General features: G+C 46.2%; 3 protein-coding genes and 2 long non-coding RNA genes across 7 annotated transcripts; 3 read left to right on the forward strand and 2 right to left on the reverse strand.

The window, feature by feature from the left end:
* Window positions 1-1,206: 1,206 nt before the first annotated feature.
* On the forward strand, window positions 1,207-9,148 carry traf3 (TNF receptor-associated factor 3). Its single transcript, XM_084915004.1, has 14 exons — window positions 1,207-1,510; window positions 5,328-5,478; window positions 5,648-5,813; window positions 5,917-5,968; window positions 6,315-6,419; window positions 6,511-6,675; window positions 6,760-6,840; window positions 6,946-7,020; window positions 7,150-7,242; window positions 7,325-7,465; window positions 7,565-7,742; window positions 7,878-8,221; window positions 8,295-8,486; window positions 8,582-9,148. The coding sequence occupies exons 2-14, from the start codon at window positions 5,331-5,333 to the stop codon at window positions 8,615-8,617; spliced, it is 1,776 nt and encodes a 591-aa protein (XP_084771130.1). The 5' UTR covers window positions 1,207-1,510; window positions 5,328-5,330; the 3' UTR covers window positions 8,618-9,148.
* Window positions 9,149-10,536: 1,388 nt separating this feature from the next.
* On the forward strand, window positions 10,537-14,692 carry c19h5orf63 (chromosome 19 C5orf63 homolog). Its single transcript, XM_084914054.1, has 4 exons — window positions 10,537-10,642; window positions 12,689-12,786; window positions 14,204-14,260; window positions 14,490-14,692. The coding sequence occupies exons 2-4, from the start codon at window positions 12,694-12,696 to the stop codon at window positions 14,652-14,654; spliced, it is 315 nt and encodes a 104-aa protein (XP_084770180.1). The 5' UTR covers window positions 10,537-10,642; window positions 12,689-12,693; the 3' UTR covers window positions 14,655-14,692.
* Window positions 10,537-58,181, forward strand: mipol1 (mirror-image polydactyly 1). Of its 3 annotated transcripts, XM_084914051.1 has the most exons (15): window positions 10,619-10,642; window positions 14,204-14,260; window positions 15,772-15,863; window positions 23,351-23,426; window positions 23,798-23,853; window positions 24,166-24,445; window positions 26,228-26,321; window positions 26,485-26,590; window positions 27,475-27,601; window positions 30,178-30,211; window positions 30,295-30,465; window positions 39,436-39,477; window positions 42,506-42,597; window positions 55,448-55,621; window positions 57,901-58,181. In XM_084914051.1, the coding sequence occupies exons 2-15, from the start codon at window positions 14,223-14,225 to the stop codon at window positions 57,965-57,967; spliced, it is 1,449 nt and encodes a 482-aa protein (XP_084770177.1). In that variant the 5' UTR covers window positions 10,619-10,642; window positions 14,204-14,222; the 3' UTR covers window positions 57,968-58,181. The 3 variants fall into 3 exon arrangements, with proteins under 3 accessions (XP_084770178.1, XP_084770177.1, XP_084770179.1); XM_084914052.1 differs by lacking the exon at window positions 14,204-14,260 and having other exon boundaries at window positions 10,537-10,642; XM_084914053.1 differs by lacking the exons at window positions 10,619-10,642; window positions 14,204-14,260 and adding an exon at window positions 14,806-14,998.
* On the reverse strand, window positions 21,663-24,245 carry LOC146365287 (uncharacterized). Its single transcript, XR_014798530.1, has 3 exons — window positions 24,155-24,245; window positions 22,097-22,375; window positions 21,663-21,981 (listed from the first exon to the last, which is right to left on the reverse strand). It is a non-coding gene; the product is annotated as an uncharacterized LOC146365287 (long non-coding RNA).
* On the reverse strand, window positions 24,417-30,325 carry LOC146365288 (uncharacterized). The gene is made up of 5 exons (XR_014798531.1): window positions 30,093-30,325; window positions 27,079-27,646; window positions 26,430-26,584; window positions 25,347-25,514; window positions 24,417-24,503 (listed from the first exon to the last, which is right to left on the reverse strand). It is a non-coding gene; the product is annotated as an uncharacterized LOC146365288 (long non-coding RNA).
* Window positions 58,182-70,190: the final 12,009 nt, after the last annotated feature.

Below are 70,190 nucleotides of genomic sequence, written 5' to 3' on the forward strand. Positions count from 1 at the left end.
GCCAGCAAGGTGGAGGTGGAGTACTGGTTTGGGCTGGTATCATCAAAGATGAGCTTGTGGGGCCTTTTCGGGTTGAGGATGGAGTCAAGCTCAACTCCCAGTCCTACTGCCAGTTTCTGGAAGACACCTTCTTCAAGCAGTGGTACAGGAAGAAGTCTGCATCCTTCAAGAAAAACATGATTTTCATGCAGGACAATGCTCCATCACACGCGTCCAAGTACTCCACAGCGTGGCTGGCAAGAAAGGGTATAAAAGAAGAAAAACTAATGACATGGCCTCCTTGTTCACCTGATCTGGACCCCATTGAGAACCTGTGGTCCATCATCAAATGTGAGATTTACAAGGAGGGAAAACAGTACACCTCTCTGAACAGTGTCTGGGAGGCTGTGGTTGCTGCTGCACGCAATGTTGATGGTGAACAGATCAAAACACTGACAGAATCCATGGATGGCAGGCTTTTGAGTGTCCTTGCAAAGAAAGGTGGCTATATTGGTCGCAGATTTGTTTTTGTTTTGTTTTTGAATGTCAGAAACGTATATTTGTGAATGTGGAGATGTTATATTGGTTTCACTGGTAAAAATAAATAATTGAAATGGGTATATATTTGTTTTTTGTTAAGTTGCCTAATAATTATGCACAGTAATAGTCACCTGCACACACAGATATCCCCCTAAAATAGCTAAAACTAAAAACAAACTAAAAACTACTTCCAAAAACATTCAGCTTTGCTATTAATGAGTTTTTTGGGTTCATTGAGAACATGGTTGTTGTTCAATAATAAAATTATTCCTCAAAAATACAACTTGCCTAATAATTCTGCACTCACTTTAGATGAACCTAAAATAATGAGTCTCTTTTCTGAAAATGTAAGAAGAACAAAGTACAAATATTTGTTTAAAAATGTAGGGAGTTAAAGTAAAAGGGGTTAGAAAAATAAATAGGCTGCTCAAGTAAAGTACAGATGCCTGAAAATTTTACAGGCATCTGTAATCAGTGCATCAGTAGTGAGTGCTTACAGAGGAAACAAGTTTGGACTTTCTGGTAAATTAAATGATTAACTAAACTGAAATTATTTGACTTAATGAACTAAAACATGCTCCTGCCCTGCCCTTTCGTTCCTGTTAACATCTCAGCGCCACTGTGAGCTTCTCGTTCACCCCGACAGAAAACTGTACGTGGCGGAAGCAGCGCAACCCTGCGGCCCGCCGCCGCCCTGCAGGCTCCGGGCAGCTGGGGGATTTCCTGGGCGGAAGCAGCGGAGGGGGTTTCCAGCGCTCAGCCCGTCCTGCTGCTGGATCTCTGAACTGATCCCAGCGCCGTCTGCTCACACAAACCACTCAGCCGGAGAACCTGAACCCGAAACCGGACCATGAGGAGTCCGTCCCAGGCCCGGAGGCTCCGACACAGCGGTAGGTTGACGGTTTGAGTCCCGCAGAGAGTCCGCGGAGGAACCGCCGAGAAGGAGGTCCCGGGGAGTCCTGAGGAGCTGTGGCCTGCGGAGGAGATTCATGTGAGTCCGAGAGAGCAGAAACAGAATAAAGACACACAGTAGAGACATACTAGAGATGCGGTATTGACAAGAGACTCGGCGTGAGTAGCGGGAACATGTTAGCTGTGTTAGCGGGCTGGAGGAGATGCTACAGCTAGCTGTGTTTACATTAAAATCCCCGTTACCGATCACACCGAGCTAACAGGCTAACGTCGGCTAGCGTCGGCTTTCCGTCTGTTTACACCCGCGCCCAACGGATCAGTAACAAAATCAATAATTCGATCGGTAACTTGATTGATGCCCTGATCAGAGCAGCAGAGCTAAAAACAGTCAGACCTGAAGAATCGAGCACAGAGAAGACGAGCCCAGTCAGTTGCTTCTATTGTTCTTATTGATCCGCGGATCAGTTCCTGGTATCGATTATGGCTTGTGTGTCGATAACATGTGATTTTTCAGGTGATGGGAAGGTTAACAGGACAGGTGTGTGTGAAGTCACGTAAACTTAGAGTTACTACAGTAAAACCTGTATTTGTAAACACCAAAGTACTGTCAGAGTAAGCAGGATAGTAAGGCAGTAAAAGTACTAAGAGTACTCCTCAGACCACCTCGGGTGTGGAGTTTCCAGGTGGTTTCTCATTTGAGGACACGCAGGTTATCAGGTTAGTTTCACCTTTAGCTCACCTGTGAGAGAGCAGCTGATCGTCAGCTGACAGAACAAACCATTATTCAGGTGAAAACACCTGGACATGCAGGTGACGCTGATGGTCTGAGAAGATTGAGACACTGAGAGAATAAAACCCTGTGATGTTTAACATCTGAATCAAAGGTCTCACCTGTAACCTGACACTGAGCATACCCCAGGGCTGAGCGTGTTTTGTTAGGTGACCCAGGGTGAGCCTGCAGGAGCTCTCAGGTTGACCTCTGATCTCTGATCGTCACCCATAAGTGTCTTAACGGCGGCATGACGGGATCCCGCTGAGGAAACACCTGGACGAGACAGATGTTAACACCATGTCAGAGGGTCTGACTACATTACCCAGAACGCTCCAGTACAGATCAGACAGACATGAGAAAAAGCTGCTCAGCAGGGCAGGTGCTGTGCAGCACTATACGTGTCAAAATTTAAGATCATGGGTGTTAGTGATGGTGTGTTCAGCTGAGCAGACGATGATAAGAATCCTCCCTTCACCCCAAGATGGCCGCCCCTCCCTGAGCCGCTTTCCGCTGAAAGTTTCGTCCTGTTAAAAGCTCGTTTTTCTTTCCCTCTGTCACTAAGTGCTTGCTCACAGAGGGTCATTAAAGCACCTGACATGGCTGCTGTTGTGTTTTTGCTACTATCTAAATAAAATGGTACCGATGGTGGTGATGATGATGATGCTGGTTGTGGTGATAATGATTATGGTGGTGAGCACTGGGTAACTGGGACATGTGTGAAGGTTCTGTTAATGCTGAAGCACATCTGCAGGTTCAGAAACATCTGCTGTCATCCAGATGTTTCTGTTTCAGGGATGATGAATAAACCCACGTGAGTACAGTCCACACCTGCCCCTCCACAGGCTCCCCCTGCTGGGCGCAGACTGCTATCATCAGGTTACTGATCCTCCATCAGCTGCTCTGAGGAAAACCCCTGTGATGAAGTGAATTCTTCCAGTTTCTCTTTCTGAGAAGTGCTCAGTCACGACTGCAGTCACCTGCTTCATGTCGCAGCACCCGTTAACCACAGGCATGACATCACACACGTAGGTGTGATGTCACACATCTGGCAGATCCAGATTGCACATCAGTGACAAGCTTTCACTCTAACTCGAGCCTTAGAATGCCACTGACTCATTTGGGGCTTTTATTTTGAAAGGGATGGGTTTGTCTCTGTGTGTGTGTGTGTGTGTGTGTGTGTGTGTGTGTGTGTGTGTGTGTGTGTGTGTGTTGACGATGCAGTGAATGGAAAAGTCCCCAGCATCCCTGACAGGAAGTGTGTGTTTCTGTTTCTGTGTGTGTGTGTGTGTGTGTGTGTGTGGAGGTTAAAGGTCACAGCTGTGTGTGAGGTCATGAAAGCTCTCACTTCAGGTTTTCATGTGTCAGCTGACCCGATGCTTCTGAAATTACCCAGAATTCCTGTGTGAAGTGTGTGGATCCTCTTTCTGGATTTAATGTTCAAATCTTTCATTTTTTTACCAGATTTCACTGTTTGTGTTTTGAAAATGCGTCGACTCTTTGAATGTTCGTGAGTTGATAACATAACATAAGCTAGGTAAATACTTCTGATCAAAACCCCACCAGCGTCACCGCACAGCCTCACTAAGGAGGCACATCTCATGTCACCTGACGAGCTACCTGGACGGTCAGCTGACCGTCCAGGTAGCCCGTCAGGTGTGTGAGGCTGCAGTGGGCGGGTTTCCCGTCAGAGCCGAACAGCAGGAAGTGATGGTAAACCACGCGTGCACACCGAGGTTACTGTAACAAATGTCGGATAGTCTGGTTGTTCCTCATCGTGCGTCCGATCCGTGACCGGGATTCTCGGTCTGCGTGTTTGGCCGGATTTTCCAGAGTCTGTGCTGTCGGGGCAGCGGTCAAACGTCCAGATGAACAGAGGTGACTGTTGTTGTGATTTGGCACCGTATAAATAAAATTGAATAGAATACTGCAGTACTGTGATACAGCAATAGTGTAATACTGTGGTACTGAAGTACTTTTGCAGTGAGTATCAGAACACTGAGATCATTTCCATTGTGGATGTTTTTGAAACATCACATGTTTAAGGAAAAACCCCAAACTGCACGTCAGTCAGCTCAGAGCAGCTGACTGGAGTTAAAGCCGGTTATCCAACCGTCAACTTCGTGAACTTAGAAAACAGAGTAACAGGTTAATTTTCTGAAATCCTCTTTATGTTTTTAACTGAGAGAGAAATGCATTCATTCCTCAGTTTAATGGTTTAGTATCTGAACCTTTTTCCTTTATTTAACATTTGGACTCACGTCCAGGGCTGCTCAAACATCATGGCGGACGTCTGCTGTGAGGGTTAAAGGTCAGTGTAATATTTAAATGTCTGATCACACTGTACACGAGGAGTTCCAACATGACCAAAATGTGATTCTTCAATCGCAAACGTCCACCTGGTCATCAGGTGACCCATCAAGGGTTCAGGTAGCATCGGCCCTTTTAAAGGATCCACGAAAACACGAAAGGAAAAACTGTGAATGCCGACCGGTCGGAGACGGGGTTCCCGTGACATTCAGCCAGAAGCTACAGGATTCACCCGAGGGTCCACCTGAAGGACCTACCTGAGTCTGAGATGTTTGGAGGAAGACCAACTGATCTTTGGACACTCACTCTGACATATCTGTGAAGGTTCTCAGGTACCAGGTCATGGTAATCTGAGGTAATCTGAGGAGCTTGGAAAGAAAAGCGACTGGGCTTCATGACATCACGAGCGTCCGAGCTGAGGTCGGCGTTTCTCTCGTCGTGAATGACCTGCCGCACCGCACCGCAGTACATGGTTAAACCTGACCTGTGACATCACAAAGACTGAAGGTGGAAGTTCTGAGACCTTCTGGAAAGATCTCAGGCTGGATCATGAAATCATGTATGAAGGTTTTCAGATTGATTACTGGTTTTACTGGTCTGAACCAGTGGAGCTGAAACTCCCATGTTTGAGCTCACTGCCTGTTCTCCTTCACCTGTTCTCACCTGTTTTCGCTGCACTTTCTAATTAAATTAACATGTGACCTGTCAACTTTCCTATTTATAGGCCATGCCCCTTCACCCCTTGCTGGACTCCACTGAGCACGTGCAGACTGGACTCAGTTGTTGGGTTCTAATGTTTCTTTTAATGTTTCCTCAGGTCATGTCCGCGGGGAGGAGTGCTGACGGCAGGGAGGTGCAGATTCCCCTCCAGCAGGTGGCACCCTCCCTTATTTCGCCCCTCTCGGCAGCCCCGCCCTCTCACCGCCCAGCCAATCTGTGGCCTTCCAGTGAGCCCACCGCTCAGCAAGGTAACGAGTTTCAAAAAAAATCTTCGTTAGGTAGGATTCACACACGGCGGCTGATCTGATTGGCTAAGGTTATTTAAGACCCAGTCAGGCCTTTGAAGCCAGGAGGGTGTGAATCTTCTTTGAAGACAGGTTCGGTAAGGTGTGTCTCTGACCTCAGGTGTGTGTTCAGGTGTGCCCGCAGGCTTCCTGCCTCTTCATGGCGGCTTCAGAGATCACTTTGTAGAAACTCCAGAAGCTAAATACTGCTGCGAGGCGTGCAGGCTGGTCCTGTGTCAGCCCCGCCAGACCGAGTGTGGACACCGTTTCTGTAACAGCTGCATCTGCGACATCCTCAGGTGAGACAGGCCACTCCCACTCAGGGGAAACACTGTGTCAATTTGAGTTCCTGCTCCACCCTGCAGGTGTCAGCGTGTAACTTTTGTGTCGTCTCTCCTGCAGTCGTCCAAACCCGGTGTGTCCGGCTGACATGGAGCCACTGTTCAGAGACAAGGTGGGCAGGAAGTGACATCACAGCAGAGATCACGTTGTTGACTGATCAGTAGGACTGTCAACGTTAACATTTGTTAATCTGTGTTTACGAATAAAGTTTTAACACGATGAAGCCATCTGGAGCGCAGAATGGACCAACTTTGTACAAACTGCCCCAAATACGCTGAGAGAGACATTTCCGATGGGTTCATTTGGTTAAAATTTTAATCGCGTTAATCCTGGCGACGGATAACGCACGTTAACGTTGACAGCCCCACTGGTCTGTGATTGATTCCCGATCAGTTACTGAGCAATCTGTGATCACTCATCGGGCTGTGTGATTGATCAGGCTGTGCTTTGTGTTTCAGATCTTCAAAGACGTTTGCTGCCACCGGGAGATCATGTCGCTGAAGGTTTACTGCCGCAGCGAGGCAAACGGCTGTCAGGAGCAGATGAGTCTGCAGCAGATACCTGTGAGCACACGTACCTGAAAATCCCGCTCTCTGATTGGCTGCTCTGCATACAGCAGAAATTGACTTACCTGCCTCACCTGTGTGTCTGCAGGACCACCTGAACGTGTGTCCGTTCTTCGAGGTTCCCTGCCCGCTGGGAAAATGTAAGGAGAGGATGATGAGGAAGGAGATTCCCGACCACCTGAGCTGGAAATGCAAACACAGAGAAACCACCTGCGAGTTCTGCAGCACGAAGATGCCCCTGACAGAGCTGCAGGTGAGCTGCGGGCAGCGTTTGGCTTCTTTTTCTTGCTTTTTGGTGATTTTTGTGAAAAATTAAGTTTTTAAAAACTTTTTTCAGAAACACAAAGATACGGTTTGTCCGGCATTCCCCGTGATGTGTCCAAACCACTGCTCTTTCGCCTCCCTGCCCCGGAGCGAGGTGCTGACCCACTTTTTCCCGGATCACTCGCACCCTTCAGCTTTCAGCTTTTCCGATCGCAGTGATCGATCGATCTATTGATTTATTGATGTTGTGCTGTTTCAGCTCTCGGGTCACCAGCACGACTGTCCCAAAGCTCAGGTCAGCTGTCAGTTCCACCGCTACGGCTGCACGTTCAAGGTAGTTTCATCATCATTCTCACTAAACGTGTGGCAGACCTGTGGCTCATGTACCACAGTACTGCAGTTATACACCTGTATTGATACTTTATACTGCATGTACTGCAATATTGCGTGTGCTGTGTTTCAGGGTTTGAACCAGGACATGAGGCAGCACGAGTCCACCTTCGCAGCCGAACACCTGAAGATGATGGCAAACAGGAACCTGTCGTTAGAGAACAAGGTAACCACGGTGGCACGTAAAACACTTCACATCTTCCTCAGAAGGTGCGGCGCGAGCTCACCTGAGCGCTCTCTGCTTCCAGGTGGAAGATGTGAAAGGTGAGCTGATGGAGCGGTACAAGGTGCTTCCTGCGCTCAGCAGTCGACTGTCGGAGCTGGAGAACCAGAACGAGGAGCTGAGGGAGAAGAACCGGCAGATGGAGCAGAAACTCGCCACCATGCAGGTACCGACATTTCGCTGGTGGAGGTTTTTTCTTGATAGCGTGGGCTCCTCCCACCATCCACAGACACGCTCATCACGTTAATCTGTGCTCTCTCCACAGAAACTAATGAGCTCTCACTCAGAGAAGTTGCTGGAGGTGGAGCTGGAGCTGCATTCTCTCCGTCTGCTCAGAGATGAGGTGGAGAGCCTGCGAGGAACGCTGGAGAGCGTACGGACGAGGCTCGCCGCTCTGGAGCAAGGTGGACGCGGCGGATCCGGATCCACGACACACACACTGGGTTAGAATGGCCTCTCTGTACCGCCGTTGGGGTCTGGGGACGGGCTGTAGTCTTAGACACCAGAGGTTTAGGGCACGCTACGGCTGTTTGTCGATTGATAATCATAACTCCCGGTGCATGTCTTCTTCTCTGCAGCATCCCTGGAGACTCAGCTGAATCGCCATGACGACATGCTGAGCGTCCACGAGATCCGATTGGCTGACATGGACTTGCGTTTCCAGGTGCTGGAGACGGCGAGCTACAACGGGACTCTAATCTGGAAGATCCGCGACTACAAAAGGCGGAAACAGGACGCGGTGGCAGCGAAGACGCTGTCGCTGTACTCGCAGCCGTTTTACACCGGATACTTCGGTTACAAGATGTGTGCTCGAGTTTACCTGAACGGAGACGGCATGGGCAAGGGGACGCACCTGTCGCTGTTCTTTGTGGTGATGAGGGGCGAGTACGATGCCCTGCTGCCCTGGCCCTTCAAACAAAAGGTACACCTCACTTCCTGTGTGATTAACCGCAGAAGCGTGAACAGCGTGTTCTGATGCGGTCTGTGTCTGTCAGGTGACCCTGATGTTGATGGACCAGGGTCCCTCCAGGAAGCACCTGGGCGACGCCTTCAAACCGGACCCGAACAGCAGCAGTTTCCGCCGTCCAGTGGCCGAGATGAACATCGCGTCCGGCTGCCCGCTGTTCGTGTCGCAGACTGTCCTGGAGACGGGGACCTACATTAAAGATGACACCATCTTCATCAAGGTGAGGGGCGTGTCCTGCGGGTTACAGACCCCACCTATGTATTGATAAATTCAGCAATCAGTGAATTAACCTGTGGTGATTGGTTTGACCGGCAGGTTACCGTGGATACCTCTGACCTTCCTGACCTGTGACCGTGTGACCGGTGCGCACCTGGCAGAGCAAAGGATGATGGGAAGGATCAGAGATGGAAGAAGATGGAGAAGAAGAGACAGGAAGCAGCCAGTCAGAGTGAACTTTATTGACTGGTGGACTACAAAACTGTGTGTGTGTGTGTGTGTGTGTGTGTGTGTGTGCGGGGGTGGGGGGGTGAATGACTCCGTGTCACCGTGGTGACAGAACTCAGAGCCAACATGGCCGCCACTATGAGGACGTTGTTGCTGCTCGTTACTGATGCTGTGCATCGAGCTTTACTTCCTTTTATTACCCGTTTACAGAGGCATGCTGGGAAATCCACTACAGCCACAGAGGAGTCCGAAAACCTGATCGGACCGGATGAAACTACATAAAGAGCAGACTCCTGTAGAGCCCGGCGGTGCGGACCAGCTGCTCTGTGGCCTTGGTGGGTTTCCGAGCGTCGACAGAATTCGTGCGAGTCGTTCGGTTCATTTGCACACTTTAAAGTTTTGAATGTTTGTGTGAAAATAAAACTGACAGAAAACAAACTTGTTTTATTGTGAAGTTTTTCTGTGGAGACTTCCTGTTTTATCGTCACTGATGAGGTCATCAATAAAGGAACTCTGCCCGTGAAATAATAGCGTAGCCGCATGATGTCTCAGGGTCCACGGTGGCGACTCGATCTTTGACACAGGTGTGGGTCACCGATGTGTGTGAAGACAAACCGAGGCAAAAAGAGGCTCCAGCATCTGTTTCAAGAAACTTTAATATCCTGAGGTAGAAGAGACTTGGCGTGAACAGTCTGTGTGCGAGTGACCTGAGTGATGAGGGTCACTCACACCATGGCTCAGATTGGTTGGTGGGCAGGGTGCAATGTGTGTCGGGGAGGGGGGGGGGAATAACAGTCTGAATGGCCCAGGGGAAGAAGCTGTTCGTCTGGAGGTGTGCGACCTGACTGAACTGAATTCAGAGGGTCCAACAGGCGGTGGGCAGTTCACTGGTTTACCTGAGACAGGAGGATCTGGCGATGCCATCCAGGGGTGTCAGATGGCAGTCAGTGCTTTTTTGGGTGGTGTTAATGACCCTCTCTGCTGCCTTCCTGTTCTTAGTCGTGGCCCCTGAGCACCAAACACCAGGCAGGAGAGCACGCTTTCCACTGAGGAGCAGTAGAAGGCCAGCAGCAGGTCCTGGTCCAGGTCTTCATCTGGCTCTTGATGAAGGCGTTCCCACTTTCTCCCTCTTGCATGTGACAAATGAAGGCTTTCTTGAGGTTCTTCTTCCTCAGGACACCGAGGACGTGCAGCCACTGCTGGGCCTCCTTTACCACGGCGATGGTGTTGTAGGTCCAGGTGAGATCAGGGTGATGTGGGTGTCCAGAAACCTGAAGGTGGAAACAGATTCTACCCGTTCTCCATTTATAATGAGGGGGGAGTGGACCTGTCTGTGCCTCCTGAGGTCCATTATAAGTTCTTTGGTTTTAAGGATGTTCAGCTTCAGGTTATTCTCTGGATCCCAGGATCAGGGGATCTGAAGGTGGTCCAGTTTGGTGTTGCGCATCCTCACGGAGCTCTTCCTGTTCTCCAGATAGCTCAGCGCTGTGTGAAGGGTGACGGCATCCTCCGTGGGGTCGAGGGAGGGGGTGGACAGGCTGTGATGTGTGAGACACTACCCACTCGAAGCACTAGATGAGTACTACAACTCCAACACACGGATAAATACAGATTGTAGGAGGATGACGAGATTATCCATTAAAATGTCTTCACTGGAAGTGATGCACAAAAACCTTAAAAGGCCAGATAAACTGATTTTTTAGAGGAGGAGAAGGAGGACGGCAGGTGGCGCTGCTCACAGGAAACGGCGGCGGCTCGCTGATTTTTTTTTTTGTTTGAACCATAGAAGAAGAAGAGAGCGTTATCCGCAGAAAAAGAAGCGGCTAAGAGTTTGTACTTCAGCTCCAGACTTCAGGCTCAAACCGAACCTGAAAGACCCGAAGGACCCCAGAACACCGACCCGGACCCAGCGGGGCTGCGAGGCCCGACCCGGTAAGTGAAGCTCGGTTCTAGCTGTAGAACCTTAGAGCCCCTGGGAGCCAACAGGCTAACAGATAGCATTAAGGTTACCAGAAAACAGGCTCTTATTTTGAAAGGGCGACAAGCGATTGAGTTACTTTAAAAATGATTTCACGAAAAAATAAAAATAAACACAAAAAGCGGCACGGTGTGTGATCTGTGTGTAAAAAACCCCGTGTGTATGTATATATATATATATATATATATATATATATATATATATATATACATACATATAAGTAAAACAACAAAGTAAAAACAAAATACGAATAAATATGTTTAAAAGCTGACAGGAAGGAACAGGCTCTACCTGTCAGACAGGTGTAACTGTCAGTGAGGCGTTTGTGTGACGTGCTGGCAGCTGATTGGTCTGTAATGCTATGTGTGTGCGTGTGCAAACTAAAATAATGTGGAAAAACTTTATCATGAGCTGAGATGATGAAGCTGACGACTGCTGAGATTCTCAGGAAAGTGTTCTCATGCAGAGTTTCCATCTGAGTATCCTGTGTAATATTACTATTCAGAGTAATCTGAATATCCTGAGTATGCTGAGCAGTGCGAGTCAAGTTACTTGAAAAAAGTAACTAAATACTAGTTGCTGATTAATTCACCAGAAATAATCCAGTTAATTTACTGATTACTTATTTTCAAAAGTAATTAGTTACTTCATTACTTAGTTACTTTTTAAAACTTGATACACAACCTGAATACGTAATAACGTCATAGATCTTTCAGCCCAGTTCTATTTTTCTGCATAATCCATCATATAAAATGTAATCAAATGGAAAAAGTCTCTTTTTAAAATAGTTTTAATCGATTTAATCTTTTAACTTTATGCTTCAAGCACGAATTAAATTATTTCAACTGTCTTTGACGGGAGGAAATGTTTAACATTTAAACCGATGTTCTGCATATTCCAGCGTATAAAACAAAATCACGTTTTGTGTTTGCACTCTTTCAAATAGATGCAAGTAAAACACAGCAGAAAATGAATAAAATCAAAGACTCAGCAGCTCTTAAATCTACTGTCAGCTGTTGAGCAGGAGTGGGGCGGGTGGAGGTTTGCCCACAGCGGTCATGTCAGTGGGAGGATCCGGGGGTTTCTCTGCGAATGTCACGTTCCCGTGGCAGCGTGCTCACTGCTCGCTCAGATTTGAAGTTTCATTTATCGCTGTAGAAGTTTTCTTCCCACGCAGAGGGAACAGCAGACGCTCATGTTTCTGTCACTTTTTACAGAATCCAACTCAAAGTAATGTGATTGCTTCCACCCTTTAAACGCTGCATGGTCGTACTCTCTCCATCACTCCATGTTATCCATTGTTGATCTGCACACGTCTGTTACCACGGACGCCGCACGCTCGTACGTCACTCATGAGACACTGACAAACAAAATCACGGTTTAGTAACGCAGTAACGCTGTGTGCTTATGGGAAAGTAACAGTAATCTAATTACTTTTTTGCAATAGCAATCCTTTAGTTTACTGGTTACTTTAAAAAAATATAATCGAATTACAGTAATGCCTTAATTGTAACGTGTTACTGCCCATTTCTGATCCTGGGTGACCTGAGTAATCTGAGTATCTTCAGTAACTTCAGTAAGCTGAGTAATAACCTGAGTATTAACCTGAGTAACCTCAGTAATCTGAGTAATAACCTGAGTAACCTCAGTAATCTGAGTAACCTCAGTAATCTGAGTAATAACCTGAGTAACCCCAGTACTCTGAGAAACCCCAGTAATCTCAGTAATAACCTGAGTAACCCCAGTACTCTGAGACTTGGCACTGATGTATCACTGAAATGATACAAAAGACTGGCGTGACTGTGCAGCTGTAAGCGGCGTCGTTCATGAAAATTGAGATGCAGCACGATTGGCCGAAATGATGCCAAAGCGTGGAGGACAGTGGCGTGCACAAACGCGCTGCCTGCTGAACCTGTGATTGGTTTCTGTGAGGACGTGTTTGCTCTCTGAAGGCCCAGCTGCATGCAGGTCAGTAACTGTGTCTCTCTTGGTGTTCTCAGATGAAATGTTTGTGATGAAGAGTTTCTGTGGACCTGCAGCTCTGCAGCTCCGACTGTTTTCCACTAGAACTTTACCCACTCTCACACTTTTCACCAAGGTAACGCCCACACCTGTTCAATACATTAACATCATAGTCTCAGGAGCTTGGAAAGAAAAGCGTCTGGACTTCTGGGTTTGTTCAAAATCACGACCCTTTCAGCTTGTTCGTGGCCAAAAGTGGCCACCAACAGATTAGGTCTGTCATTTTTATTATTTTTATGTTTTTTTGCCATTTTTTCTGCATAAAGCTTTTAAGTAACTTCAGCTCTTGTCATAAATATAAAATAGTTATTACTTTTTAACCCTTTAAACACCAGTTTGTTTGTCCACTGCACTAGCTGGAAGACAACCTCAAATCTCGCAATTTTATATAATTGCATTGCTACTGAAATTTCTTGTATTATTAATAGTAGAGTCTGGGGCATGTAATTGATTCACATCAACATTGATTATAATGCATTGTTATTTTTGTGCAGAGAGAGCAAAAACATAAAAACTCCCTCTCAGCTTGTTCGTGGCCAAAAATGGCCACCCCTTGTTCATGTTTACAAAATGCTATAAAATTCATATATATTAAGAAAAATTTCCACTTTTTTTTGACTTGATTTTTTTAGATTAGCATCAGTGCTGTTCATGAAGACCAAAATTTTAATCAAATCCATAATTTTAACCCTTTAAATACCAGTTTATTTGCCCACTGCACTAGCTGGAAGACAACCTCAAATCTTATTATTATTTTATTTTATATAATTGCATTGCTACTGAAATTTCTTGCGTTATTAATAGTAGAGTCTGGGGTGTGTAATTGATTCACATCAACACTGATTATAATGCATTGTTATTTTTGTGCAGGGAGAGCAAAAACATAAAAACTCCCTCTCAGCTTGTTCGTGGCCAAAAATGGCCACCCCTTGTTTACGTTTACAAAATGCTATAAAATTCATATATATTAAGAAAAAATTCCACTTTTTTTGAATTGAATTTTTAGATTAGCATCAGTGCTGTTCATGAAAATCTAAATTTTATTCAAATTCAGAATTTTAACCCTTTAAATGCCAGTTAAATCACATAATTGTAATGATTTAAATAAGGATAAAATCATAAAATCACCATTTTTTCCTAAATAATACATGCAAACTGATTTATTTTCTAACCATGGTGGAGGTTAGATGCGTAGCAATAATTAAAAGTATCAATGAGTTTTATGCATCTTTGTTTTTTTGTGCAGTGACAGAAAAACAAAAAAACTCCCTCTCAGCTTGTTCGTGGCCAAAAATGTCCACCCCCTGTTTACGTTTACAAAATGCTATAAAATTAATATATATTAAAACATTTTTCTACTTTCATTGACTTGATTTTTTAAAACCAAAATATAATTCAAATTCAGATATTATACCCTTTGAATGCCAGTCAGGTTATGTATTATTACTACGCTTTTGGGGGAAAATAGCAATAAAGTTCACATTTTTCTGCAGGATCCGTGTCCTCTGTGTGATGAAGCCAAAGAGCAGCTGCAGCCGTTCAGACACCGGGTGAGAAGCTTGTTATAAAACTGTTGTTAATAAAGTTTAAAGTTAATTGAACTGACGTTACTGATTGATCAGTGATGACTGAGAGGCTGATATATGATGTGTTATTGATAGACTGGGATGTGATTGATTGCCATGTTCACAATAGTATTGATAAGAAAGTCTGTATGTTTTCCACGTATTTTACCTGTGTGTGTGTGTGCGTGCGCGTGTGTGTGTGTGTGTGTGTCAGCTGGTCCTGCAGCAGGTGGACATCAGCCTCCCAGAGAACCGTCTGTGGTGGGACAGGTACAGGTGGGACATACCTGTGTTCCACCTGAATGGTCAGTTTGTGATGAAGCACCGTGTGGACACTGCCCTGCTGGACAAACTGCTGCAAGATGCCGAAGGCCAATAACTCACAAATAATCAATAAACACAAGTGATTAAGAAATATGTGGCTTCACTGTGTCATCTTTACACAGCCAATCAGAGCAGGCCTCACTGTGACATCACTGTGAAACAGATCCTGTTTTTCTCGAGTCACCTGATCCCGTGACCTTATCAATATTTAACCTTCACATAACTGTCAGCCAATCACAGCTCAGCTCCTCCTCGATGTGTTACCTGGTTACCACGGAGACCTCAGGCATGCTCTCAGGCAGGTGAAGTTGTGGCGATGGCGTCGCGTAGAGCGGCAGATGTTCAGTTTGCTCTGCAGAGGGCAAAGAGGAAGATCAATGAGCTGCAGCTCCAACTCAAGTAAGAACTGTCTGATCGGTGATCAATAATCTGTCAGACAGGCTGAACTGATCGATCAGTAATTGATAAGTGATAATCTAGTGATTAGGTCCAGAGTTGAACGCCTAACTGTAAAAGTTGAATTCAAGTTAAACCTGTATTGGATCAATAATTCCAGGGACTGGCGGCGCCGCCTTGAGGTTTGGATCATAAAGGAGCCATCTGATTGGCTGTTGGAGCTGCTGACAGGAAGAGAGGGGCTAGCTGTGCTCTGTGTATTGATAAGGGAAACGATTCACGTGGAGAGAATATTGATTACCACGGGAATCCACCGCAGGAATGACCAGTCAGGTTCTTTTACCTGATGGAGGTCAGCTCGTTACCTCTGACATTGTTAATCAGACTTTACTTCCTGTTTAAAGGTCAGAAAGCACGAGTCACTCTGAGCTGCTCTAAGAAATGAACCAATAACATCAATAAATCAGTAGAAAATCCATCAAACCTGTAAATCAGTTTTTATTGCTGCTGCAGGTCACAATATAAATGTTTGAGTTGGTGGACAGTCACCTGGCTTCAGGTGTGGTGGGCAGGTTTTTTCTCCAGTGCTGAGGTAGGTGTGCTGTTCAAATGTGTCTCTATTGAAACAAAAACTATAAAGGAAAAAGGGTTCCCTGTCACTCTGGTTCTCTGAGTGATGCTCCCTCGTGGCTCTCTGTTTGGCTGCATTTAGCTCCATCCCCCAACCTCAGGCAACTATGACAGCGGTGATTGATAGTGTGCGTTTGTGTTTCCAGGGAAACCAGATCACAAAGTCCAGAAGAGACCAGTCAGCCCACGAGGACCCCCAGCAAAGAGCTCCAGGACTCTCTGGTGGACATGTACACAGGTAATACTACTGTACATACTACAGATACTACACAGGTAATATCACCTATAATAAGAGATGAGTAGTAATGTAATCCGATTACTTTACTCGTTACTTGAAAAAACTAAGGGATTACTATTGCAAAAAAGTAATTAGATTACTGTTACTTTCCCATAAGCACGCAGCGTTACTGCGTTACTAAACCGTGATTTTGTTTGTCAGAGTGTCTCATGAGTGACGTACGAGCGTGCGGCGTCCGTGGTAACAGACGTGTGCAGATCAACAATGGATCACATGGAGTGATGGAGAGAGTACGATCATGCAGCGTTTAAAGGGTGGAAGTAATCACATTACTTTGAGTTGGATTCTGTAAAAAGTGACAGAAACATGAGCGTCTGCTGTTCCCTCTGCGTGGGAAGAAAACTTCTACAGCGACAAATGAAACTTCAAATCTGAGCGAGCAGCGAGCACGTTGCCACGGGAACGTGACATTCACAGAGAAACCCCCGGATCGTCCATAATACTACTGATACTATATATGTACACAGGTCATACTGCTGTAAATACTAGAGATACTACACAGGTCATACTACTTGTAATACCACAGATACTATATGTGAACACAGGTAATATTACTGTAAATCCTACTACTAAGCAGGGTAACCAGTGGTTCAGAGTGTGGCTGGCGGGTCATTGGCGGCCCTCTGCTGCGTGCTGTGTGGTCCCTACCTACCTCTGTGATCAGTTCAGTGAGGTGTGCTCGTTGATCACACCCCGCCCCATCGCTTAGACAGGAAGTTGACGTCCTGTCTGCAACATCTCCTGAGCTTCGTGTTTCACGTGCTGATGATTTTGAGTTTTGAATCAATGAGTTTGATGCAAATTTGCTGGCCCCATAAAATAAATCGGCCGAATTCTAGTGAAGCTCAACCCGTCTGAAACACCCGTCTGTCTTTTTACAAGTGAAATAAAACCAGAAAATGTGCCGAAAAATGACACAAAGATCAATAAATCTGATGATCAATAAGCCTGATGGAAGCAGCCCAAGGTCCCGAGGTGATGTCAGCAAATGTCCACCAGGGGGAGCTGTTCTCCTTCACATCAGAGCCCTGCTGCCGCTCACAGGGACAGAGTCCTGTTCAAAATCAGCTGTCCTCCGAGCTCTGAGAGCGTCCTCCGAGCTCTGAGAGCGTCCTCTGAGCTCTGAGAGCGTCCTCCTCGTGGTTACTGAGCACGCTCAGTAATCTGCTGTGTAAATGTGTCTCGAGGACATGGGTATATTTGGACTTTGTGTTTGCGGTGAGACGTCGGCTGAGAGGCTCGTGTTAACACAGAGGATGAAACCTGCTGGAGATCAGTGACAGCTGTGATTGCTGGTTACCAAGGCAACACTCATTTCATCTCCATGACTGACAGGAAGTATTTGACGTGATCGCTTCTCACGTTTCAGCGGGCAGGTCGCTTCAGCAAAAAGAGGCATGTTTAGAGCGAGCGAGTGGGTGACATCACCACGGCAAAATCCAGACTTTCTTTACAGTCTGTGAGCGGCACACCGGGGTCGCCGCACCTCCATCGGTTATTGATTTATTAATCTTTATTAATTAATTAATTTAAACCCAAATCGTCTTTGGGATGATCCTCATGCTTTAAAGAGCTGAGAGAGTGTGCTTGAATTATTGAAGGAGAAGAAGAAGAAAAGCTGCAGTTACAGTTTTGTTTTTTTAAAATCACCCCCACCCCCCACCACCCCCACCCGTGGTGATAATCCGTCGTCTGTCGGCGTCCTCGCTCAGATCAAACTCTGCGTGTGAAACAGTTGTGCAGGAAACAAACACAGTATTCAGTCGCCCGGTGCCTCCATATGCGTCTCTGTTTACTTCTTCTTCTGTGGTGCCAGGAGCCTCACTCACACAGTGACGATGATGATGATGATGATGAACAGTCGGAGCTGCTGATTAATGAAAATGAGAAAAGATGTTGCTGAATCTTAGTGTTACTGTCGATCCCCGGGCTCTCTGTCCTGGTCGTTGTGTCCTTGGGCGAGACACTTCACCTACCGCCTACTGGTGATGGGCAGAGGGGCCGATGGCGCGATATGGCAGCCTCGCTTCTGCTCCAGGGCAGCTGTGGCTACAACTGTAGCTGCCTCCACCAGTGTGTGAATGTGAGAGTGAATGAATAGTGGAATTGTAAAGCGCTTTGGGTGCCTTGAAAAGCGCTATATAAATGCAATCCATTATTATTATTATTATTAATGTTATTGGTGTAACGATTGATGGTGAGGATGATGATGAGGATGATGATGAAGCTGTATCATCAGGCAGGTTTCAAGTCGTGGACGCGGTTCAGAAGCAGATGGGTTGAAGCCGAAATGTGGACTACATGTATGAATTTCTTTAATAGAGAATAAAAATGCTGTGATGATAAAGTCTGCGGCCGGTGCCTGTCGAGGCCAATGATGGATTTGGGAGCTGCGGGCAGATTTTAGGTTTTCATCAGTAACGTGAAGTTTGGTTGGTTTTTGTATTTTTCCGTCTTCTGATTGGGCAGATTTTAGAGGTATCGTGAAAACAAAGGGTCAGATTAACTTAAACCTCAGCGGTTTGAATTAAAATGAAGGAAAACTTCAAGACCCAAGTGGGATTTTATTTTCTGTGATTTAGTAGAGAAAAGTGATGAAGGTCAGCTGCAGAAGAGGAGGAGGAGGCAGCCAGCAGGGAGCGGCAGTGAGCTGAACACAAGGGCGTGAGGGCAGCTTCTTCTTTTCCTTTTATTAAAACAGAGTCCAAACTGCTTCTTCATCCTCTCATCTGAACTTGCACACTCATGGACACCTCCTCTTCACCTCTGATCTTCATCACATTAGATTTCAGCTCCTTCAGCCTCTCGCTGATCAATAATCTGACGCAAGCTGCTCACAGAGTTCTCTCGTGTTTAAGAGCTCCAGATGTTTACAACAGCTGTGGAGGTGAAGCAGGAGCACAGAGGGAGCATCTGGTTCAAGTCAGGACGTGTTTGAGTTCAAAGGTTACTGAGGACGTATGAAGGAGGCAGTGAAGGTGTTACTACTGTGAACCACACGTAGAGGTCACCTGGATCCTGCAGCTCAGGTCGCATGAAGAACCTGAAGTTTAACAAAGGTGATGACTTACCTGCACATGGTCAAAACACTACGAATCCTGTAAATGTGAAAGCATGTCCAGAAATAAAGCTCTGAAAGTTCATAACATTTAAACATACCACCAAATTTAGACATTAAACAGGAAGTAGAGGTGTTACTTTATTCTGCTGGGAGACGCACCTTCCTCCATAAGACTAGAAAGTTGGAAATCTTTTGTGAAACACCCCCTCAACTCGGGTTTCCCACTTGGAAAGTTGGAGCAGCCCCACAGGAAGTAGAGGTTAGAACTTGGAACCTGTACGTCCACTGGTGTTTGAGACTCATTAAATAAGCTACAAGCGACTTCTTCAGTCCCTTTGATGAGGGATGCGACTGTTTTTCCCACTGAAAACAGTCCAGATGAGCAGAATCTCCTTTCTAGGATTTCCTTACCTGAATCATTGAGTGTGCATCAAGCAAAAAAATTGAATTGTTTTTCTGGAACACGCTAACTCATGAGTGATGTCACTTCGACATCCGAGTTCTGGAATGCGGGAAAAGGCAAAAGCAGATGACAACCATCTGGTTGTTCAGAGGTTTCAGAAGATGAAGATGATTTTGAGGCCCGTTTCTGTTCCTGTGTGTGTGGTAGGAAGCCCTCCATCACATCATCAGCCTGGGGCGTCACACTGCGCTGGTGGCGTCTTACTTCCTGTGTCTTTGGCGTGTCAGGATGCGGCGATATCCTCTGTTTTGCGTTTGTTGCTTTACAAGCTCTTTGGTCTTTAGTTGGTCCCCTGAGCTGTATCAGTAACAGTAGTTTTCCATAAATCATTTGTCGATGAATTCAGCAGCTTGTAATGTGGAGCGCCACCTGCAGGTAGGAAGTGTTTTTACACACTGTCAAAATAAAAGCTCTGCTCAAAGTAGGAATCACAATTTTGATCTAAACAAGACAAATGTTATAAAATGCCAGCGTGAGCACACACACACAGACACACAGATGTACGCACACACAGAAACACACAAGTGCTCGTACACACACACACACACACACACACAGACACACACACACAGAGACAGACACACACAGACACTCCTGCACAGAGAGCAGCAGCTACTTCAGCCTGTTCAAACAAACCAGAGTCTGCAGCCCACCCATCTAACAACAATAAAACTGAGTGTGTGTGTGTGTGTGTGTGTCCGTGGACCACCCACTCTGCAGATTAAACACTGTTCACACGACTGTCTCCTCCCTCTTGCTCTTCATTCCCTCTCAGCCACACTCAGCCTTTGTCTTCCTCTTCTCTCAATAAATTAAATCTACTGACCATAGTGTGTGTGTCTGTGTGTGTGTCTGCGTGTGTGCGTGTCTGTCTCTGTGTGTGTGTGTGTGTGTGCGTGTCTGTCTCTGTGTGTGTGTGTGTGTGTGTGTGTGCGTGTCTGTCTCTGTGTGTGTGCGTGTGTGTGTGTCTGTCTCTGTGTGTGCTGGGGTCAGCAGATCGTACAGCTGGACCTGGAGTCATCTTCAGGTGATGATAAATGTGTGTGAAGATAATTTCAGTTTGAGTCACATAAAAGTGGTTCATCGCTGTCAACTTAAATATGAAAACATTAAAAATATTTAAATTACATCACTTCTTGAGTAGAAGTGGCCTTTTTAACCCTGTGTGCTATAATCAATAATCAATTACCAGCTTCTTGCTGCACTCATAGTGTTGCAGCTTCCAAGATGAAGGACAGGAAACAGCCAATATAACAGCCAAATAATGAGCATTTACTGATCAGCGCTTAGAGGCCGGAGACTAAAAATCAAAGACAAGAAAACAGGAAGTAAACGGGGGCTATGTAGCTCAAGCAAGAAATTGCCTGAATTAAAAGTGCAGAATAATTAAAATAGTGCGACTGGAGTGAAACATGGATTGTGTTTGTAGGAGAAGCAGATGTTACGCCTGTCGCGGTCAGAGGAAACGGACGCCTGGACCAGATTAACCAAATAAATCTGAGACATTTGCTCCGTTTCTTCCTGAACTGAGAACGAGTGACTGCTATCAGCTGTCCTGTAACAGGAAACAGATCAGGGCGCAGGTGTGCTACCTGCATGCTGTGGACTGTGATTTTACTCAGAACAAAAAGACCTTCAGTTTACTGTGAAAGGCAGTACCTGTCTTAAGAATAATTTTCATGAAAAACATGATCAGGTCACATGACCATGAGGTATTTTCTCTGGTTATTGATCAGTCGATTTCCTCTCTGATCGACAGGAGCGATTTTGTCTCACTTTTATTGATCGCTCGTTTGTTGAAGAGCAGCAGGTTTCCTGCTGATCGATTGATCTCGGAGTGTGTTTGGCTTCATGTTTACTCTGCACGCGTGTGCGTGAGCGTTCCCAGCTCGCCGTGTGTCTCCTCGGCTTAATGTCCGTATCTAAATTCATGTGCGGTGTGGCGGCAGTGTGGTGTCGGCGGGCCGGATCACAGGCGGATTGTGTTGGATTTGAGCTGAAGCCTCTTTAATCATCGTAACACCGTCATTAATATTCATGCAGTCAGCTGGAGCAGCCGACACTCAGCGCTCCAAACTTTCTGCACAAAATGTATTAAAAACAGCTTAAAAAATTAATGGACTTGAGTTTATATTACATGAAGAAAAAGGGGGGAGGCGGGGGGAGGCGTGTCCCCCCTCTTCGCCTCATTGGTTAATGTAGATTGGCGCTCTGATTGGCTTTTGCTTTTTCCCTTTTTTCTGCAGATTTTCCATCTTTGACGAGACTTCAAAGCGAGCGCGAGGCATGAACGGTCATTTAGAAGGATTTAAGCACATTATCACATCTGTAATTGTACATGAATAATAAGGAGAGCCGGCGGCTCAATTAGCTCTGAGTCCACAAGGAGATCAGAGAGGGGGAGGATGGGGGAGGACGGCAGGAAATGAGAAAAGTTTCAAAGTGAACAAATTATTCAGAAATAACTGAAATTTAGCTGCTTCACACTCAGGAGCAGATAATCGTCCTCCTTACTGATCGGGCCACTCACAGATCTGCAGGAGCAAACATACAAAAGAAAAAAGTGTCAGAAAAATGTTTAAAAGGCAACTAAAAGCAGGCAAAACCAGGAAACTCTCCGGGAAAAGTTTCAGGCTCAAAGGAAGTAACCTGATGTCCTCGACCCCTGGAGAAGATTACAGTCCTCCACCCGAGAAGCTCACAGTGAGAGCTGTGCAGACAGTAGTGGTGTTGGTCAGAGGTCACGAAGGGCCCGATCAGCACCCATCAGAGGGGAAAGCTTCAGTCCCTTCTTGGTTCTGCTGTAAGTCTGATCAGTCTGCAGAGGCTCACAGAAAGAACATCCTGCCACCATCCTCCCGCTCTGCTTCTTGCTTCTCCTTGTTCCCAGTACGGGGTCGTGGATGGGTCAGGTGGTCCGTGAGAGGTCTGTGGGCGAGAAAGAGAGGGCAAGGGACATGACAGAGAGAGAGGGTGAGGGACATGACGGGGAGAGAGAGAGAGGGTGAGGGACATGACGGGGAGAGAGAGAGAGGGTGAGGGACATGACAGAGAGAGAGAGAGAGGGTGAGGGACATGACAGAGAGGGTGAGGGACATGACAGAGAGAGAGGGTGAGGGACATGACAGAGAGAGAGGGTGAGGGACATGACAGACGGGGAGAGAGGGAGAGAGAGGGTGACGGACATGGCAGATGGAGAGAGAGGGAGAGGGACATGGCAGAGAGAGAGGGTGAGGGACATGACAGACGGAGGGAGAGGGTGAGGGACATGACAGAGAGGGAGAGGATGAGGGACATGATAGAGAGAGAGAAGGTGAGGGACATGACAGGCGGGGAGAGAGAGAGAGAGAGTGAGGGACATGACAGAGAGAGAGAGTGAGGGACATGACAGGCGGGGAGAGAGAGAGAGGGTGAGGGACATGACAGGCGGGGAGAGAGAGAGAGAGGGTGAGGGACATGACAGAGAGAGAGAGAGCGGGTGAGGGACATGACAGACGGAGAAAGAGAGAGAGGGTGAGGGACATGACAGAGAGAGAGAGAGGGACATGATGTTAATGTGTGTTTACAGCTGTGAGTAATTCATTAGACGGCGTTCGCACAGTCGGGTGTTCGCACAGGCGGGTGTTCGCACAGTCGGGTGTTCGCACAGTCGGGTGTTCGCACAGTCGGGTGATCGCACAGGCGGGTGATCGCACAGTCGGGTGATCGCACAGTCGGGTGATCGCACAGTCGGGTGATCGCAGTCAGGTGATCGCACAGGCGGGTGATCGCAGTCGGGTGATCGCACAGGCGGGTAATCGCACAGGCGGGTGTTCGCGCAGGCGGGTGTTCGCACAGGCGGGTGATCGCACAGGCGGGTCTTTGGTGTCTGTCTGCTTTAGCTCTCGCTTCCTTTTTGTCCAGCTAATCCCAGAGTGAACGTGGAGCTGCGACAGCGTCTTCCTGCACTTATCAGAACCCAGCTCATCAGCTCCAACGGGTGAGTGCAGTACCTGTCAGGCTATGGTTGAGGGTGGAGGTAATGTTGGAGGTTAGCTGCAGCTGAATGTTTAGTTTCACCAACAGCCGATTATCTACCTCCATCTCCTCCAATCCCAGCATCCTCCTCTGTCACTCCAGCCCTCTGGATGTCCTCCTCCAACATCCACGATCCTCGTGAACCTCTGAGCTCTTCCTCTGCTTCTCCTCTCTGCAGCTCCACCTTCATCCTCCACATTAATCCTCCACCATCTCGGCCTCTCTGTCTTTGAGCTGTCCCTGTGACGACTCATTGATCATGTCCGTATCGCGCACGCTGCTGCTGTTTAGAGGTCAGCGAAAGTCACCTCATGTTGTTTCTGATGTTCACAGATCAGAGATCAGCCTGAGCCCCGACCTGAACTACGACCACCACACCTGGCCTCGAGGTAACATCCACCCCCATCATAGGTACAGTTTTACCTCAGATACGTTGTTAAGTGTTTGTTTTACACTTTTCATGCATTTTGAACTGGAGTGTGATGAATGCGGGCTTCACAGTGTGTTATTGATGGGAGGGTTAGAGCCAACATGAAGTCCCGTCACGCTCTGGGTTAATTCGTATTTAAAGACGTGAGGCAGACGCTGCTGAATGTCGGACCAACAAACTGATCATGATCACGGGGCTCTTTGGTTCCTGAACTCTTTGATCAGGAAATGTAAAATATTCACCTGCAAGTGACCTCTTACCTGTCTGTCAGTTCCACAGCACCTGCAGGAGCCGCCGACCTCCTGCTCCCCTCCACCTCCATCCTACAGAAGGTCCGCCTCTCCTTTGTCACCTCCGCCCTGCAGGAAGTCTGTGTCCCGGCTATCCTCCAGTCGCCCGGGAGGTGCAGGAGAGATGGAAGTGGACCTTTCGACCAGCAGAGGTCTTTCTCCTCGGGCAAAGAGCTGTGGAGATACTGCAGATGAAGGTGGCGCACCCGGAGATCCTGCTAGCCCCTCCCTCGGCAGACACCTGGTGACCGCTGTGGACAGGTGAGTGGGAGCAGTGCCGACGATGAGATGTTAGAGTGGGCCCTGCTCTGAAGAGAGTCTGGTGGAAAAGTTTCAGGTTTTTAGCGCTGGAGTTGTGAGAAGTTGTTCAGATGTATCCGAGCTATAGATTATTACACGTTTCAGTAATAACGTGGCCGATATTGGAGCCTCCATGCTGCCGTATTCTCGGTGCTTTTTGAACGGATTAATGTGATATGTTTAGAGCCCCCACACAGTGAGCTTTATTAAAAAGTTTATTGCTTTTCATTAAACTTCCTCTGCTTTCTTTAGATTCTGTAATTTTTCCTGCTTCTTTTGTCTTTTGATGCATTTTGAAATAAATTTGTGGAGCACTTTGAGTTGCATCACTGTTTGAAATGTGAGCTATTAAATTTAGATTTGATTTGATTAGTGGGAGCAAGACCAAAATAGAAAGATAGTAAAAGCAGCGGCTTGATTAGAAGCAGCTGATGTTATAAAGTCAGAAACAGTCAATTACAGAAGACACAGTGAGCCACACTCAGCGTCTTATTTACCCGCTTTATTACGAAGCCACGACGCAGCCTGACCTTTAAGGTAATATGAGAGAATTAGAGGCGAACATCAGCCGCTGCTTATTAAACCTGCTGCTGCTGCAGCGCGCAGCCTCACATCTGATAAAGTGAGGCCGCGACCTCCCGTTAAAACACCTGACCTCACTACACACAGGTGAAACACTAATGAAACGCTGAGCCCTGACCAATGAGAGCCTCGCAGAGTGGCGAGCAGCTGCTGAGGAACTTCCGACCATGAGATTGGTAAAAGCCGCTCGGTTTAACGCGCTCCTCGGTGTCGGACAACCAAAAGTTTTGAGATAAACCAAAAGATCTCCAGGTGATGAGCCGATGGTGCACAGATGTACCTGCTCACATGCAGCCCACCGATCCATCGAGAGCAACGTCGAGTCAGCACTAAGCGTGCTTAAAGTGAGATGGCGTGCCTTCTAGACCGTGTGTGGTCTCTGTGGATGAACGTGACGGCTCAGGTGGAGCTCAGCATCCATCCGCAGGAGATCTGCTTTATTACAAACCTGAAGGAGGAGGACAGACGCATTATTTACCCGCCCGCTGTTACTGCACTCACCGTCACTGCGACGGACGCACCGCTCCAGAGGAAGTGGGAACAGGAAACGAAGCAGATCTCTCCGCAGAGCGTCTCATCTTCTCTGAGCTGCTGCAGTCTCTAATCGACACAGAGACGACTTGCTCATACGCTCCTGCCGCTGGCCTGGCCGCAGTGACAAAATCCACTCAATCTCACTGAACCAAAACTGCAGCGAGGCGCCGCCGCCGTCAGTTTTGGATGTACACCGCTGCAGGCGCAGCGAGGACACGCTGCCAATAAATGTGTAACACTTCTCTGTTTTTAGTTAATGTTCTCACAGTGTGGAACATACTAGCTTACCTTCAGAGCAGCACATTTAAAACATGTTAACGAGTCCCGTTACAGATATTTTAATATGGTGTGCAACAGCAGGCACCTGAGAGTGATGTTTCAGAGCGCTGTGTGCGCCGCTGAGGCTTTCAGTCGTCCAACGCCACACGCTGGAGGGGACACCGTTAACACAGGCACACAGAAACGTACGCTGAGATTAACAGCAGTACAGAAAGCTAAACTGTGTGTGTTTTGTGTGTAGATGAGTTTGGTAAACTCGTGTCTTTAAAGAGAAACAAACATCTCCGGGACCTGCAGCTCTTTAATCTGTGATTGGTTGTCATTGATGACATCATCTCTGTGCTGCAGCTCTGCATCAGCCCGGCCTCCGAGCGCCGACCGAGACAAAAACATCTCGCTGTTACTGAAGGAGCTCGACGCCCTGAGACAGGTCAACAACAAGGTACATACACACACAGGTGTTCCCAACCCCTTACATTATTACTGACTGGGTCTGAACCTCACTCACTGGAGGTTTTTTGCTAAAGTGCACCCTGGGAGTTGTAGTCACCTCATATGTTTGGTATCCAGCAGCAGCAGAAGGTGTTTGTGTGTTTGTGTTTCAGCTGCAGCAGCAGCTGGTTCAGAAGGAGAAGGAGCTGCATAGGAGGGAGGTGGAGGAGGAGCTTAGGGAGAAACGGAGGGAGGCCCGAGACTGGGAGAGACCTGCAGGTGAGGAGGGAGAGTGTCACAGTTTACTCTCCTCTTAATCAGATCGGATCCAAACTCGACTTCTTAAATATTTGAATATTTTCCATGCACACTCTCTCACACACACACGACTGCATGCGCTAATTAAAACAACAGCAATGGTAATGAGATGACAGTTAACGTGGCAGCTGTTAGTTTAACAGAACAGTGTGTTTGTGTGTGTTTAACCAGCAATCACACTCACGTGTGATGTTGATTTAACTGAGCTGAGTGTGTCATCTGGTAGGATCATCACAGTAACACAGCGCTCCCTCCACCACAGATCACAATAGAAACTTTTTGTTTGGTCATTTTTTCATCAGCGCCCTCTGTGACCGTTAAGTGAAATCGTCACACACAGTCCGGCCGCCTGTCTGTTGTATGTTCTGCATGTCATGTATGTTTTCAGCAGCTGAAAGAACTGCGTGTGTGCTTCACACCTGAGTAACAGCTAACAGAGCAAAGCTCACCTGGAGGCTATGAAGCTCCCAGGGTCAGGCGCATGCAGTGTGGCAGGTCTACAGCCGCTCTGGTGATGGTGTAGTCCCATCATTCCCAGTAAAGAGATGGAATATAAAAATACAGAGAGAGAAGGATCAGGTGGGACCTGACCTGTCCAGAGTAAAAAGCTTCCCACCCAGAAAACTGGTGCACTTTAATAACCAGCAGAGTCTCCACTTTAATTTTCTGTGCACCGAGTCTCAGAAGTACTGTGGTCATCTCTGTGTTATTACCCCTGAACACACACATGGCGTGGTAATCATGAGCTCTGCTCTCATTGGTCCATCAATCTGGAGAGACACTGAAAAAAGATTCTGCTTTTACTGAAATTTATCCTCAAACTATCCTCCTCCTTGTCTCCTCAGCGGTGTTGGAGGAGGTGCTGGCAGCTCAGAAGGACAGAGATCAGGCTGTGATGTCACGACTCCTGCTGGCCAATGAGGAGAGAGACGAGGCTTTGCTTCGTTTGCATCGACTACAGCAGGCGGCTGAGTAAGTTTCATCATTTCCTGTCAGTTGATTGAAGTTCGTTATCACCTGAGAAGAATTTAAAGCAGCTTTAAAGTTAAAGGGACAACAGTAGAACCCCGTGGACTAACAGTAGAACTCTAACTCTAATCTAATTCTGAGTTTCAACTGTTGAACACTGAGGCCCGACAATAAAACCCTAAAGGACTGACAGTAGAACTCTTAGGGCCAACAGTAGACCAATAGTAGAACCCTGTAGAACTACAGTACAACTCTTGAGAACTAAGAGCAGAACCCTGTGGACGGCGTGACACCCTGGCTGAAGCCACGTGTGTGGATAAGAGGCCTCCACCTCGGGTGGTGCTGAAGCGGATGTGTCGGGATGTTTGGGGCGCTGGAGGCAGACAGAGTTCTGGCTGTTCTGATCACAGCGATCAATAACGCGGAGGTTCTGTAATGATTAATAAGAGGAACCGTGGATGTTGCGAGGTTTGTGTCGGCTCTGTTTGTTGCATAAACAGAGCGGCTGTCGTCTCCTCTGAGGAGAATCTGTTTGTTCTTTTATTTACATGTGAAACATGTTTGCTGTGCTGACAGAGGAGCAACCTGCTGCTCCTCCTCCTCCTCATTATGCACCTCCTCAGTCCTGTTAAGGGCTGTGAAATGAGCTCTCGTCGTCTTGGAGGAGCAGCCAAATAGAGCAGAAAATCTAATTAGAGATAATATCCCCCCTCATCCTGCTCCCCCGTCCTCCCTCGCCCCCCACCTCCTCCCCCCCAGGATGAGAGGGTAATTGATATTGGAGGCCACAATCCTTTTTATGAGGGACAGAATATGGAGGAGCATGTTCCATCTGTCAGGACTCAGGGTGTGTGTGTGTGTGTGTGTGTGCATGAATAATGTGATTATGGTGCAGTCAAACAGAAATGGGCTTCGGCTGAGGCCTTGGACGGCGCTCAGCGACCTGACCGCCGCCTGATCGATTTGACGTGAAACAGGCGCGGTCCCTGAACCTGTGGATGAAGATGGACGCCGGGTCCTGACCCTCAGGTCCGAAGCAGGCCTCTCTCAGACGTCTGGGACGTTTCTCAGAAATATTCTGTGAAGTGATAAATTCTCTTTCTCATCTGATCCTACTAATGGCGGCGGCGGCGGGGTGTTTCTGTCGAGGCGAGCTGTGTGGGAGTGTTAATGACGGGGAGCGAGCCGAGCCGGGCTGAGCCGGGCTCGATGGGCTGTAAGCAGGGTGTTAGAGGAGCTTTATTGGAGGCGGCCGGTCTTTCATTACCTGCTGCTCCCCGCGGAACAAGCGGCTCGGCCACCTTATTACAGTTTATTACAGAAAACAGCAGCCGGCTAAATGAAAGAGCTTCCCAGGAGGAGAGCGCGGATCAGCTAGTTACCAGCTGCACGTCCACCGTCAGGCTGAGAGCGAGCACGAAGCTCCGCCCAACCCACGCCCTCGCAGCCTCACAACGAAGACAGCAGATTTCAGGTGGGCTTTGGGGAACGAGGACCAAATTACTGCCCAGCTGCAGGAGCTCGGGTCATCTCACAGGCTGCGGCGGCTTTAATTTGGTCAGCGGCGGGAAAACACGGGGGCCGCCAGCCTTACAGGGCCCGATTACAGGCCGCTTCAGCCCCCTCAGCTGCTCCTCACACGCTGTTTTATTTAAGACTCACTGCACAGAAATGAACTCGGGACTACCTGAACACCGAAATCACATTTCATAAAGAGAGGCAGAGAAAAGGAAATATTGTGTTTCAGAGATGGAGGCAGAGCGCCCTGAAACCTTTCCGTGTTCAGAGAGCCAGAAACATCCAGCTTCAGGAGGCTTACATCCAGGGTCCGCTGAACTCTGGCCCCGAGAACCCTGCAGGAGCATTGAGCTCTGCCGGTTCTCATCAGTCCGGCTGTCACAATAAAACTTTGGATCTTGTGGCTTCTCCACCAACGCTGCCCTGTCCTGCAGGGTCAGATTTCCAGTTTAGGGACCAAAAGCTACAAACTAAACAAATGTAGAAGGCGATCATTAACTCGTTAACCAAATAAGTAACCACGTGTTACATTAAAACTACTCGTTAAGGTTTAGGGTGGTGGCTTGGATAAACACGCCCTCGAACCCTGATGAAGTTAGTCAGCTGAGCGACTCAGGTGGTCTTCTGAGGATGAACAAGTGTGTTCAGGATCATCTGCAGCTGTTTCCAGATGTTCCGTGTTCTGGGACAGCGTTGTTGTCCTGCCGTCTCCTCCACTTTAGTCCAACCAGCCTTCCTGTGGTTCTGTCTCTCCACCCGTTACCTGAGAGGATGGGCACTCTTTGCTCCTCCTGCTCCACCCGTTAGTTTCACGGTTGCTGTATGACGGCGAGTTTAGAGACGTGAACTTTTCTCATCATGATAGAAACCAGCGAGCTCTGACTCGACTCTAATGGCAGCCAGAGAGACCAAAACACTGATGCTCAGGTTTTTTCTCTTAAACTAAAATTAAATCTGCTGAAAATGTTGGGCTCACCTGTTCAAAGGAGCTCAGGGCTTCACCTGCCGCTGAGACCGTGAGCGCCGCTTAGTCTAACATGTGTCCATCTGTGTGTTGTCAGGTCAGAGTGCTTCCACCTGGACGATGGCAATCAGGTAAACGCTGGCGGCGTGTTGATGACCGCAGGTTCTCGTGGTTGTCTGAGGTTCTGATCGGTTTCCTTCCGTGTGCGTTTTAGGATGTGGATGAGCTCCTGCGGCACATCTGTGACGCCGACTCCGTCCAGGAAATCGAGCAGTTCGGCTCAGTTCTGGTCCAGCGTCTTTGGTTGGCACGGCAACGGCGAAGTGACATCACAGCTCAGGAGATGAAGGCCGTGATGGAGGAGAGGGACGGCTCTACCGCCAAGGTGAGTCTGTTTACCTGTGTGCTCCAAGAGAGTGGGCGAACACCTGTGTTTGTCATCCGTTCACAAAAGAGACGCACCGATCAGATTTATTGATCAGAGGTGAAGGTCTGGCAGCTCACAGACGATTTCTCAGCATCGACTCCTCCGCTGCGAGTGGACACAAGCAGACGTAAAGTAAGACTCTGTTAGCACGGGTGTGTTCTTACAGGTGTGTCACAGACCAGAGTGGAGTTACAGCGTCCGGGATTCCTTCCCTCTGCTCAATCCGACCTGAACGTTTTATACGATTCGAGCTGCTGAAATAAACCATGTGACCACAACAGAGTCAGCCAACGCAGGATTTTAATGACTCGGGCCAGACTGGACCCAGTTCTGGTTTGGCAGGTCATCCAGACTGACGTGATGATCCTGAGTGCACCGTGAGGGTCTTCATGAGAAATCCCCGGTTATTAATAAGAACTCTTAAGAGCAGTCATGTGACCCTGTAGGGTCTCCTCCCTGTGCCATAAATCTGGGTGGTCATGTGACAAACGCGAGCTGCAGGTTTCTCTACGTCATCATGTTCTGACAGCAGGGTTGCTAAGTGGCGTGTTTAACCCGGTCGCCCGGGTTACGGTGCTCAGACCTCAAATATTTGAGTTTGAATGTGAACGAGAATATTTAGAATGCGGTGAAAACAGAGACACAAATATTGACAGCAGACTGAGACGAGCCGACACGCCATTTGCTGAACACCTGCTGTTTACTCACCTGTGTGTGTGTGTGTGTGTGTGTGTGTGTGTGTTTGTGTGTGTGTGTGTGTGTGTGTGCGCACGCTTGGGATTGGCTTACAGACCAGCTCTGATGGACACACTGATATTAAAATGAGCCACACAGGTAGACTGCAGGTGTGTTCCCTCCCCACACTACACACTCCTGCTCACACCTGGGTGACATCTCCTCTCCTCCTGGTGTGGAGGTTAACATCAGGCAACAGTTGGACAGAGTCACACTCCCTGTCCCTTTGTGTATTTATATCCTTGTGGTCCCCTAAGGCAGCGGTCCCCAACCCCCGGGCCTCGGACCGGTACCGGTCCGTGAGTCGTTTGATACCAGGCCGCGAGAGTTGAGGCTCAGGTGTGAAATGTATGGTTTTCAGGGTTTTTATCGGTTTTCAGCGTTATTTGTTATCGTTTTTATCGTTTACTCGGTTTTCCTGGGTCTTTTCACGTGTGTTATGAATAAATTTTCTTTTTTTCGGTACCGGTACTAGTTTTATTTTGTTGTATTTATCCGCGACACCTTAAAGGCCGGTCCGTGAAAATATTGTCGGGCATAAACCGGTCCGTGGCGCAAAAAAGGTTGGAGACCGCTGCTCTAAGGTATGGTAATCTTCCAATTTTTGGTCCCCACAAAGATGTTAATACCCGTACACACACACACACACTGCCTTACACACACATTCATCAACTAGTGATAATTTTTTGTCACGTTTCCTGATTGGCTGCTTCAGCCATCATTGTGTACAGTCTTCTGAAGTCATGGTGGCCAAATGGGGGAACATTGTTTTACAGGCGATCTCTGCTGTTATTGACATTGACCAAGCAGTCCCAATGGGGGCGGGGTCTTTAAACGATCGTTCTCGTGATGTCGGAGCAAGCACAGAAACTCAGAGCATCTCTGTAAATGTTTGTATTTTCTCACTGTGACCTTTGAACCTGGCTTTGACGGTGAACCGCCTGTGCGTAGGTGATGTTGGATCACATTCAGAGGCTTTCCTTCAGATTTGCCAGTTTGAGTCAGACTTGGTAAATAATCAATCAGAACAGCTGATTGGGGGCTGATTACGGGCCTCTGAGTTTGGACTTTTACTTTGAAAAGGTGTTCCTGCGGTCTCTGGCTGTGATTATTATCGGCGCTCAGTTCACAGAGTTTATTACAGGACCCACAGAGAATTATTACCCACAATGCACCCAGACTCATAAACCGGTCTCTGTGGGGGGGGGGGGGGGGGGTGACAGAGAGAGAGCGGGGCAATCCAAGGGGGGCTCGGAAAGCAGGATTGGCGCTGCCAGCATGCCGCGCGCGGGTGGTGGGCTCAGAAGCTCCACCCCCCTCCTGATTTGCTCGCAGATCTGAAAAACCTTTATCTGTTCATCTGACAGACTGTGGTCACCATGGGAACAGGCCTGCAGCAGCACAGCTGAGCTCTAGTAACCATGGCAACTGCCGTCAGGAAAGCAGAGGAGTGATGAGACCTGATGAAGACGGAAGGAAGTGGCAAATTTTGGAGTAGAAGAAGGAAGGTGTCCGTACTAACAGGATCCAGAACTCTGCACCTGTTCAGGTGTTCAGCACTCAGCAACAATAGGAGCACAGCTTCACCTGACGGGGCAGTAACTTTTACAGTCTCCAGGTGTCACTTGTGTCACTGGCTCTGCTCATACTTGCTGTCAACACGACGATATACTGAGTCACCTGAGGTCTGATTGCTGATGTCAGCGCGGTGATGACACGTTAAATGCTCTTCTTTGAATCTTTTACACATGTGAACAGGCTGGGTCAGAGCACCTAGTGGACATTAGTGGAACTGCAGGTCCTGGCGTCTCCCTGCACATCTCCATGTTTTCCCTCTCCTGGCTGCTCTGCACTCACAGTGTTTATGATCTCCTTCAAACCTTCACCTCTGCTGGCTCCGCCCCATGCGGCCTCGCATCTTAAACCTCTCACACCTCCACTCTGCCTCCATTAACCCCCCCCCCAAACTCGCCACCGTATCAGCATCACTTCAGCATCACCTGGGCTACTGCCGCTAACCCCCAACAATATCAGTGCTCCGCCATCTTTTAACACCCCGCCCCTCTGCGTTAACACCACCCCTCCACAGTAACACCTTAATCCCGCCCTCGTTCTGCTGCTGCGCCGCGGTGAAATATGTTTCAAATGCCGCTGTAATCCTTGCAGGAGAAGAAGAAGAGAGTGCACTCCACGCTGGAGGATCACCCCAAACCCCCCCCCTTCCCGCCACCGCTCCCTCGCTCCCTCTTCTCATCTCTCAGGGATTATCTCCCCCTGCAGCCAAGGCTTCTGGGAAATATTAGAAAAGAGGGAGGGTAAAGGAGGAGAGAGTTGTCCCTGAGCGCGCTCAGTCAGTGTGTGCTCCACTCCCTCTCAGAGGGAAGCTGCAGCTTCTTATTGAGCTAATATCAGGTAATTACAACATTATTAGAACATTATTACAGCATTATTAAAGCTCAGCCGGCGCTGCCATACACTGAGGCGGTGTGATTTCCACAGGCAGACCTTCGTTCCTCACTTACTGACAGAAACAGCTGGAGACAGCTGTGCCCGACGGATTACACCCAAACGCAACAAATCTGAGTTTAACTGGCTGATTTTACTTCAGTGTAATAGAAACAATGATGATGGTCATCCTGATGGTCGTTGTGATGGTGATGATTGTGATGGTGATGATTGTGATGGTGATGATGGTGATGATTGTGATGATTGTGATGGTCATGGTGGTGATGATGATGGTGGTTGTGATGGTGACGATTGTGATGGTGACGATTGTGATGGTGATGATGGTGATGATTGTGATGGTCATGGTGGTGATGATGATGGTGGTTGTGATGGTCATGGTGGTGATGATGATGGTGGTTGTGATGGTGACGATTGTGATTGTCATGGTGGTTGTGATGTGATTGTGATGATTGTGATGGTGATGATTGTGATGGTCATGGTGGTGATGATGATGGTGGTTGTGATGGTCATGGGTGGTGATGATGATGGTGGTTGTGATGGTGACGATTGTGATGGTCATGGTGGTGATGATGATGGTGGTTGTGATGGTGACGATTGTGATTGTCATGGTGGTTGTGATGGTGATGATTGTGATGGTCATAGTGGTGATGATGATGGTGGTTGTGATGGTGACGATTGTGATTGTCATGGTGGTGATGATGATGGTGGTTGTGATGGTCATGGGTGGTGATGATGATGGTGGTTGTGATGGTGACGATTGTGATGGTCATGGTGGTGATGATGATGGTGGTTGTGATGGTGACGATTGTGATTGTCATGGTGGTTGTGATTGTGATGATTGTGATAGTCATAGTGGTGATGATGATGGTGGTTGTGATGGTGACGATTGTGATGGTCATGGTGGTGATGATGATGGTGGTTGTGATGGTCATGGTGGTGATGATGATGGTGGTTGTGATGGTCATGGTGGTGATGATGATAGTGGTTGTGATGGTGACGATTGTGATTGTCATGGTGGTTGTGATGGTGATGTGATGGTGATGATTGTGATGGTCATAGTGGTGATGATGATGGTGGTTGTGATGGTGACGATTGTGATTGTCATGGTGGTTGTGATGTGATTGTGATGGTGATGATTGTGATTGTTATGGTGGTTGTGATGGTGATGTGATTGTGATGATTGTGATTGTCATGTTGTTTGTGATTGTGATGATTGTGATGGTCGTGATGGTGATGTGATTGTGATGATAATGATGGTGACGATTGTGATTGTCATGTTGTTTGTGATGATTGTGATGGTCATGATTGTGATGGTGATGTGATTGTGATGATAATGATGGTGACGATTGTGATTGTGATGATAATGATGGTGACGATTGTGATTATCATGTTGTTTCGATGGTGATGTGATTGTGATGGTCGTGATTGTGATGGTGATGTGATTGTGATGATAATGATGGTGACGATTGTGATTGTCATGTTGTTTGTGATTGTGACGATTGTGATGGTCGTGATTGTGATGGTGATGTGATTGTGATGATAATGATGGTGATGTGATTGTGATGATAATGATGGTGACGATTGTGATTGTCATGTTGTTTGTGATGGTGATGTGATTGTGATGGTCGTGATTGTGATGGTGATGTGATTGTGATGATTGTGATGGTGATGATTGTGATTGTCATGTTGTTTGTGATGGTGATGTGATTGTGATGATAATGATGGTGATGGCAGTGATGATGGTGATGATTGTGATGGTGATGTGATTGTGATGGTCATGGTGGTTGTGATGGTGATGGTGTTTGTGATGATTGTGATGTCATGGTGGTTGTCATGGTGATGTGATTGTGATGGTGACGATTGTGATTGTCATGGTGGTTGTGATGGTGATGTGATTGTGATGATTGTGATGGTCATGGTGGTTGTGATGATGATGGTGGTTGTGATTGTGATGATTGTGATGTCATGGTGGTTGTGATGGTGATGTCATTGTGATGGTGATGATGGTGATGGTCATGGTCATGATGATGATGGTTGTGATGGTCATGATGGTGATGGTGGTGATGATGGTGATGATTGTGATGGTGATGTGATTGTGATGATTGTGATGGTCATGGTGGTGATGATGATGGTGGTTGAATGGTTGTTACGCCCTTAGTCTAGGCGTGTAGAGAAGCACATAAGGTTGAGAGAAGGAGGAGAGAGAAGCAAGAACCCGCCCAAACAGCCGAAACCAGCTATATGTGAAAAAGGTGATTTTATTCAATGCCAGGAAGCGTAGCTCCAGGGTGAACCCAGGCCAAAATAATAAACAAAACCAACTAAGTCCCGCCAGAGAAAACTAACTAAACCCTAAGAAAGAAACAAAACAAACAAATGACAATACTATCCCTCGCTTCCTAGCCCAGAAATATGAGAAAACATGTTAACTTGTTATTTTCTGTTATATCGCGAGTAGGGATGGGTATTGATAAGATTTTCACGATTTCGATTCTGTTTAACGATTCGATTCTTTATCGATTCTCTTATCGATTCTTTTTTTTAAAAAAAAGGAGAACATTAAGGTCGATTAGCTTAGAACTTTGTTTTATATCTTCTCTTTGAACAAGATAGAAATTTAGGAGTAACATGGCCTTACAAACCCAGCAGTGAGATCTTAAGAGATCCACAGCCTACGGCTCTTCAATGGGGTGTCACAGGGTCCCCAGGAAAAAAAATTGTAAATGTAAAATAATAAAAATAAATATTCTTCTGTAGCAATAACAAAGTATAACGTAAATTATTCTGTAGCAATTACACAAGAATATCCAGTAATGTCCCTGCCTACAATTAAACACATTCACTTACCGAAAATCGGGGCATCTGCTGTGGCAAATGGGTGCAAGCCTTTGACCACAAACTTAGTCACTGCTCTGAGACGTCTATCCTGGCCTGAAAGGAGACGCTACCGGTAGACTGCAGCGAGAACTGCCAGCATCTGAGCCAGCCAGACTCTGTCTCTCTCATCATGGTCACCTAAATGCACAGTAATGGCAGGTTTTGTAATAAGGCAGATCGCGCTAACATAATATGCACTGTTAGTTGATTATTTACCTGCCGCATTAACGGGAGAGGACGTGCAAACGTTACCGCTGCTGCTGGGTTGAGATTCATGAGTCCGGAGCGGAATTAAAAACACGACATTCATTTAAGGTCATCGCGTGTTTTGTGAGCAAATGCTTTTGCATATTCATAGTGTTTCCTCCCTTAAATGAAATATCTACTTTGCAAGTATTGCAAGTTGCCCTGTTGTCATCCGTTCTCAAAAAGTATAACCAAACTTTTGAGCGTTTGAGCCACCATGTTTCCTGCCAGGTAAATGACGCTCCGCAACGTGGTGACGTCATTCGGGGCGACTGGAATCGATAAGGGAATCGTTTGCAAAAATGGCAAACAATTCCAAGGAATTGAAACAGTGGGAACCGGTTCTCAACAAGAACTGGTTTTCGATACCCATCCCTAATCGCGAGAGTACTGTTACCCGCGAAGTGTTGTTGTTGTTTGTATGTAAAATGGCGGAACGAATAAAGCGCTGGGAATGAGAGTACGACGTTGTGTCTTTTGAGTTAACATTGGTAGCAGAAGATGGTTTCCAATTACAAAGTACCACCAAAGCTTGATGAAGCCAGGCCATACGAGTGCTGGAAGAATGAAGTCAATATCTGGAGACGAGTTACGGAGCTGGATAAAAAGAAACAGGCGCTCGCGGTGGCGCTGGGGCTCGAGGGAAGAGCCAGAGAAACGGCCATGGAGATACCCGCGGAAGATTTGGACAAAGATGACTTGAAAAACTTGACACGGTGTTTCAGAGAGAAGAGAAAGACCGCGCTTATGAAGCCTACTCGTGTTTTGACTCCATTGCAAAGAACCACAGCGTGTCCATGGCAGACTACATTATAGACTTTGAACAGCGTTATAACCGGATGAAAAAGTACAACATGACGCTGCCTGACGCTGTGCTAGCATTTAAGCTTCTAGATACAGCTTGTCTTGATGAGGAAAGTCGACAGCTTGCACTGACAGCGTGCACGGACTTAACGTTTGCGTCTATGAAGTCTGCACTGAAACGGATTTTCAGAGGGAAAGTAACCGGAGTTTTCAGCGGAATTCAACTGAACCAAGATGCAGTTTTCCTTACGGAACAAAGAGGTCCCAAATACAAACGAAACAACGGTACTTCGTCGCGGAGTGGACAGCGACAACCACTACAAGGTACCAACCCACTTGACAAGTTTGGCAAGCGAACAAGATGTGCTATTTGTCAGAGCACTTACCACTGGGCGAAAGACTGTCCTCATCGTAATGGTGACCAAGTAAAGCTAACTGAAGATGGGAAAGTGGAGGAGTGTAACATTACTTTGTACACTAAAGCCTCAATGACAGACTCTGAAATCTTGCTGACTGAGGCACTGGGGTCAGCCATTATTGATACTGCATGTACACGTACAGTTTGTGGTCAGAAGTGGCTAGATAGTTACATGCGTGACCTGCCCGCGAAGTGTTGTTGTTGTTTGTATGTAAAATGGCGGAACGAATAAAGCGCTGGGAATGAGAGTACAACATCGTGTCTTTTGAGTTAACAAAACAGTTCAAAAGAAAAGGCAGCTCACCCCTTCAGCAGCTCACCCCTTCAGCAGCTCACCCCTTCAGCCTATGCATAAGTATAAACTCAGTGCTTATGCATAAGCACTGAGTTTATACCCGCAGGTGGCGGCTCTCACAGAGCACGTATACACAGATACAAAGTAACCCAAAAAGTTGGAAACCAGGTCCAGGTCCGCGTCTGCTGTCAAAGCTGCTCGCTTGCTCGCTTGCTTCTCTCTCCCTCCTGGCAGCTGTCAGAGCGGCTTTTTGAACGCAGTCACCACGGTCCAATCAGCAGCTCTCTGCTCTTCATTAGGGGAAGGACCTGCAGAGAGACACAGTAAAGAGAAACACAGCAGCTCACACAGACTTTTTATGGCCACGGGTCGTAACAATGGTGATGATTGTGATGGTCATGGTGGTTGTGATGGTAATGTGATTGTAACCGTGGTGATATCCTGTGGCTGTGACATCAGCGTGCAATGCATTTGAATGTTGTTGCAGTCCTGAGGGAATTTAAACACTTTGGTAAAGGCCTTATTTTCTCTCCATGAGCTCCACGCCTGACTCATTGAGTGGTAAAAGTCACAGGTGAAACCCGTCTGTGATTCTGTTTAACGCCTGCAACTGGAGGCGGAGTTTCAGGCATCTGTCTCGCCTGCTTCCTCTCACCTGTTTCCTGATTTTCTGACACCAGAATCTTACATAACCGTGACGACCAATCAGAGCTGCTCTGACAGCTGCGGCCTAAGGTTGGCCTAAGTGCTGACCTCTGACCTCTGTGACCCCTAAGGCTTCTGTCCTAAAACGCCTGCAGGCAGCATTCAGGGCTGAAAAACTCCACCATCAGTCAGACAGAAGCTGAGGTGTTCAGCTCGAATGATCACGTGTTTTCAGCGTGTCAGTGGATCAATATATGAGGAAACTGTAAAAACATGATTCTACACTTTGGACTGCTGAAAGAGCCGAGTGCCCACAGCTCAGCTCACTGATTAGGATCAATTGCTGAATGACTGATTATAGATATGAGTTAAAATGTGTGTTTGCAGATTGATCCGATCAGATCAATAACTGCCGATTAACTCTGTCCCTGTCTGCGTGCAGTGGAAACGCCTGGAACAAGAGAGAGAGCAGCAGGCAAGCGAGGTAAACACACACACACACCCCTGGTCAATATATGGATGTTTGCCTACAATAACACTATTTTTAACACTTCGGTACCAATAGCTCTTAAAGTATTCTTTTTTCTAGCTCCTTTCACACTAAAAGTGACAAAGTGTGAAGCAAGGAAAGACACATCATCAAAGTTCATCAGTCAGAATAAACTAGGTCATTGATTTTTTTAAATTTAATCAGAGAAATTACATTTTTAAGTTGAGCAGTTATATATTTTTTAGGAGGTGAATCAGTCCTTTACAAACATGGAAACGTTGGGTTTTAGTTTCATTGATTAAAGCTTGTTGTTTGTTGATGTGAGGTTTCTGTTTCAGTCGAGTCTCGGTAGAATCTGTTGCTCTGCCTGCGTCTGTTTTCTTCTTCTGATTAAATTTTGTTATTAATGTAGCGCCATCGTTTTTCCTGCTGAAGCCCGTTAATTAGGCTGAGGGCTCTGTGGGGATTAGAGCCTGGAGAGCTTTTTAATTTCACACACAAACTCAGCAGCTGCCGGCAAATTAACGCCAGGCGGCCAGAGAGCCGCCGCAGCCGACACCAGAAACCAGACGTTACAACGCACGCAAAACGTTTCCACGCAGACGTACACGTTAACACAGCATTGACATTCACAGCCGTCCTCTGCACACTTGACCTCTGGGCTTCCATCCGTGAACCCGGATCGACTCAGAGGAGACCTTGGATAAATCCAGGCCGCTTTCCATCACTCTGATTGATTATCGATTACTGATCTTTGACGGCTCCGTCTGTCAGGTCTGTGCAGTCAAAAAAGTAAAACCAATATCAGTGATCCTGAAGTATTTGAGTAAAGTACTCAGTTACTTCCACAGTCAGTACAGTTACAGTGTGGATGTTGAAGGTCAATGGAAGAGGAGGAGCGTTTCATTTACTCCTCGCCGCGCTCCTCCTTCTGATAATTAAAGTTTCCTCTCGTCCTCACCTCCACATCCTGAGCCCCCCCCCTGCCCGACACACACACTCCTCATGTTAAAGGTCAAAGTAGTTCCTTTCATATACCCCCCTTCCCTCCTCCTCCTCCTCACCCCGTGCCTCTGTCACCTCCACCTCCACCTCCTGTCCTGTTGCTCCTCCATGCTAATTAAAGACAGCTCCCCTCTTTGGTGGTAAAGGTTCGGGCGGGCTCCTTTTATTACCTCCTCCCCTGTCCTCCCTCTTCGGTTGACCTTAACTCGTCGTGTTAAAGGTCGGCGCGGCGTCGTTCCCGCCTGCTCCTCACATCATTTGGAAATTATTCTGATTAATAAGTCGGGCGGCTCTTTTGAAGCGTCTCCTCCGGCCCGGCTGGAGAAGACACATATTGACTCTCCGGGTTTGGTTCCTCTTTTGATGTCTCGCTTTAAACTCCCAGACCTCGAGGGCTTCGATTAGCATAGGGGAGTAGGTCGGGATCAGGCTGCGGCTGACTTCCACACAGTCTGACCAAAGACACAGCCCGACGCAAAAGCGTGACGCAGCGGCCCGCCGCCGGTGGCCCACAGATTCAGTTCCCTGTGCAGAGGAGGAGGACAAGAGGGGAGGAAGATACAGGAGGAGTGGTCAGCCGTTTGAAAGGAATAAAATAACAAAAAGTAATAAACTTTATTTAAAACATGTTTGTAAAACAAAACGCTTCACACGGTCTTTATAGGGATTAAAATCAGAGTGCGAGCTCCGCCCCCTCCGAACTCCCATGAAGGAAATTCATTAATCATGATGTCGGCTCCTCTAAAGAAATACAACATTCACTCGTAAAATACAGAACAAGTACAACGAATAATAAATAAAAAGTACATCTCTCCATCCATTCTCTTCTCCTTATCCTTATCGCAGTGACGGGGGTGGAGCCTATCGCAGCTACCATAGGGCGCGGGGCAGGGTACACCTGGATTGGTCTCCAGTCTGTCACAGGGCCAACACAGGGACAGAGACAACCATTCACTAACTGCACGTGTGTGGATTGTGGGAGGAAGCTGGCAAGAACATGCAGCATAGAAAGGCCCCGCCCACACGGTGGATTCAGACCCAGGGCCTTCTGTGCCACCGTGCTGCCTTTTTATATTCATTCATGCCAAATAAAAATGGCTCCACTCAGTCCAGCACATCCTTGCATCCTCTCAGCAGACTTGCTGACTTCACCACGATGGCATCACCCATGTCCTTCTGGCAGCTGCAGCGCTCCGGGGGCGTCTGCGTTCTGCTCACTGATGACTCGTCAGAAACTCCAACCTCGGTGGAAACCATGGTGACGTTAAGTACAGTTCACAAGGACTCTGTGACGGTGACATGTATAAACTACAACACCCAGAATATGGACTACAAAACACTGCTGCTGCTTTACTGCCGCCTGGCCTCACTGTTGGCTCAGCAGGTCATAAAAACAGGAAGTATGACATCATTACAGAGACAGGCAGAGCCTTTAAAATGAAAACAGCCTTTTCTTCTTCTGTGGTCCTGCTGCAGCGCAGTCCAGAGGAACTCCCCCCTCCTCGTTTAAGGTTTAATCCACGACCATCCTAAACTGGACGATACAGACTCTGAAACGCGCTGTGATTGGTCATGATGTCACTTCCTGTGTTGTTGCCTTTGCCATGCAGATTAAAACGCGTCCTCTCTCTCTCTCGTTGCCTCGCCGGCGCCTTACTAACGCATCTAATCCTCATCATTACCGTTAATTTACGGTGCTCGACAAACGCAGAAATCCCCTCTGATTCCCACAATGCACCTGTAAACGCCTCCTCATTACGCGCAGTGTTGACACGTGTTAGAGTTAATTAGTCCATTAGTTAATTAATCCTTTATTTGAACAGGAAGTAGCGCTGAGAGCCCTGGCTTGATCTCTTCGTGAGCGCGAGCAGTTAAAACACAAACACATGGTTAGGTCGGCCAATCAGAGCGCGGCTCCCAGAAGCCTCGGGTGGACTGATGTAACGTGCCTCTCTGCTGCTGGTGTTGACTGAAATCAGCTGATTACCTGTAACTGACGCATGTTTCATCCAATCAGGAGCTGCAGAAGGTGCAGATGGAGAGGGACAGCGCTCTGGAGGACCGGCGGCGGCTGGGAGCGGAGGTTCGGGCACTACGAGCCAATCACAGGTCAGCACACACGAGTCTGAACTTAAAGATGTTCATCCACAGGAATGTGGAGAAATCTGTGGTTTCGGTCCAAACAAGGACCCAGATCTCAGAGACACCACAATAGCTGATTTAAGGTGTCAGTTAAAATATGTCAGAGCTTTGATTTAAATCTGTGGTTTTATGGTGAAAGTCCCTTATCACTTCCTGCTGTGGATTTATCAGTGAGTAATATTAGGAGCAGCTGATTTCAGCTGGATTATGTCCTTTCAGTTAGTGAAATCATAAAAAAATAATATTTTCCATGATTTCATCATCTCTAATTACTGGCAGGACTTCTTTGAGCAGTTTTGTAGGAATGGGGTCTAAAAGACACGTTGATGGTTTGGAGGAAGTAATTATTGAAGTTAACTCAGAAAGATCAATTGGAGAAAAAGAGTCTAACTTAACATCAATGGTACTGAAAGTAGCTGTAGATAATATTACATCTGTGGGATGATTTTGAGTAATTTTTCTCTAATTGTTAAAATTTTACTTGTGAAGAAGTTCATGAAGTCATTACTAGTTTTCACCTGCAGCCCATCTCATCCCAAACCATCTCCATTGAGTTTAGGTAAGGTGACTGTGGAGCCCAGGCCATCTGGCACAGCACTCCATCATTCGGTCAAACAGCCCTTACACAAGGTGTGTTTGGGGTCATTGTCCTGTTGGAAAATAAATGATGGGATGTAAGGTTGGGCGATTGGGCGAATATATCGACTGAGGCTGAGCCTTTCACCAATCAGTTTTACTAGAGAGATTTATTTATTTATTTGTCCATGAGTACGTTTGCTGATAATGTTGGTTGAGGCTAAGAGAAGCAGTCAACGGAAAAATAATTGTACTGTTTTAATGGCACCCTCTTCCAGCTGCAAGAAAATGCACCCTCCTCAAAGTGCACCCAAATGCAGCGATTCATTTACTCAAACTCATAACAGAAAGAAAGGAAGGCAGTAGCCTATGTTCAGAAAAATCCAAAAACATATTATTTAAAAAACCCACAATGGCGGGAGGGAAACAAAGAGAAACTGGCTTCTTTTTTCCGCTATAACCGTGTTTATCTGTCTTACACAGTCGACCCAACAACAAATGCAAAATTAAACCAAAAGTAAGTTGAAAATCAAAAAGTCTCTTCCAGCGAGCATTAAAAAAGTTGAGTGTTTTGTGCAATTTGGCGCATCTCAAATAAATTAACAGATAAATAATCCAAAAAGTAGCTATGTTATGAAACAAACAAGAAAAGAAGGTAAAATAATCCCTCCAAACAAAACTTATAAATTCTAAACGCACAAATCAGTCCATGCATGATTTCATTGCTCCGCCCATCAAAAAGTCTGCTCCTGTGCAAATATATCGCCTGTTGTTGGCGATTGGACTGATGGTTGTCGGTTGGAAAATTTCTACATATCACCCAACCTTAATGGGATGGCATGTCGCTGCAGGATGCTGTGGTAGCCATGCTGGTTCCGTGTGCCTTCAATTTTGAGTGAATCCCCACCAGTAGGGATGGGTATTGATAAGATTTTCACGATTCCGATTCCATTTTCGATTCTGTTTAACGATTCGATCCTTTATCGATTCTCTTATCGATTCTTTTTAAAAAAGGAGAACACTAAGGTTGAATAGCTTAGAACTTTGTTTTATATCTTCTCTTTGAACAAGATAGAAATTTAGGAGTAACATGGCCTTACAAACCCAGCAGTGAGATCTTAAGAGATCCAGCCTACGGCTCTTCAATGGGGTGTCACAGGGTCCCCAGGAAAAAAAATTGTAAATGTAAAATAATAAAAATAAATATTCTTCTGTAGCAATAACAAAGTATAACGTAAATTATTCTGTAGCAATTACACAAGAATATCCAGTAATGTCCCTGCCTACAATTAAACACATTCACTTACCGAAAATCGGGGCATCTGCTGTGGCAAATGGGTGCAAGCCTTTGACCACAAACTTAGTCACTGCTCTGAGACGTCTATCCTGGCCTGAAAGGAGACGCTACCGGTAGACTGCAGCGAGAACTGCCAGCATCTGAGCCAGCCAGACTCTGTCTCTCTCATCATGGTCACCTAAATGCACAGTAATGGCAGGTTTTGTAATAAGGCAGATCGCGCTAACATAATATGCACTGTTAGTTGATTATTTACCTGCCGCATTAACGGGAGAGGACGTGCAAACATTACCGCTGCTGCTGGGTTGAGATTCACGAGTCCGGAGCGGAATTAAAAACACGACATTCATTTAAGGTCATCGCGTGTTTTGTGAGCAAATGCTTTTACATATTCATAGTGTTTCCTCCCTTAAATGAAATATCTACTTTGCAAGTATTGCAAGTTGCCCTGTTGTCATCCGTTCTCAAAAAGTATAACCAAACTTTTGAGCGTTTGAGCCGCCATGTTTCCTGCCAGGTAAATGACGCTCCGCAACGTGGTGACGTCATTCGGGGAAACTGGAATCGATAAGGGAATCGTTTGCAAAAATGGCAAACAATTCCAAGGAATTGAAACAGTGGGAACCGGTTCTCAACAAGAACTGGTTTTCGATACCCATCCCTACCCACCAGTGTCACCAGTAAAAGACCCCCACACCATCTCACCTCCTCCTCCATGCTTCACAGTGGGAACCATGTACAGACCATCCATTCACCTTTTCTGTGTCGCACAAAGACACGGCAGGTGGAATCAAAGATCTCAAATTTGGACTGATCAGACCAAAGCACAGATGGTCTAATGTCCATTTCTTGTGTTTCTTGGCCCAAACAAATCTCTTCTTGTTGCTTTTCCTTAGTCGTGGTTTCTCAGCAGCTATTTGACCATAAAGGCCTGATTCACACAGTCTGCTCTGAACAGTTGATGCAGAGATGTGTCTGCTACTGGAGCTCTGTGTGGCATTTATCTGGACTCTGCTCCGAGGTGCTGTCAACTTGGGATTTCTGAGGTTGGTGACTCGGATGAATGTATCCTCAGCAGCAGAGGGGACTCTTGGTCTTCCTTTCCTGGGGCGTCCTCAGGTGAGCCAGTGTCATCGTAGCACCTGGTTTTGTGACTGCACTTGGGGACACATTCAAAGTTTTAGCATTTCCACGGACTGACTGACCTTCAGTTCTTAAAGTAATGATGGAGTGTCGTTTCTCTTTACTTAGGAGAAATCCAGGTGAACACTCTCGTCTCTCTCCAAACAATCCAAACACGAATCCACTCGAACACTCGTCACTCAGGGAACACCGGGGAAAACAGTCCAGAGGGTCTGCACACAAAGAAACGCTCGTTAGATTCCAAACACACAACTACATGGAAAAACACTTGCTAGACGCTCGACTCTCACTGACGTGATTCTCACAACGATCCAGCGAAGAACAGCCGTTGCTTCCTGGCTTGAATGCCATCCACACTCATGAGGCACAGGTGTTTCCTCCTTCGAGGGCGTGAACCCATAATGAGAGAGAGAAACACCGGCTACATAGGACCCTACACCACCGGGCAGAACATGTTCCCTCTAAGCCTGAAGGGAAAAAGAAGGAACACACATGTAAAGGAAGCACTCAAAACATGTGGTTATCTTAATTCGGCTTTCATCAAATCAGCAAAGAGGCAAAGAAGAAGCAAAGAAGATCAGACACCAGCGAGGGAGGATAAGAAAGACAGACGCAACAACATTGTCAGCCCCTATGTAGCCGGTGTACAACATGAACGAAACCCAACAGAACGCATCAGAGAGGTCAATTCAATTCAATTCAATTCAATTTTATTTATATAGCGCCAAATCACAACAAAAGTCGCCTCAAGGCGCTTCATAGATACAGAGAAAAACCCAACAATCATATGACCCCCTATGAGCAAGCACTTTGGCGACAGTGGCAAGGAAAAACTCCCTTTTAACAGGAAGAAACCTCCGGCAGAACCAGGCTCAGGGAGGGGCGGCCATCTGCTGCGACCGGTTGGGGTGAGAGAAGGAAGACAGGATAAAAGACATGCTGCGGAAGAGAGACAGAGGTTAATAACAGATATGATTCAATGCAGAGAGGTCTATTAATACATAGTGAGTGAGAAAGGTGACTGGAAAGGAAAAACTCAATGCATCTTGGGAATCCCCCGGCAGCCTACGTCTATTGCAGCATAACTAAGGGAGGATTCAGGGTCACCTGGTCCAGCCCTAACTATATGCTTTAGCAAAAAGGAAAGTTTTAAGCCTAATCTTAAAAGTAGAGATAGTTTCTGTCTCCCGAATCCAAACTGGACGCTGGTTCCACAGAAGAGGGGCCTGAAAACTGAAGACTCTGCCTCCCATTCTACTTTTAAATACTCTAGGAACAACAAGTAAGCCTGCAGAGCGAGAGCGAAGTGCTCTAATAGGGTGATATGGTACTACAAGGTCATTAAGATAAGATGGGGCCTGATTATTTAAGACCTTGTATGTGAGGAGCAGGATTTTGAATTCAATTCTGGATTTAACAGGAAGCCAATGAAGGGAAGCCAAAACAGGAGAAATATGCTCTCTCCTTCTAGTCCCTGTCAGTACTCTTGCTGCAGCATTTTGGATTAGCTGAAGGCTTTTCAGTGAGTTTTTTGGACATCCTGATAATAATGAATTACAGTAGTCCAGCCTGGAAGTAATAAATGCATAAACTAGTTTTTCAGCGTCACTCTGAGACAGGATATTTCTAATTTTAGAGATGTTGCGCAAATGGAAGAAAGCAGTCTTACATATTTGTTTAATATGTGCGTTGAAGGACATGTCCTGGTCAAAAATGACTCCAAGGTTCCTCACAGCGTTACTGGAGGCCAAGGTAATGCCATCCAGAGTATGAATCTGGTTAGATACCATATTTCTAAGATTTTCAGGGCCGAGTACAATAACCTCAGTTTTATCTGAATTAAGAAGCAGAAAGTTAGCGGCCATCCAGGTCTTTATGTCTTTAAGACATTCCTGCAGTTTAACTAATTGGTGTGTGTTATCTGGCTTCATGGACAGATAGAGCTGGGTGTCATCTGCATAGCAGTGAAAATGTATGCTATGTCTTCTAATGATGCTGCCTAAGGGAAGCATGTATAATGTAAACAGAATTGGTCCTAGCACTGAACCCTGTGGAACTCCATAATTAACCTCAGTGTGTGAAGAGGACTCTCCATTTACATGCACAAATTGGAGTCTATTAGATAGATATGATACAAACCACTGCAGTGCAGTACCTGTAATACCTACAGCATGTTCTAATCGCTCTAATAGGATATTATGGTCGACAGTATCGAACGCTGCACTGAGGTCTAGCAGGACAAGCACAGAGATGAGTCCACTGTCAGAGGCCATAAGAAGATCATTTGTAACCTTCACTAAAGCTGTTTCTGTGCTGTGATGAGCTCTGAAACCTGACTGAAACTCTTCAAATAAACCATTCCTCTGCAGATGATCTGTTAGCTGTTTGACAACTACTCTTTCAAGGATTTTTGATATGAAAGGAAGGTTGGAGATTGGCCTATAATTAGCTAAGACTGCTGGGTCTAGAGATGGCTTTTTGAGTAAAGGTTTAACCACAGCCAGCTTGAAGGCCTGTGGTACATAGCCGACCATTAGAGATAGGTTGATCATATTTAAGATCGAAGAATTAATCAATGGCAGGACTTCTTTGAGCAGTTTTGTAGGAATGGGGTCTAAAAGACACGTTGATGGTTTGGAGATAGATAGATAAGTATTTATTGTCATTGTCAGAGAACAATGAAATTGCGTTTGGAGCTTCCGTAGGAAGGAGGAGGAGGTAATTATTGAAGTTAACTCAGAAAGATCAATTGGAGAAAAATTGGAGAAAAAGAGTCTAACTTAACATCAATGGTACTAAGAGTAGCTGTAGATAATATTACATCTGTGGGATGATTACTGGTAATTTTTTCTCTAATGATAAAAATTTTATTTGTGAAGAAGTTCATGAAGTCATTACTAGTTAACGTTAAAGGGATGGTTGGCTCAACAGAGCTCTGACTCTTTGTCAGCCTGGCTACAGTGCTGAAGAGAAACCTGGGGTTGTTCTTATTTTCTTCAATCAGTGATGAATAGTAAGATGTTCTGGCTTTGCGGAGGGCTTTCTTATAAAGCAGCAAACTATTTCTCCAGGCTAAATGATGATCCTCTAAATTTGTGACACGCCATTTCCTCTCCAGATTACGAGTCATCTGCTTTAGGGTACGTGTTTGAGAATTATACCACGGAGTCAGGTACTTCTGATTAGAGACCTTAGTTTTCACTGGAGCTACAGTATCCAGAGTCGTACGTAGTGAGGAGGTGAAATTATTAACAAGATAATCAACCTCTGTTGGGGTAGCGTTCAGATAGCTGCTCTGCTCTGTGTTGGTACAGGGCATTGAAGATGATAACAGTGGGTGGATTATATTCTTAAACTTAGTTACAGCGCTTTCAGAAAGACATCTACTTTGATAAAATCTACTCTCCACCGCTGTGTAATCAATTATTGTAAATGTAAATGTTATCAGGAAATGATCAGACAGGAGAGGGTTTTCAGGAAACACTGTTAAATGTTCAGTTTCTATGCCATATGTTAAAACAAGATCTAGAGTGTGATTAAAGTGGTGGGTGGGTTCTTTTACATTTTGAGAGAAGCCAATTGAGTCTAATAACAGACTAAATGCCATGTTGAGGCTGTCATTTTTAGCATCTACATGGATGTTAAAATCACCCACAATAATTATTTTATTTGAGCTCAGAACTAAATTAGATATAAAGTCTGAGAAATCAGACAGAAACTCTGTGTAAGGCCCAGGTGGACGATAGATGATAACAAGTAAGACTGGTTTCTGAGTTTCACAGCTGGGGTGGACAATGTTAAGCATCAGGCTTTCAAATGAATTAAAAGTCTGTCTTGGTCTTTCATTAATTAATAGGCTGGTGTGAAAAATTGCTGCCACACCGCCCCCTCGGCCTGTGCTTCGAGGTTTCTGGTAGTTAGAATGACTCGGGGGTGTTGATTCATTTAAACTAACATAATCATCCTGCTGCAACCAGGTTTCTGTAAGGCAGAGTAAATCAATTTGTTGATCAATTATTAAGTCATGTACTAACAGAGACTTGGAGGAGAGAGACCTAATATTTAATAATCCACATTTCACTGTTTTACTCTTTGGTTCAGATGTGGATACTGTACTGTTCTTTCTTTTTGATTGTTTATGTTTAAGTTGTTTGTTGCTGGTTTTTAGTTTGTTTTTTGTCTTTTTGGAAGCTGACACAGTCTCTATGGAGATGGGTTTTTGGGGGGGTAGCAGGAGGAGAGAAGCTGCAGAGAGGCGTGTAAGACTGCAACTCTTCTTCCTGGTCCCAACTCTGGATAGTCATATTTTGGGGGGTTTAATAAATTTGTCCATATTTCTAGAAATGAGAGCTGCTCCATCCAAAGTGGGATGGATGCCGTCTCTCCTAACAAGACCAGGTTTCCTCCAGAAGGTTTGCCAATTATCTATGAAGCCCACATCGTTTCTGGGACACCACTCAGACAGCCAGCAATTTAAGGAGAACATGCGGCTAAACATGTCACTCCTGGTCTGATTGGGGAGGGGACCAGAGAAAACTACAGAGTCCGACATTGTTTTAGCAAAGTTGCACATCGATTCAATATTGATTTTAGTGACCTCCGATTGGCGTAACCGGGTGTCATTACTGCCGACGTGAATTATGATTTTACTGAATTTACGTTTACCCGTAGCCAGCAGTTTTAAATTTCCTTCAATGTCGCCTGCTCTGGCCCCTGGAAGACAATTGACTATGGTTGCCGGTGTCTCTAGCTTCACATGTCTGAGAACAGAATCACCAATTACCAGAGTTTGACCCCCAGCGGGTGTGTCGCCGAGTGGGGAAAAACGGTTAGACACATGAACGGGTTGGTGGTGTACCTGGGGCTTCTGTTTAGGACTATGCTTCCTCCTCACCGTGACCCAGCCGCCCTCTTTCCCCAGCTGCTTGGGGTCTGCCGGGGAACAGCTAGCGGGGCCTACGCTATCTTCGGCTGCACCAGCTACAGGGGCCTGGCTAGCTACGGGTGAATGAAGGGTGCGAAGCCGAGTCTCCAATTCAGTAATCCTGGCCTCCAGAGCTGCAAATATGCTACATTTGTTACAGATATCATTACTGCTAAAGGAGGCCGAGGAGTAACTAAACATCTGACACAATGAGCAAGAAAGTGCAGGAGGGACAGGTGAAGTAGCCATGGTGCTAACGAGTCGGCTACGAGCTAAGCTAAGCTAGCGAAACAGTACAGAGACAGTGAGTGAATACTTTGGCTATAAATTAGGTAGTGAGTACACAGAAAGTGTGCTTCGGATGAAGCACGTGAAGATTATACTATGAAAGAAGAATGTATTTAAAAGTTGTTAATTAAATTGCTAAGCAAATAAGCTACTCAGAAACACCACTGTGTTTGAGCAGGAACAGGAAGTGATACTCTACCGCAGAGCGAGCGAACACCAAGTGACCAAGGTCAGAGGGCGCGGTTTCAGGCCCGGCCCTGAGGAAGAACTCTCGGGCTGAGGCCCCGCTCGGCAGTCACAGCGAAGCGCCGCAGTAGCCTGAGTCAGAATAAAGATGAGCAGCGAGGCGTCCACGCTGGCCAAACTGTGAGTCTCCATAAATCATCAGGATTGACGCTGGACGCCTGCTGAGATGTCGGGGGGGGAGAATCAGGATTTTTGTTTGATTTCAGTTTTCTTGGTGGAAATAAAAACTAATTTCCTGTGATTTCACTTCATTAAACCCTGTGTGTGTGTGTGTCAGTCTGTGTGTCTCTGTGGGGTCCCAGGTATTACAGCCTCAAAGTGGGGACGTTTTGTTTCTCTCATGGGCTCGGAGCTGGTCTCAGTACTGGTCCTGAGCAGTCTGAAGGCTCACAGCTGGATTTCTGAGCCCGGCAGGCTGACAGATGTGTGTCAGATGGTTTTTCATCAGTTTGTTGGTCAACGGGATTAGCAGGACGTCAGAAGAAGATTGACCTTTGACGTGTTGGTCACATTCTGTGTTTGCTGTGTTACAGTTTCTGTTTATTCTCTATTATTGGTGGTTTTCCTCAGGGTCTCCGTGCTGATTTGATGCCCTCACCGGAGAGATATTTGGTTATTGTTCAGTTTGCAGCCAATCAAAAAGCTGCACTTCAACCTCTGAACCAGGCATGTTCAGTCTGACGTATTAGTACCTCTGAGGAGGTGCTATAGTGTAGAAGTAAAAAAAAAGCAGCTGGATTTCTTTCATGTTGTGTTGCCTGTTGGTTGTTAGCGATCCTGTCAGATCACAGGAAATGCGTCCCAGTGTGAGGACGGATTTAAAATATCCAGACAGTGATTCCTTCTGATTTCCTCAGACTGAAACATAGTTATTTATGCTTCAAGTCTCTTACTCCTGATCAGACACCACCAACCTCAGCAGTGCAGACCGGGTTAGATAAAACAGATCTCAGCAGGTCAAAGGTCAGGCCTGTGTTTGTGTACCTGGTTTCTTCGCTGATGGCCCAAACTGGAGGTGGGTTTTAAAATCTATTTTAGTTTGAATAAAGCGACATTGATTCATTAACTCCTGAGTCCATTTTAAATATAAATGCATTTTATCAGAAACGGCAGAGTGTCAGCTTAGAGCTCAAAAAACTATTTCTATTAACAAACAGCTGAAACAGTAAATGAGAGCAGGTAAACAGATTCTGCACAAAGACGTAAACGCAGAGCGTGGATCGTCACCTGACGGCACGGACACGCCGTTGGGCTGGAAGCCGACAGCTCACAGATTCAGAAGCTGCAGGTTTCATCTCTCTGACTGAACCAGCAGCAAAAGAAGATCAAACTACGCTTCATGTTTGAGAAACATCGTCACGAATTCTTTGGCTGTTACTTCCTGCACAGCTCTCTGTCTCTGTGTACTCAGAGACCAGTTTTCCATCAGATCTCTGTTTTTCTTATCACGCACCAGTCTGCTGTTGTGTTCAGTGCTGTCGGCCTCTGACATCTAAACTTTTAAAAATGACTGCTCAGCTGTAATCACACCTCTGTAACTCTGCTTCACTTCAGCAGCATCAGCTCATGTTCACATGTTGATTCATGGTTTTATTTTAAGGTGCTATAAAAAGCCAGGCCTGCTTCATGTTTTTATCCTCAGTTACTTGGACACAAAGGCCTCTGCTGTGATGCTCACGCCTCTGATCAAGTCTCACGGTGTCAGTACTGATAGATGATCAGAAGCTGAATCCAGGCGGTTATAGGAATCAGCGAGGATACCCAGTAATAAGTGATATGTTGCTTGTGTGAGGTTGTACCGACTTATTTTTAAAACCTGCTGAGAGTCAAATTATTTTTTTATGTGTATAACAAAGTGAGACGGGGCGTGCTTTCTTCTGTTCCCGTCGGACGTGTTTTTGTGTTTGTGCCTTCGATGTAATATTGTGTGACGTCGTGTGTCTGCTTTGTCACCATGAAGTTTGAGAGATATCTCTCGCTGATGTCGGCGTCTGAGATTCAGGAGTGGTTTCTGCAGACTCTCGGACAGCTGCAGCGGCATCTGTGACCGCTCATCAGCGGTTGACTTTGTGTGTTTACTCTTTAAATGTTTCAAACGGTGCTTATCACTAAGATATTCTCAGATATTAACACTGTATGTATGTATTGTATTCCTGTTTTCCTTTCTTCAGTTTTATGGATTTATATGAGCTGTGCTGAACCACAAATTGAAGTTTTAGGACGTCCTGCTCCAACATGGAAAACGTTTCAGCAGAATTGAAGCGGTCGAGTGTGATGAAGTCAGAAAATATCAGATGCAGCACGAGGATCAGAAAACTGCTGAAAGTCGCTGAAGGTCCTGACGACGATGCTGTTGGTTCCTCTCTTTACTTCTGTTTTTAAAGTGTTCTGTTTCTAATTTGGTATGAACTTTGACCTCTGACCAGTGATGGGGATAACAGCGTAACAAGTAACGGCGTTACTTTTTTCAGTAACGAGTAATCTAATTACCATTCCTATCGTTACAACGCCATTACCGTTACTAACAACAAAATGCGGTCGCGTTACTATTTTTCACCAAACAGACGGTTGAAACTGTCTTCAGTTTACTGCAGCTTATATCAGCCGCAGGAAGTAGCTGTAAGTAATCTGGACGCTGCAGCTTTAAGCAGCTGCGCTCCCGCGGACCGCGATCACGATCACTGTCTGGCACAACACCTGGAGCTCAGGAGGCAAAACAATCGCATGAGTGCTGCTGTTTGACTGAGGAAGAATAAAGTAGTCGTGGTAAACAATCACATGACCACTTACAGACAAAGCAACAAGGTGACATATACCAGTTTATAAACGGTGTTGATGGGCCAGTAAAACCAGAGTCGTGATAAACAATTTATACGCCTGTTTTTCCTCAATAGCTTCACGTTTACTGTCTAAGGACAGCAGCGAGACCTCTCTGCTCAAACAAAACAAAAAACAGCCCGTTCATGTTGGTGGAAGAATGCACCATGTCGACCAATCAAAAAATGATATGGCAACATGACATTTGGTTGTTTAGGAAGAGGGGGAAGATTTAGGAGTGACGGCGAGAGAGAGAGAGCAGAAAAAGAGAGAGAGATTTGTGACGTTTAGCGTGTTTGGAGTGTGTAGTTAATGTGTTGTCTTGTGTAGTTAGTGTGTAGAGTTGTGGATAGCTTTGTGTTGTGTGTCAGAACAATGAAGCGACTGCTGTCTCCAGGTAGAAACAGGAGTGACACACCTGCTGCTGTCAGACCTGCAGGTATCAGGCTGTGATGTTCTCCTTTATAGTGGACAGAAATATTTGGAGTGGCACAAATAATTTGTCTTATTAAATGCAGAACAGCTGATCGTTCTGTAAATAGTTTCAAGTTGTTATAAAAAAAAAGGGTAAAAGGTAAATGGCTGCAAATAACTTTGTTTGCAAAACTTGTGCATATGATTTTAAAACTGACAAATATTTGCATTTAAAGTTATGAAACATGATTCAATAAACATGTTTGTGGTTACAGTAAAAAATAACTTTTTCTACTCAGATTTTATGTTTTTTGTCTGATTCTAGATCAATGTTGTTAATACTGTAGTCAGAATGAAAGCATGACTGTAAATTCAGACACGTGAGGTTGTGCTGAAAAGGATGAGACCAAACACGGCAAATAAACAGTTTTTAAAGGTGAAATGTGGAGGAAACATCAAAGTGGTTAAAATGGCCAATTATACCCTGGACCTCAGAGGGTTAAACGTTTATTTTAAGTAACACAATAGTTACTTTTCAAGTAATTAATTACTTTTAGAATCTTGTAACTCAGTTACTTTTTTGAAGAAGTAACTAGTAACTATAATTAATTACTTTTTCAAAGTAACTTGGCCAACAGTGCCTCTGACCTGTCTGTTTACCTTTAATTAACCTAGCCCCACTCAGCACCTATCGATATCCCACCGATCGATTATTTATCAGTTGCTTCGCGCTGACGATCACAGCAGGTTTAAAGCCATCTGAAGATCAATAATCCGTAATAATCAATAATACCTGTTGATGTGCTGCAGCTCACGTCACACCGCCGCCTCTGAATAATTTTTATTTAAGTGCTTTTTAAATAAACTGCTGGTCGACGTCTGTTTCCCTCAGTGTTTACAGTTGGATGTGTGAACGTGAGGAAGCTCGCTGGTTCTTCATCGCTTTTTTACCTGTTAGCCAATTTGTTTTATTTATTTATTATAAAGAATCGTTTTCATATTTTTAAATTTCTGAAAATATAAAATAAATATATAATAAACCCATTTTTTCCCAGCATGCACTCTGACTGCTCAGTCAGTTTAACAGGAACGTCCTCCTCTTCCCCTCTCAGATCTCAGGACTTAGCCCCGCCCTCCCAGCCCTCGTTGCGAGCTGATAGCGTCTCTCCTGAGGCCCCACCCCTGATGGATAAGCTGCAGCAGCTGATGAAGGAGAAGCAGAGCGTGGAGGCGGAGCTTCAGCGCTGCCAGGAGGCAGAGCGAGAGGCCACTGAGCAAGTGCGCAGGTCAGAGCCTTCACTTCCTGTTTGTTGCGTTCTCTGTTCTGATTGGCTGCTGCTGCTGAAGCCATGTATAATATCTTTGTATGTTCTGCTGCAATCGGCATGACAACAGAAACACTCTGATGTCACGCTCGTCATCAATCAGCTCAGAGTCTACAGGAGAACAGAAAGCAGCCGTCACCGGCTGCGTGTGTGACATGCCACCACGTTGGGGGGGCACACAACATTAGGTACGTGGTCCTAATGTTGTGGCGACTGGTGTTTCGGTTCTGCTCATGAAGCTGCCGCCGTGCCGCAGACGCAGCGCGTCGTTGTGTCTGTATCAGAGTAAATCTGACAGTTCTGCAAATTAATCGAATCTGATTTTTTAAGGTTTGGGAGACGTGAACATCAGTTTTACCCATTTACCCATAACAGTAGCTTAATGTTAGAGCACTCCTCCTCTTCATCGCACAGTAATCACACGCTGCTGCTCAGAAGAACAAAAACAGAGGAATGAAACTCGAGAGAATCTGCAGCGTAGCTTCAGCCCAGTTTCAGGTCCAGAGGGCTGATTTTACTGCAGACTGAACCGAGAACAGCAGCTTTAAAGACCTGCAACGGCCGAGAGTCTCTGCAGACTGTGGGACAGGATTTTTATGATGACAGGAACCAAACTCGGACCTCTGCGGTTCGGCCCGGCAAGCCTGAAGAAGTTTTTCTGCATGCAGATGTCCCTCAGCTCTGACGATGGCGAGGTCTTCTCCTCGAGCGTTCAGAGCCGTGCCCGGCTCATTTCTAATGATTTTAGAAACCGTGTCTCTAAAATCATTCGAAATGACGGGTGGAGACACAGTGGTGGCATTTCATGGTGAGCTGACGGTGTCAGTCACGTTTGACGCAGAGGAAAGGTTTACCTAAAGAATGTCCATCAAACAAAATAAACTTTCTTTTGTTTGATGTCGTCACAGAGAACTGTGCGGACAGCCTGCCAGCGGTGCACACGGAGCTCTGAAACATCGCTTTATGTATTATTAATAATGATTACTGAACTGCCTCGCAGCTGTCAGGAAACATCAGGTGAGCTGCTGTTTGTGGCCCACAGGTGTGACGGGCAGGTACTGAACCCTCAGAGCTTGCTGGGACAGGTCGGCAAGAATGATGACGCTTTCAGGCTCCCGGCGAGTCTCCTTGTTCACATCAGAGCGTTGCAGCTCCACAAATAAAAGTTCGTAGGACCCTGAAATCCGCTGCGGTTTAAATTAGCAGCAACATCTGAGTAGCTGTTCTTCAGCCTGAGGAGATTTTATCTCTGCGCTGCTCTTCATCAACGGCAGGAGCACGTGACTCTGAGCCGAGAGCCTGAAACAGGCTGACAATCCGAGCCGATCGATCGGGAAATAACTGTGCCTGAGGGTCAGAGGTCAGGGGAGGAGACGAGGTCCTAACTCAGCCGTGTGACTCCTAGAGAGAGCCAGATGTTTGATTTCTCCCGACAGATGTTATCCAGGTGCAAACCTTGTCACCTGTTCATTGGCTCACTGATCTCTTGTGCAGGTGATCAATAAGCTGGTTCTCTGGACAGTCCGGCGAGAGCACAGTGACCGATCGGTGAAGTTGCCTCGGAAAGTCTCACAGACTCCGGGAGGCGTTCAAAGACCGGTTAAGCGTGTGGGACTAAGGAGATTTGGTGTGATGATTCATATTCAGCAGACGAGGGTGTGCGAGTGTCTGTGGCGAGCCGATGAGGAGAATTAATCCGTCAGATTCCCGCTCCTGCAGGATGGCGCTCCGACGCCGGATAACGTGACTTCTTCTTCTGCTGCGGCGCGGCGGCTCATCAGTTGAAGATGAAGGGATGAGATTCATGATGAAAACAGCTTAAGTCGTCCGTCTGCGTCCCGCACTGTCCTCCTGGGCTCAAACCCGTGGCTTTCCGCTCTAATTTGGCTGCCAGCGGGGGGGCGCATGGCGCTGAAGAGCCTCCCAAGTTTCTGAACAGCGGAGAGGAATATTTGCTCTGGGTGGGGGTGGGGGGTATTACAGAGGGAAGTTTAATTTGATTTAGAGAGAGTGAGAGCGAGCGAGCATCGCTGACTGTTGGAAAGTCATTCAGGTCGCCCCCCCACACACACATTTCATCTTCCTCTCACTTTCCTCATCATTTCCTCCCGTTAGTCAGAGAACTCAGGTCACAGCATCAGAGCAGTGGCCACAGAGGATCACCGCCATCACCGAGCTCTTACAAACCTCGTCAGAACATCAGAGTTCAGCGTCACTAACCGGGAAATCTTTCTCCTCAGGTTGGAGCGTCTGGTCGAGGTGCTGAGGAAGAAAGTTGGAACAGGAAGTGTCCGCGCTGTCATCTGAGCGGCCTGATGTCCTGATCAGTGAAGACAGCAGCAGCTCAGTGACGACGATGATGATTCCTTCTCGTCTTCTTAGCTTCGGTTCTAAAACCCAAAAAAGCTTCAAACTTTCCGGAATCATGAATGAAATTTTTCTCTCAATCAAACGTTTTTGTTGTTCTGACATTTTAAAATCAATCAAATGTTTTTTGTTTAATAAAACAGTGATGCCGTGATTTCTGTTTCCTGACGGTTTATTGGTCGATTGGTTGATTGTGGCGTTTCGGAGAGCCCCGCCCCTCCCCCCAGGGTCTTTAATTGGAGATCAGTGTCTTTTAGTTCTTGTGTTGATATAAGGTTCTTCTTAAATTCGCCTGTTTTAAACTGAATCTCTGCTCGGTTTCATTTCTGAGGATCACCGTGACAACCGCGATGAAGCCGCTCTGACTTCGTGTTCCCAAAACTTCTAATTAAAATTTAACTTTGACAAGTTTCCCGGCTCGGTCACACGGCACCCTGAGCACGCTTCTTCTTCTTCTGTCACGCCATCAAGGTTCAAGGTTCTTTTTTGCCCTTTGTGCATAAACCAGCAGTCAAGGGTGAGTGTAGAGTGCTCAGCCACAGTAAGCATGTAGACACCCGCTTTACAAGAGGGGCGGCGGTTTATACACAGGAGTAATTATATCACACTACTTCAGTATTCTGAGCTCTCCTGACCGAGGAGGCGTCCTGCTCCGCCCCACACCATCACCCCGCCTCCACCAAACCTGGCACAGTGCAGCCGGACCAGTACCGTTCCTGGCAACCACCAAACCCAGAGTCTGATCGGTCGTCCCAGAGAGCACTGCTCTAGAGTCCAGTGGCGCCGTGCTTTGCTCCACTGTGTGCCTTGCGTTGATGTGAGGCTTGGCTGCAGCTAGTCGCCGTGGAAACCCATTCCGTGAAACTCTGCATGCTGTTTTTGAGCTAATCTGAAGGCCACGTGAAGTTTGGAGGACTGCAGCGATTAACTCTCCAGAAAGTCAAGACCTCTGAGCACCGTGATCCTCAGCTTCTGCTGACCTGCTGATTTCACGTGGCCGAGCGCGTCGTGCCCGAGCTGCTGTCGTTCCCAGTCACTCTCACTTTGTTGTAATTCCACTGACTGTGGAATATTTAGCAGTGAGGAGATTTCACGACGGGACTCGCTGCACAGGTATGGAGAGAGTGTTCCGATCCACAAGTGTAAACTCAGATTGACAGACGTGTGCAGGGATTTGTGTGTCACAGCGGAGGACTCGCGGTTTATTGTGTGCGTGCTCCGATCCACACACAAACACGTGAGCAGTCCGAGCTCATGTCAAACTATTTTACAAACGTGTACGTGCAAACATGAACAAGTTCAGGTTCATGCGTTGGATCGTTTTCACGTTCAAACACTTTCTTGTATGCACAAACGTCTAAAACTACATCAACATGCCTCTGACTCACACACTGAACTTAACATACGTGTGCTCAATGTCCACGAATCACGCTGCCATCTTAGCAGAGATCCACAGATCCAAGCTGCATTCATGTCCCAGTGTAAAGGTGGGACATCTGGTTTCCTTATCGTTAATTTGAAACTCAGCTTTTCAGCTCCACCTTCAGCTGCTTCTTCCACGCTAAACCTTTTCTACGAGCTGCATGAGTGAAGGTAGGGGAGGGCCCGGTTATGTTAAGAGATTTGATTGGACAATACAGTGTGAGTAATAAAAATGAACCTGGCAGCCATCAGTGCATGTACGGCCGGTGAGCAGCGACCCTTCTGTTAACCCGTCGGATGGCACCAGATTACCGGCGCAGCCCTGATATACGATCCATCTAACAGGTCCTGGTCAGAAGGTGATCACAGTGTTGAGTTTTATTAATAGCATGTATGACTCCCAACATTTAGATCATTATACAATATTTACATTTAAGTTTATCATGTTTATGTTTTTCATTGGCTCCCATTTAAATCCAGAATTCAAAATCCTACTCCTCACATACAAGGTCTGAAGTAATCATCCATCTTCTTCCTCTTATCTGGGGCCGGGTCGCGGGGGCAGCAGCCTAAGCAGAGAAACCCAGACCTCCCTCTCCCCAGCCACCTCCTCCAGTTTATCCGGGGAACACCAAGGCGTTCCCAGGCCAGATGAGAGATATAATCTCTCCAGCGTGTCCTGGGTCTGCCCCGGGGCCTCCTCCCGGTGGGACATGCCCAGAACACCTCACCCAGGAGGCGCCCAGGAGGCATCCTTGTCAGATGCCCGAACCACCTCAGCTGGCTCCTTTTGATGTGGAGGAGCAGCGGCTCTACTCTGAGCCCCTCCTGGGTGGATGAACTCCTCACCCCATCTCTAAGGCTACGTTCACTCTGCAGGTCTTAATGCTCAATTCCGATTTTTTGATCAAACCCGATTTTTTTTGTCTGCTTGTTCACACTACAAATAAAATGTGACAGCAAACGCGCTCTAGTGTGAACGCTCAAAGCGGCCGCATGCGCAAAACAAGACGTCACACAGCGCGCTCTGTTTAGACCCAGAGCAAACAGTATTGTTTGACTGATGGCCTTAATATAAAGACTTCGGACTTTATGTTTCCCAATTTTTGCTTTAAGTTATTTTGTTATTTACATAATAATGTAGATAACCTAATAATTGCTGTTTTAGAGGAGCGGTGCTTCAAAGGATAGTTGCAGATTTCTGTCAGAATCTGCAGATTATACAGTACAAAGAAAATGTTCACGTTGTCTTCCCAACAGTTTCACTGACATCTACACTGGATGTCCAGGAAGCGTTCGCGATGTCTTCTCCGGAGCTGATAATCGGCGTCTGTCTTGTGTCAGTGACGTAAAAGACGGATTTAATGCGACATGACCATCAAACAGCAGTCGCTTTCTGAAACATCGGATATGTATCGGATTCAGAACCACATACGAAAGTGACCCAGATCGGATTTGAAAATATCGGATTTGTGCCGTTCACACTGTCAGACCATGATCGGATATGGGTCGCATAGGGTCAAAAAAATCGGATTTGATGCACTTTTGCCTGCAGTGTGAACGTAGCCTAAGGGAGAGGCCAGCCACCCTTCGGAGGAAGGCCCCATCTTATCTTGTAGCACCATATCACCCTATTAGAGCACTTCGCTCTCACACTGCAGGCCTACTTGTTGTTCCTAGAGTATTTAAAAGTAGAATGGGAGGCAGAGCCTTCAGTTTTCAGGCCCCTCTTCTGTGGAACCAGCTTCCAGTTTGGATTCAGGAGACAGACACTATCTCTACTTTTAAGATTAGGCTTCAAACTTTCCTTTTTGCTAAAGCATATAGTTAGGGCTGGACCAGGTGACCCTGAATCCTCCCTTAGTTATGCTGCAATAGGTGTAGGCTGCCGGGGGATCCCATGATGCATTGAGTGTTTCTTCTTCACTCACTATGTATTAATAGACCTCTCTGCATTGAATCATACCTGTTATTAACCTCTGTCTCTCTTCCACAGCATGTCTTTATCCTGTCTTCCTTCTCTCACCCCAACCAATCACAGCAGATGGCCCCGCCCCTCCCTGAGCCTGGTTCTGTCGGAGGTTTCTTCCTGTTAAAAGGGAGTTTTTCCTTCCCACTGTCACCAAAGTGCTTGCTCATAGGGGGTCATATGATTGTTGGGTTTTTCTCTCTATGTATTATTGTACGATCTACTGTACAATATAAAGCGCCTTGAGGCGACTGCTGTTGTGATTTGGCGCCATATAAATAACATTGAACTGAATTTGAGCGCAGTTTTTCTCTTACTGTGCTCATGTTTTCTTTTATTGAGCTAAGGTGCATGAAGCTGTTTGTCAGTCAGACTGGTTCTGTAACTGCAGAATCCTCGAGCTGACGACCAATCATACATGTGGGAGCGTTTAATAAAAAAGGAGGTTCTGATTTGGACTCAGGACTGAACAGCTGTGGGAGACGAGGCTCTTAGGTGGTCTGCAGACGAAATCTGACAGCAGGCGATGAAGAACGAGGTAATGAAAAGCTGCTTCCATCAGACCTGCGGCGCTCGTCTTCTGATTCTGATCTTCTGTGTCCGAAGACTTAGAATAGAATAGAATAATCCTTTAATTGTCCCACAAGGGGAAATTTGGTTGTAACAGCAGCAAGAAAAACACATACAAACAAACAGGACACAGAACAGAAACATACACAATTTTTTTAACATATTTACATCAAGGACAATAGTTACCAAAAACAGAGTACTGTACAGTTATTAAATTATTACCGACCGGAGATATCGCTAGCCCCGGGACGTCAGGCTAGCGATTTTGCGAGCCCTGCTGTGCGTTTGTTCCAGATTCTGCTATAATAACAGTAACAATAATAATAATCATCATCATCATTTACCTTATTTTACATTTACACTCATGAGTTAATACTTAGTTAACCAAATACACCAAATTTAAACTCATGGTTTAGTTACAGGGGAATGTGCCTGACCCACATGGAGTCCATGCAACTTTGGCTGGGAAGCCCCACACATGCAACATTGTCACTAGTGGTGTCCCATTGATTAATGCCCCACAACAACAGTGACATGTGGAACCTTGCTGTTAAAAAAATCAGTTTAAATAATAAATAAATTCATTGTTCACTGCAACTCACTCAATACAGTAAACTTCAGCTCCAATAAGAGTGGGTTATCCCACAGCGCTCATCAGAGTGACAGCGTTGGGGGACAAACTGGTTTCAGTAAACATTGCTCTGTAGCGCCTCCTGAAGGCAGCGGTGAGAGCAGCAGTGTGCCTGCCCTCAGTCAGGGGCTAATCCACCCCGGCCGGTTTCCTTCCTGCAGGACAACTTTCTGCAGAACTCATAAAAACTTTAGGGTTAGGGTAAGAAGGGGGGGTGGCTCCTGTAAACAGTGGAAACAGAAAAAGTGAACGTACAGCAAACGCCCCCCCCCCCCCACACACACACACACACACACACACTTGTTTTCATATCTTAGTGAGGACATCGAATGGACATACCCTAACCATCAAAAACAAATGCCTAACCATAACCATAACCTAACCCAGTGGTTCCCAACTTTGTTCGCTGGGTCCCCCTTTGTTTTACAGAAAAATGTTCGCGCCCCCCCCCCCCCCCTCGCGTGCGCGCACTAACACATCCTCCAACCACACACACACATATTTTGCTCAATTGCGGTTTATTTCACACCTCAAACATTTAGTGAACAATTAAGCAAATAAAAGTAATCTGCAGGTAGTAAGCAAATAAACTACTAACTCGCTGCGTCCGCATCTACACGGGTGTTTTTGAAAACGCAGCTGTGTCGTCCACATGTAAACGGCGTATCAAATCACCGAAAACTGAGATTTTTTAAAACTCATTTTTTGCGTTTCCGTGTGGACGAGGAACACAGAGTTCATCACGCAACGTCAAAGGTATGTGCTTTTTTCACGTCAGCTGTGCGCCACGTTATTGTTTACATGAGAGGAATTGCAGAATGGCAGATAAACAGTATTTTGTCTCTATCTGCAGGTTTTACAGGCTAACATACACACAGTTACTGTCCCTCCATTTACAAAGGCAGAGGCGTCACGGTGTGATTATTTTACATGTAGTTGTTTTTTCCTGTGTAATAATATTCAACATTGCTGTCAATACATTTTTCCAAAAATGCCTCTCTGTGCAAAATGGGTTTAAAAACAAACAGCTGTGGGATCCTGTTTGTCCGTGATTTGAACCGAGGGAACAAATCGTGGCAGGATCAGCCTGATGTTATTTGTATCCAGCTGTAACTTTACTGTATAAAGAGCTAACATCTCCAAAATGTCAGGAGTAGTTAGTTATTACAACAAGTGTTTGTGAACTAAAAATCAAGAATGTGGGATCCTGTTTGTCCGTGATTTGAACAGCCCAGCGCTGCTCCCGACGAAGGAAAGACCAATCCTGCAGGGAGACCTACCTCGGCACTTGTGCAGGTGAAGCCAAAGGGAAGATTTGCTTCATTATATTTTCTAGTCTTTGTCTTAGAATAAAGTTGGTTTGGAAACATATTCAGCGATGCTTCATCTCCTGCTTTGTGTTTGTGTGGGCGCCCCGTGCTAGCAGTGTCCAAGCGTTGTTTTTTTTCCTTTTCATGCCGCGCCCCCCCACAATGGCTCTGCGCCCCCTAAGGGGGCGGGCCCCACACTTTGGGAAGGTCTGATCTAACTGACTGTAACCCTGACACTGAATCTACATTTTGAGCTTCAAACTCGTGGGGACGAGCATTTTGTCCCCATAAGTGCTGTTGGTCCCCACAAGTATAGTATAATTTTAAGTTTTGGTCCTCACAAACGTGGTACACACAAATGGGAGTCTGTAAGTCTTACTGACCGACATTACTCTTCCTGTGTCAGGGCACCTTATCCTTAGGGTGGACAACTGTTTAGGGTTTAAAATCCACAGAGACGCGGTGTTTAGAGAAAATGTGTCTCAGCTGGCACGTACGGGATCACTGAGGGTTTTCACTCCGGCAGCAGTTGTCCTTCTCTCCTGGATAAACACATTTACTCAGGGCCTTCTGGATGTGATGTTCTCCTGCTTCCCTGGCCGCTGTCTCTGTGGGGATGTGATCTGCTGGATGTTTAGTGTATGAGCCTGTCAGACAAACCTGCCGTCAGAGGGACCCGTTAAGGACCAGTCTGTAATTTTATTCACACAAATCCAACTGATCCTTTTGTAAATAAAGTTTAAAGAGACAAATGTTCTTTTCTGTAAACAAGGAAACTACTTTGATGCAGCGGTTTCCAGTCAGTGGGTCATGACCCTCAGAGGGTTGCTGGATGAATCCAAGGGGCCAGGGAAGAAGAGAGGATCATTCATGATATTTACCTTAACGTGTGTGTGATTAAAATCAAGTTTCATGGAAGAAAAGTGGAAATAATTTGGGACAAATTAAAAAAGAGCTTTAAACTTTGGGGTCATGGATCTATTTGACAATCTGACCTCGGAGATGACGACAAAATAGAAATAACAGAAATAATTGTTGATTTTAAATTGTAAGACATGTTCAGACTGAAGTGAGTCAGACAAACTTTAATACAGACATGGAGATACGGGGTTCCCACCTGACAGCAGTGTGTGGGGTGGGGCCCCCCCTCCCACCACTGCCTGGTTACCACAGTGACAGGAGACCACTCGTGGTCGTCTTGGGTGGTTTTAATCCGTCGGCCGTTAATCTGCTTGTTCTGAAGAAAGACTCAGTTTGTTGGAGCTCCAACTTCTGACGCCACCCGGGAGAGAGAGTGAGTGTGGGTGTGGGTGTGCATGTGTGTGAAAAAATTTAATTTTACTACTTTACTACTTGCGGTGAACAACAGTCCCATCCCCACAAGTTTGAAGGGATTATTAAAATGTAGTTTTAGTGTCAGGTTTACAGTTAGGTTAAGGTTGGGTTATGGTTATGTTTAGGCAGGGTTAGGCATTCAGTTTTGATGGTTAGGGTAAGCAGCTCGGGAAAGGGTTATGTCAATTTCCTATGTCCTCACTAAGACATGAAACGTGTGTGTGGTCTCGATCTCTCTCATCTTGTGTTAACTCAGTTCAGAAACTGAGGTCCACCTCCCACGGAGAATCCTGCTCTCTGATTGGCTGTTGGCTCTCTAAACTCCCTTCCTGTTTGTGCGGCAAGTAGAAGTTGGGCGTGTGCTGCAGTTGAACTCGTCAGTAAAGTTTTCATTAGAAGCCTAGTCATCTCTGTGCTGATGCAGAGACTCTGGGTGGATGTGACTGATCAAAGTGTTTGTAGGTGAAGGTGTGGTTACAGCAGGGTGGAAGCACTCCACAGCGCTCTAGCTCAAGGACTCCAGTTCACATACCGTTAGCCAAACGCCACACAGAGACCCTCTCACTCGGAGAAACCAATCACAGAGCTCCAGGTGAAGCCATCACAGGTGTGCAGCAGAGAAGCACCAAACCTGCAGTTCCTCCTCCGTCCAGCAGAGGCTTCACTACTGAGTCGGTCTAGAGCAGGGGTGTCCAACTCCAGGCCTCGAGGACCGGTGTCCTGCAGGTTTTAGATGTGTCCTTGATCCAACACAGCTGATTTAAATGGCTAAATGACCTCCTCAACATGTCTTGCAGTTCTCCAGAGGCCTGGTAATGAACGAATCATTTGATTCAGGTGTGCTGACCCTGGGTGATATCTAAAACCTGCAGGACACCGGCCCTCGAGGCCTGAAGTTGCCCACCCCTGGTCTAGAGGGTGAAGCGCAGACATTGTGACGTTATGTCTGCATCGCACACACACCTGCTGATCTGGAGGATCCAATCAAAATCCTTGATTTCAGCCCCTAAACCTGGAGCAGAGACTGGTTGGATGTTTGGGAAAAGTAACCTCAGAGCAGCCATGCTATTGGTCAAATAAATAAAAACGCTCCAGCAGCACAAAGCCACAGCCACCTGGAAGTCTAAAAAGCCACGCCCCAACTGCAGATTTTGGGTTCGACTTTCCACCCTGCAGTTTTCTGATTGGTGGGTACTGTTTTAGGAAGATTTCTGTCAGCCAGTCAGGAACAAGCACAAAATGTCTGTGACTTCCTGCATCAACATGCGCCTCTGAAGCGGTCTGCAGCTCTGCTGCAGCAACATGGTGATGCAACGATGAGCTGATGCACCTCTTCTTTCAGAATAAAAGCAGACGAGCCCGTTGCCACAGGTGCTTCTGTCTGTGATTGGCTCTGAGCTGGACCCCCACCGCACACCTCTGCAACCACCTTACATCCAACTGTGCTGGTTGCAGCAACTTGTGATCAGCCAGTTTCCGTGTGGTGAGACTGTGGACGCCGTCTCTGCATCAGTCGTGTCACTGATCGAATTTATTGATCTAATATAACTGTCCAATCACTGAAATCATCAGTTCACCACTGATCGATCAGTAACCAATCAATAGTTGGTTGCTGCTGGCCTGATGATCCACAACCATGTTTATGTTGTTATGTTTAGTTTATGGCGGTTGGGCCTCGGCCCCCTCTCACTGACTCGCAAGCAGTTTGAAGTTTTTACACGATCAATAACAGCTCGATCAGCTGAGTGTTTGAATATTCCAATCAGTGACAGAGATTACTGTATTGATTGATCAGAGGAAGCTGATCTCATGTTTCAGCAGCTGAAACTTGCTCAGTGATCCGGTTTGAGCTGAACGACCATGAAATCTCTGCCAATTACCCCGCGCCTCCTCCCCCTCCCTCCATCATCTGTAATCATCACACCCCCCCCCCCCCCCCCCCCCCCCCGCAGGACCACCAACCTCCCGGCTGATCCATATTAGGCCCTCAAAGCTCTAATAAACTTCCTCCGTATCGTTTTAATGGAGAGGCAGCTGCTCTCTCTCTTCCCGCTTTGATCGCCCTCGCCTCCTTTCTTCTTCTATGGTTTTGGAGGGGATTTCTTTGCTCTTTTCGTGGCCTGGCACAATTGTGTTATTGGAGATAATTAATTCTAATCCCCATCAAAAGGCATTAGTGGCCCCGGGGCCCCTGTTCGCGCTTTTCTAGCGGGCGAATGAAAGGCAAGGGGAAGAAAAGGGCCGAAGGCCGCCGCATTGTGGCCGCCATCTCCCTCCATAAGGCGTGAGTGGAGAGAAAAGGAGCGAGAGCTTTAGAGAAATGAGGCCGGGGGCCTCAGGGCCGGGCCCGCCGCCGCCGGAGGGCCCCCCTCCACCCTGCCGAGAACATATGGCCCGTATTACAGCAAGGATTCCGCTCCATCAGGAGACGCGACGGCCTCCGTCTTCACCTCCATCATCACCTCCTCCCACAGTCCTCAGCCAGAGTCGCATCAGCTAAGCGGACTGTCCGAGGATCAGCCCGAGAAAATAAAAGCCCCGACATCTGACCTCTGAAAAATAAACTTTTACTGTGAAATACCTGCAGAAGACCCACTAGTATTTTATTTCATTTCATTTAATGTAATTTTATTACTTAATTTGCATCATCATGATTATTATTATAAATCTTTGTTTAGTGTTTTTATTGTGTTTGATTCTCGGGGATGAATACCGATGTTCAGTCTGAATGTTTGCTGTGTCGCCTCAGAGACGACACTCGCCGTTTTCATATTTGAAATCAAGAGTTTTCAACGTGTTGTTTAAACTCACACATGCTTGGAACATGTTTAAAATCATTAATATTCACGTCACAGTCAGAGGACAGCTGCTCGCGTTTGTTTAAAGATTTATTGCCGATAATCGTTCAGTTTGAACCGATCAGCAGGACGACTTTTGCTCATAATTTTTGATTTATGCCACAAACACGGAAAAAACAAACAAACGTTCACACGACGTTTACACATCATCCTGCTGAGGATGTTCAACATGATCGATAATCAATAATCACGTGTTATAAAGTGATGGTGCACGTTTGATTGATCAAATTAAATTTATTAAGTCCAGAAAAAAAGGATTCAAGATAATTGTTATTGATTATTTTGGCCTTTTTTTGATTTTTGAATCAAAGGTCTTTGATTTATTTATTTCTGAATAAATCAGATTCTGAGCTCATCCATCAGGTAACTGATCAATAATTAATATTTGATGTGTGACCGCCAGCTTTTAATCTTAAAAAGGTTTCACTTTTAATGTTTCATCACATAAAAATGAACTCGTTTTTAATTTATCTTTTCAAACTCTTATGTTTGACCCCCACGCAGCGTGTGCGTGTTTTATTCCAGGTAACACACGTTAATTTAAATGCTTTGTGTTTCTGTCTCATCTCTCTTCATTCTTTCCTTTGTTTCCTTTCTTATTTCTGTAAATCACTGTTTTAACACAACAGCTCCTGTCCACTGCACGACAGGGACCTGACACAAGGACCGGTCCTGGTTTTAGGTCAGGTCTCTGCATGCAGGTGTGTGTGTGTGTGTGTGTGTGTGTGTGTGTGTGTGTGTGTGTGTGTGTGTGTGTGTGTGTGTGTGTGTGAACGAACATATAAACTGGTCTACAGTCAGCTCTGATCCTCCACAATAAAAGTCTCTGTTTTAAATCATGACACATGAAGGTCAGTGTTTGAAAAACGGCAGCAAATGAATTTTGTTTTACCTTCAACATAAATGTTTTTCATTATTTTTAGAAGTTTTATTTTGAAAGACGTGCGTCCTCCTCTCTGTATTTTTATTTCTTGTTTTTATTTATTTCTACTTTTCATTTCTAATTTCTTACGTTTATTGTTTCGTCGTTTGTTTGTTTGTCCTTCCGAAGCGGCCTTCGGCTCCTCTCGGCCCAGCTCGACTGTCCGGGCTCTGTGCGCGTCTCCGCTGCGGGTTCATGTCTGCGGATAATTGGCGGGTAATTCCGGGATCACTGGAGACATTTTGCGGCAAAAAGGGGAAAAAGCTCGAGATCAAAGTGAAATCTGTCGGCTCGTGTTCAGGTTCACGGCCCGCAAACAGCCGCGAAATCCGCACCGCGAGACCGCGGGAGGCGGACCGAGGCCGGCCTGAGCCCCGAGACACGAGCCGAGCGGAGCCGAAACACCGGGGGCACAACAATAATAACACATAAAGAAACTAAAACAAAGCGGTGAAAATAAACCGGAAATAAAACCAAGATTAAAAAAAAATGAATAAAGGAGAATTAAATAAAAATAATTAAAGAAACACAAACACGGCGACAGAAAGACGTGAAGATAAAATCAACAAACAAATAAACAATAAAAAACATCATTAAAACTGTAAATGAAACAAAAACAGGACAAAATAAAAGAAACGAAATATAAAAACGGAAAAAATTATAAATCAGCTGTTTCCGGTGTTTACACTAAAAACAAACAAACAAAACACGCGGTCACAGAGAAGCCTGGAGAGACGAGCTTTCTGTCCACCAGAACTAACAAAAAATAAAATAAAACAAATAAACATTTTATTTTAATCGTTTATTTTATGTATCTATTTATTTGATTGTACTTTTCCAGTGAGTCTTGAAGGATCACAGCGAGTGACGGACGAGTTTTCGAGTCACTCGTTCTCTTTGTTTTTGCTGAAATTAACGATTATTGGAAACAATTTTCTCGATTAAATGAAATCAAAGAGACAAAATTAAAACCAGTAAAAATCAGATCGTTCTTCTCAATGTTTTTATTGAAAATGTTCTTTTGTCCTCAGCTTATCGAAGATAAATGAATTTACTGATACTTGATCGATCAGTTCTGATTATTCTGCTGTTATCAGCTGACTGCTGCACGTGATTGATTAGTCATAAGTGATCAGTAATTTTGTT

This window comes from Perissodus microlepis, chromosome 19 (assembly GCF_051167445.1).
Source record: "Perissodus microlepis isolate ML-2025 ecotype Zambia chromosome 19, ASM5116744v1, whole genome shotgun sequence".
Classification (NCBI taxonomy): domain Eukaryota; kingdom Metazoa; phylum Chordata; class Actinopteri; order Cichliformes; family Cichlidae; genus Perissodus; species Perissodus microlepis.

Excerpts from the sequence above, each read along its gene's own strand:
- traf3 (XM_084915004.1), top strand. The coding sequence starts at position 5,331 with ATGTCCGCGGGGAGGAGTGCTGACGGCAGGGAGGTGCAGATTCCCCTC. Across the intron at positions 7,466-7,564 it reads AGAAACTCGCCACCATGCAG|AAACTAATGAGCTCTCACTC; the intron begins GTACCGACATTT and ends CTCTCTCCACAG. Across the intron at positions 8,487-8,581 it reads ATGACACCATCTTCATCAAG|GTTACCGTGGATACCTCTGA; the intron begins GTGAGGGGCGTG and ends TTTGACCGGCAG.
- c19h5orf63 (XM_084914054.1), top strand. The coding sequence starts at position 12,694 with ATGTTTGTGATGAAGAGTTTCTGTGGACCTGCAGCTCTGCAGCTCCGA. Across the intron at positions 12,787-14,203 it reads CTCTCACACTTTTCACCAAG|GATCCGTGTCCTCTGTGTGA; the intron begins GTAACGCCCACA and ends ATTTTTCTGCAG. Across the intron at positions 14,261-14,489 it reads TGCAGCCGTTCAGACACCGG|CTGGTCCTGCAGCAGGTGGA; the intron begins GTGAGAAGCTTG and ends TGTGTGTGTCAG.
- mipol1 (XM_084914053.1), top strand. The coding sequence starts at position 14,916 with ATGGCGTCGCGTAGAGCGGCAGATGTTCAGTTTGCTCTGCAGAGGGCA. Across the intron at positions 14,999-15,771 it reads GAGCTGCAGCTCCAACTCAA|GGAAACCAGATCACAAAGTC; the intron begins GTAAGAACTGTC and ends TTGTGTTTCCAG. Across the intron at positions 23,854-24,165 it reads CCACCACACCTGGCCTCGAG|TTCCACAGCACCTGCAGGAG; the intron begins GTAACATCCACC and ends CCTGTCTGTCAG.